The sequence below is a fragment of the Abramis brama genome, assembly GCF_963993115.1.
Source record: "Abramis brama genome assembly, chromosome: 20".
Lineage (NCBI taxonomy): Eukaryota > Metazoa > Chordata > Actinopteri > Cypriniformes > Leuciscidae > Abramis > Abramis brama.
In genome coordinates this window covers 27,272,440-27,344,528 of record NC_139982.1, presented here as the reverse complement: position 1 = coordinate 27,344,528, position 72,089 = coordinate 27,272,440, and the positions used below count along the sequence as shown (strand labels likewise).

Genomic DNA, 72,089 nt, shown 5'->3' with positions numbered 1-72,089 from the left:
ATTATATATCACTTATAAATGATTAAACACTTATAATTGATTGTTCCTATCCAGTTCCTTGCGAGTGCCATCAAGATTAACCTCTGGTGCCGTGCACTTGTCGCGAGAGCCCGCCCACACACTGTTCTGATTGGCTGTGGTTTTTGATTGATTTTGTCACAACTTGTAGCCCCTTCACGTCTGGTGTGGACAGATAAATACTCGGTGTAATACTCTAATGAGAGTTAATTGACATGTACTGGCCGCCTAGTTGCAAAGTTACTGATAGTCAAAAGAATGTTCAAAAAGGAGCATTAAAATAAAGTGTTACACAACTGTTTAGTGAATTAACCCTTCCATGTCTACTTCTTCACTGCCTGACCAGTTACTGTGTGTAACCCCTCTAGGATGATTGCAATATGGACCAGACTCACTCATTCCGCCTTGTCACAGAGAACAAACTCTGTGGGACCGCCAACACCATCTGCAAGTCAATCAGTCTCTCATTTGGGGTGAGTTTATTTCATAGCTCAAACTGAGCATGAATGTATTATTAGAAAATGTGTAAAAATGTGCAATAAACAACAAAATCACAAACATGTATAATTTATATAATGAGGATAGATATTTGTAAAAATTATAAATGCAAAATCTGTAAATATTTTTTTGTCCTTTGTGATAATATCATAATAGAAAGATATCCAATTACCTATATCAGTTTCATGGAGAATGTTTTGCTACTCACTATTTAAATCCTGCAGCAAAACGAGATACTTTTATCAGAGGATGGAGTCAAAGTTGTTGAAAGCAATGGCACTGATTACCAATATAAGATCCATTATGTGGGGATATATATTGTCACAGAGGTCAAAGGTCTTTTGAACTTAATCTGGGACAATAAAACAAGTCTGATGCTCCAGCTCCATCCCAAATTAAAGGTATGCATTCCTTAAAGGTACAGCCATTCAGACACAAACACACACAACCACTTACAACTCCTCACCTAAAAACCCACATTATCTCTATGACAGGGCAAGGTGTGTGGACTGTGTGGAAACTTTGATAGCAATGCGAACAATGACTTTGGTAAGCACAATGGAGAAGAGGTGACGGCTCCAAAGGAATTTGGGAATAGCTGGAAGGTGAAAACCGACTGCCCAGATGTGACAAATGCAGTGGACCTTTGTGAACAAAATCCACATCGGAAAGCCTGGGCTGTAAAACAATGCAACATCATTAATAGCAAAGCCTTTGATGAATGTCGTGCATCTGTAAGTATCAGTGTAAACAATTTTTAGGACAAAGGGGATTTGTTAAAGGTTTATTATTTTTTCAATGTTGAAATAAAATGATTTGACCAATGACAGACAGCAGGAGTGTTTGGGAAACTTTTTTAAAATCAATCATTATTTTTACAATTCTATTTTGTGGTGCTAGTGAAAATAGTTTTCTTAATAGTGTATATTAATTTAATTTAATTTAATTTAATTTAATTTAATTTAATTTAATTTAATTTAATTTAATTTAATTTAATTTAATTTAATTTAATTTAATTTAATAAACCCTTGAGGAAGAGGAAGCAAAAACTTTGTCTGTCTGTGTCTTTCTGTTCCTAGGTGGCCTCTGGCCCATACTATGAAGCCTGTGAAAAGGACACCTGTGCATGTGACACTGGAGGTGACTGTGATTGTCTCTGTACTGCAGTGGCAGCTTATGCTGCTGAATGCCGTAAAAAAGGAGTTTGTGTAACATGGCGGAGCCCAGACTTTTGCCGTAAGTCACAAATTTTCTAAAAATAAATGACCTTTTTGGTTACTTTTATCTATAAACTTTAATTGCTCAGTGTCATAGAACTTAGTTTCTGTTGGTATATTACAGATCTGCATAATCTTCTATGATCTTTAAAAACATTGTCATAGTGCTCACTGAAATGTTTGTTTTTGCAGCTTTATTCTGTGACTATTACAACTCCGATGATGAATGTGAGTGGCACTATGAATCCTGTGGACCAACTTGCATAAAAACCTGCAGAAACCCATCAGGAATTTGCTCTGATCAAATTCCTACTCCTGAAGGTTATATTTTTACATGTATTTTTGCTCTACTAGTTGAACTACAAATCAAACTAGATTTGATAAATCTAAGAACATATTTTATAAATGTACAACAGCAGAGGATTTTATTTACTTGCACAATTAGAAAGAAACTAAGGCTGCAACAAGTGATGAGCACAAATACATGAGAATGTATTTTTTAAAAAAAAATACAAAATACCTCAGTTTTAAATAGATCAAAATAAAATACAAAACACTATGGGGAAAATATATTAAAATACAATATTTTGCATCTCGACAATACACAAAATGCATGTAAAATTGGTCATACGATGAAACCTCAGTATTGGGCTGAACCTGTTCTGAATGCAAAGAACTTTTTGCAACTACTTTGAAACTTTTGTTTTCATTTCACCTTGCTCTTCCCTTCCCCTGCCTAGGAAATTACAAACAATTTTTTTTTCAATGATAGTTAGTCAACTCGCTAATGATAGTTGGACTAGCTCGTGGCTGGCTGCTTGCTAGTTTTGATTTCCTCATTGTTGACAAGAATTGCACTGTGAAGGAGTATCCTTGCTATTTTAAAGGAAGCTCCACTCTCGCGTGACTTTCTTTGCGGGGGATGGGAGCCAGATATCTGCGCAACACGGTTTGGGTCCTGCGGCTGCTGAGACAAAAAATTGGGTTGTAGGGATTGCAGATGAAGCTTCCAGAGTAATTTGAAACAGGTATATCCCTTTCTCTGGCTTTCTCTAGCTCTAGCCAAGAGCACTCCATGTCTCTTTGGACTGGATGACATAGGGGACCTGCTTAAAGCAGGCAATGTGCTGCCCTGGAGGAATGGTGGTAGAAGTCTTTCGGTTCCTTTTTATTAAGGTGACGCCCAGGGAAACAGCAACTGACAGGGAAAGTGGCCTTTATCGCCATTGCCGTCCCACTTACTCATTCGTTGCCCCATCCAGCATTTTAGTTCGGAGGCAATTTGGTCTGGGAGGAAAGGATTAAGAGCGCGATATGGGGTAGAGTTGCTACTGGTGTTAGTTGCTGCTCACTCGTACGTATGTCACCATTCAAGCTAAGAGGCTGGAAGTTTTTCCTGGCTGGATCTTCTGAAGTACTTTTGCTATTCTCCTCCAAGGAGGACTGAGGGTTAGAGCAGGTAGTTGATAAGAGCAGATGGATTAAGCACTAAAAAGGGCGTCCCTCGCTCTCTTCTGTAGCCTCTCCAAGTTCTTTGAAACTGGACGGTGAAGTACATGCTCCACTCGGTTGGGTCGCTTTTAAAGAGCTTTACAATTTGCAAGGCCTGGGGACGGCTGATGCAGTGCAGTAGTAGTCTGCTCTCTTCCAGAGTGGAAGTTGTTGGCGGATGCAGCTGAAGCTGTGGCCTTCCTAGTTAGCTCTACTCCTAGGGCTCTAGCAAGGGATTTGAGCTGGGGTGCTATCCTACATCTCCAGGCGCTAATCTCTTGGCACTTGTGTATGGTAACCCTAGGCTCAGATCCTTCGGGTTGGGCTATGCTTGGTTCGCTGCAGTTTATTTTCAAGCTGGGGAGCAGACATTTACTATGTATGGTGAAGTGGGTTAGCCTGGATTCCAGCCGAACTTAGCCCTGCCCACAACGTTTGAGGTTGGGAAGTTCCGTCTGGACTTGATCCATTGTGGAGCAACTATGCTCGAACCAGAGCTGTTCGGACCAATCAAATTGTCAGGGTGGGCTTTAAACGATGATGGACAGATGATCAACAGTAACGTAATCATCCACGTCACCAAAGAGCGCTTGGGTTGAATTCATTTACAACAAAGATGGCTGCCACTGGATAATTGAGATGTGAAGATTCCGCCATTGCGTCTGTTATAGAAGATATCGACAGCGCATTAATTTTAAAAGAGGAACAGAGAACTGCGATCAAGGCATTTGTCGAGCAGAAAGATGAATGAACAACATACGTCACTTACTCCGTGGCTCTGATTGGTTGTATTGCTATCCAATTGAGTGCAGAGGCATTTTCTTTCCTGGTTCGGTTGAAACACGCCCCATAATCACAGCCCAATGGAGCAGTATCAGACTCATATTCTGACTAGAATCTGAGTATGACGACTTCAGGCTAGTAATGGGTATAAACATCCCCATATCGTCACTACTGTGATACAGTATAGTTATCTCGAAAGGGAACAACATGCTGCGCCATGTTGCCATACTTCATGGATGCCTTCGCATCTTCCTTCAGACAGTTATTGATTTTATGATAGTGCTGCCCTTTTATGGTCTTGATAATGCACTATGCTGCGTCATCTGACCTCTATCAGCCAATAGCATCAATAACATTTATTGTTCATGTCTATATGATACACCATGGTTTCCCAAACTCCTTGGGGTTTGTGAGTGAACTGTAGGAGGTTAAATCATAAAATGTAAGATTAAATAATATAAACAAGGGCTGCACATTAATCAAAATAAAGTTGAAATCACGATATGACTTAGTGTGATTATCGTTCTGTAACGGTGGTGTATTGACGAGGCAGAGAGAGAATCCAAGTGCATGCACAACTTTAATAACAAAAGACAAAAAACACAGATAATCCAGACCAGGGAACAGACAATAGTCCATATGGGGAAATAGCAACAATCCAAGGAACATAGAGAGATAACAAGAACGTCCAAGCACCCCCGGCCGAACAGCATGAATACAATCAAACATTGACTAACCAAACATGGCTGAATCAGAAGGGCTTAAATACACAAAGAAATCAGTGATGATTTAATACAGGTAATCAAAAAACAAATCAAAAACAGAAACCAAACACAGAAAGGAAAACAAAGAGACAATGAGAATACACTTTAAAATAACAAGACACATTATTAAACAGTTGACATAAAAACTGTGGTATGTGTAACTTAAATGCATGTACAACTGTTGATATATAAATAATTTTGATTAATTAATTGATTATTAAAAATATATATTTTCATTTTTGGCTTTTTACCGTGCATCCTGAGTTTTCATTTCAGGGCATCACATTTTAGTGTGCCACCCTATGAGTTTACTGTCCCCCTCTCGCCACCCTATTAAAAATGTAATGGAGGTGCCACTGAAACTAAATGGAACTAGCCATTTAAAACCTACAGTGGACCACTGTAGTTCGCAATGTCTATCTGCACGCTGTTGTTGTTTCGTTCAAACATTATGGACCATGGCAAGCAAACTTTGGATAAAAAAGGAGAACTAAAACGAGAATCAATATCAGCGCGGTGTTTTCGAGATGCCGAGAGCTCCCATAGACAGTATATAAACGAAAGCTCCACGTCCGAGACTTCGACCGCTCCTACATGTACTTTATTAAACAGGTGAGCACATTTACATAAAACTAATCAATGTTATATAGTTCAACAATGATAAAATGTTAGAATATGATCTGTATGTTATTCTCATGTTGATCTAGCTTACTGCTAGTCTCATACAGACAAACTAACACATACATTTCAACACATTCAAATGCAGTTTAGTGTGATAGTGTAATGTTAGACCAAGTGAAACAGCGCTGCGTTACCTCACAAGTTTAATTTGTCTAATAAACTGACCTGTGAGTAGTAATTCTGCACTCACGTGTAGTTCGGTAGAATGAAATGTCCATTCCTTTTATATCCGCGGGACTCGCGTCGCTTGTGGAGCTGATAGCTGTCTCTTAGCAATCCCGAACTGCTTCATATCACAGTCATGATAAAAACATTGATGTATTCAGTCACCCATAAACATTATTAGATCGGTCGGCTTGACGTTGACGACAAGATCCATAATTCTTAGCAAATGTTGCGTCATCAAACTACGCCTTTGTTATTGTAAAGAGGTTAGCGACCCCTAGTGGAGAAAAAATTCCATACTGTACGTTTAACATGCACATGCGCCGGATCCAGATCCAGATGCACAAAAATGTACATGCACAAATGGTCACATCACATCATCAATATGCGAAAAAACTGTTTCCATCACATTAACACGCATTTGAACAAACACAAAACTCAAGATAGTTTTGTGCAAAAATAGTTGGATGGAAAACCCAAAAGAGATTGCACATGTGTTCCTTTATCTTTTCCCATCCAAATAAATTGCCGGATCCCCATGCCCCCTTGTTCCAGCACATCGGAATTTATTAATTAAGCACTGGACAAGCTCTTCCAGATCTCACACTCTGGCCCTGTTTACACCTGGTATTAAGATGCGTTTTGGTCGATCGAATCACAAGTAGATGAGGGAGACACACACATTTACACCTGGTGTTTTAATCTGTCCCTTTTATCCACTTTTGATTCTTTTTGCCCTGATTTCTTCGAGGGGAGGGTCTACGGGCGGGTAAATGTATGGGTTTTTCAGATCTTTCAATCTAATGGACGAAATAAGCTCACGCAATTTACATATGAATGCGACTGGAGAAAACGTAAAAATATATGGAGAGCAGTAGCTTCCGATTCTGCTCCGACAGCCGCATGACCACGCTGAACACTGCGAGTATGTATTAGAAATCTGGAATGGTGAGAAAACATTGTGCTTGGTATGTTTTTCATCTTCAAACCAAACGACAGTTTAAATCCCATCTGCCTAGCTTGCTTCCCATAATGTTTCTGCATTAGGTCAGTAGGTGAAGAGTAGGCGGTCTTTGGCTGTTCAAACACATTTGACCACATGAGCGTCTACTCCACAAATCCAGTTGAATACGTTTTCCACTACCTCTAGAAGTGATCGAAAGTGGACAAGCTCAAATTGTTTTAGACCCCATTTACAACCGTCGTCTCTATCAAAACGCATCATGCGTGTAAACAGGGCCTCTGACTCTGAGGAGGTTATGTCAGTGAAAACTTGGACCAGTTCTAAGAGAGCTTCACAGATCCCTCAGCCGAGCTCCAGCACAAACACCATTTAGGTGGTAAAATGTTTCAAAATGCTTGACACAGCCACCTTGCATGTCATTGCGTCGCCTGTCAATGACGTCATACCTGCGTTACCCTCGATTTCTGGTTTTAATTCATAGAAACCATGGAAAAACAAAAGATGCTTTGATATTATGTGTTTTATTAGACAGGTGAGCAACTGTTTGAATACATTTATCGACAGAAAAATAATCCTTGTAATACAGCTCAACACAGTCTTATTGTTTAAATCTCGTTTATTTGATTTACAGCAAGTAGCATGTTTGTACCATGCTTCAGAGACAACACTATATTGTGTCTAATATAGCATAATCAGATGAAGCTTTATTTATAGTAAAAATAATACAGCATTTTCTCCATCATTCAATATATTTTAAAATTAATTGCATGCCATTTAGCAACATAAGTCATCCAGCTATTATTAATATAATATTGATCTAGCTTATATTTCATAGCAGTCATGAAGCTAATGCACAAAGTAACGTTATGACATAAATTTCAACACACTCTAATATATTTATTATGACTGTTTTAACCAAGTAAAACAGTGCTGCGTAACCCCACAATAAAAGCTCTGCTGCTCTCCACGCACCTCAAGACCGGAGTGTCGCAATTAGGTCTCTCTTAACAATCACTCCAGCGTCCTCATTCTGCTCCCATGGCTCTCACCCTGCTTTATACCACAGTAACGTTAATAAAACTTTAATATGTTAGCTAATCCAAGAACATGATTTCAAGAGTCCCGTCGGATTGTCTATTGTTTTCCGGCTGTAGAGGTGAAGGTGACAACTCTCATGATTCTACGTTCATCCACGCGTCTTCAAACTTTGCCTTTGTTTTGAATAAGTAACCTCTAGGTGCAAAACTTACATACTGTGCCTTTAATAATTAATGTTTACTAATTTCATTAACATTTATTATCATTTTTATAGATTATCTGTTAAAATTAGATTAGATAGATTATAGATAGTTGTTGCAACTCTCTAAGAAACATTTTGTTAATCCCCATATGTCCTGTCAATAACCAAGTGTCTTTTTTGTCTATTCCTGCTTTCCTTTTATTATTCAACTAGGATGTTTTCCTAAGTGCCCTTCAGATAAGCCATATCTGAATGAGATGACCATGAAGTGTGTTGCATGTTGTCCAGAGATATGTATAGAAACAAATACAACCACTTCCACTACCACAACAACATCAACAACAGAGACACCTACAACCACTTCCACTACCACAACAACATCAACAGAGACACCTACAACCACTTCTACTACTACAACTATTGTAACAACAACATCTACAGAGACAGAAACATCACCTTCTACAACAACATCAACAGAGACAACTACAACCACTTCCACTCCTACAACAACTACTGTAACAACATCTACAGAGACAGAAACATCACCTTCTACAACTCCTACAACATCAACAGAAACCCCTACAACTGCTTTCACCACTACAACAACTACTGTAACAGCAACACCTACAGTGTCAGTAACAACACCGCTCAATTGTAATTCCTCAGGTGTAACAGCAGTTTCTGTTGTCAGTTGTAACTGGTCAGACTGGTTTGACAGCAACAAACCCAGCAGAGAACCACAAGGATTGGAAACCGAATCCATTGATGCTTTGTGGACTTCACATAAAATATCCTGTCAGACACCAGAAGACATTCAATGCAGGGCAGTAGCTTATCCAGACAAGTCCTTGAGAGATTTGATGCAAACCGTGCATTGCAATGCATCCTATGGCCTGATGTGTTCAAATGAGGAAAATGCAGATCACATGATACCACTTTGTTATAATTATGAAATACGTGTAAACTGCTGCATTGAAGAAAAAATGGTTTGTTCTACAACCATTTCCACTACTACTCCTACTACAACAGCTACTCTAACAACAACATCTACAGAGACAACTACAACCACTTCCACTCCTACAACAACTACTGTAACAACATCTACAGAGACAGAAACATCACCTTCTACAACTCCTACAACATCAACAGAAACCCCTACAACTGCTTTCACCACTACAACAACTACTGTAACAGCAACACCTACAGTGTCAGTAACAACACCGCTCAATTGTAATTCCTCAGGTGTAACAGCAGTTTCTGTTGTCAGTTGTAACTGGTCAGACTGGTTTGACAGCAACAAACCCAGCAGAGAACCACAAGGATTGGAAACCGAATCCATTGATGCTTTGTGGACTTCACATAAAATATCCTGTCAGACACCAGAAGACATTCAATGCAGGGCAGTAGCTTATCCAGACAAGTCCTTGAGAGATTTGATGCAAACCGTGCATTGCAATGCATCCTATGGCCTGATGTGTTCAAATGAGGAAAATGCAGATCACATGATACCACTTTGTTATAATTATGAAATACGTGTAAACTGCTGCATTGAAGAAAAAATGGTTTGTTCTACAACCATTTCCACTACTACTCCTACTACAACAGCTACTCTAACAACAACATCTACAGAGACTACTACAACCACTTCCACTCCAACAACTACTGTAACAACATCTACAGAGACAGAAACATCACCTTCTACAACTCCTACAACATCAACAGAGACCCCTACAACTGCTTTCACCACTACAACAACTACTGTAACAGCAACACCTACAGTGTCAGTAACAACACCGCTCAATTGTAATTCCTCAGGTGTAACAGCAGTTTCTGTTGTCAGTTGTAACTGGTCAGACTGGTTTGACAGCAACAAACCCAGCAGAGAACCACAAGGATTGGAAACCGAATCCATTGATGCTTTGTGGACTTCACATAAAATATCCTGTCAGACACCAGAAGACATTGAATGCAGGGCAGTAGCTTATCCAGACAAGTCCTTGAGAGATTTGATGCAAACCGTGCATTGCAATGCATCCTATGGCCTGATGTGTTCAAATGAGGAAAATGCAGATCACATGATACCACTTTGTTATAATTATGAAATACGTGTAAATTGTTGCATTGAAGAAAAAATTGTTTGTTCTACAACCATTTCCACTACTACTCCTACTACAACAGCTACTCTAACAACAACATCTACAGAGACACCTACAACCACTTCCACTCCAACAACTACTATAACAACATCTACAGAGACAGAAACAACACCTTCTACAACAACATCGACAGAGACAACTACAACCACTTCCACTCCAACAACTACTGTAACAACATCTACAGAGACAGAAACAACACCTTCTACAACTCCTACAACATCAACAGAGACCCCTACAACTGCTTTCACCACTACAACAACTACTGTAACAGCAACACCTACAGTGTCAGTAACAACACCGCTCAATTGTAATTCCTCAGGTGTAACAGCAGTTTCTGTTGTCAGTTGTAACTGGTCAGACTGGTTTGACAGCAACAAACCCAGCAGAGAACCACAAGGATTGGAAACTGAATCCATTGATGCTTTGTGGACTTCACATAAAATATCCTGTCAGACACCAGAAGACATTCAATGCAGGGCAGTAGCTTATCCAGACAAGTCCTTGAGAGATTTGATGCAAACTGTGCATTGCAATGCATCCTATGGCCTGATGTGTTCAAATGAAGAAAATGCAGATCACATGATACCACTTTGTTATAATTATGAAATACGTGTAAACTGTTGCATTGAAGAAAAAATGGTTTGTTCTACAACCATTTCCACTACTACTCCTACTACAACAGCTACTATAACAACAACATCTACAGAGACACCTACAACCACTTCCGCTCCAACAACTACTGTAACAACATCTACAGAAACAGAAACATCACCTTCTACAACTCCTACAACATCAACAGAGACCCCTACAACTGCTTTCACCACTACAACAACTACGGTAACAGCAACACCTACAGTGTCAGTAACAACACCGCTCAGTTGTAACTCCTCAGGTGTAACAGCAGTTTCTGTTGTCAGTTGTAACTGGTCAGACTGGTTTGACAGCAACAAACCCAGCAGAGAACCACAAGGATTGGAAACCGAATCCATTGATGCTTTGTGGACTTCACATAAAATATCCTGTCAGACACCAGAAGACATTCAATGCAGGGCAGTAGCTTATCCAGACAAGTCCTTGAGAGATTTGATGCAAACCGTGCATTGCAATGTATCCTATGGCCTGATGTGTTCAAATGAAGAAAATGCAGATCACATGATACCACTTTGTTATAATTATGAAATACGTGTAAACTGTTGCATTGAAGAAAAAATGATTTGTTCTACAACCATTTCCACTACTACTCCTACTACAACAGTTACTCTAACAACAACATCTACAGAGACTACTACAACCACTTCCACTCCAACAACTACTGTAACAACATCTACAGAGACAGAAACATCACCTTCTACAACGCCTACAACATCAACAGAGACACCTACAACTGCTTTCACCACTACAACAACTACTGTAACAGCAACACCTACAGTGTCAGTAACAACACCGCTCAATTGTAACTCCTCAGGTGTAACAGCAGTTTCTGTTGTCAGTTGTAACTGGTCAGACTGGTTTGACAGCAACAAACCCAGCAGAGAACCACAAGGATTGGAAACCGAATCCATTGATGCTTTGTGGACTTCACATAAAATATCCTGTCAGACACCAGAAGACATTCAATGCAGGGCAGTAGCTTATCCAGACAAGTCCTTGAGAGATTTGATGCAAACCGTGCATTGCAATGCATCCTATGGCCTGATGTGTTCAAATGAGGAAAATGCAGATCACATGATACCACTTTGTTATAATTATGAAATACGTGTAAATTGTTGCATTGAAGAAAAACTGGTTTGTTCTACAACCATTTCCACTACTACTCCTACTACAACAGCTACTACAACAACAACATCTACAGAGACACCTACAACCACTTCCACTCCAACAACTACTGTAACATCTACAGAGACAGAAACAACACCTTCTACAACAACATCTACAGAGACACCTACAACCACTTCCACTCCAACAACTACTGTAACATCTACAGAGACAGAAACAACACCTTCTACAACAACATCTACAGAGACACCTACAACCACTTCCACTCCAACAACTACTGTAACATCTACAGAGACAGAAACAACACCTTCTACAACAACATCTACAGAGACACCTACAACCACTTCCACTCCAACAACTACTGTAACATCTACAGAGACAGAAACAACACCTTCTACAACAACATCGACAGAGACACCTACAACCACTTCCACTCCAACAACTACTGTAACATCTACAGAGACAGAAACATCACCTTCCACAACAACATCGACAGAGACACCTACAACCACTTCCACTCCAACAACTACTGTAACATCTACAGAGACAGAAACAACACCTTCCACAACAACATCTACAGAGACACCTACAACCACTTCCACTCCAACAACTACTGTAACATCTACAGAGACAGAAACAACACCTTCTACAACAACATCTACAGAGACACCTACAACCACTTCCACTCCAACAACTACTGTAACATCTACAGAGACAGAAACAACACCTTCTACAACAACATCGACAGAGACACCTACAACCACTTCCACTCCAACAACTACTGTAACATCAACAGAGACAGAAACAACACCTTCCACAACAACATCTACAGAGACACCTACAACCACTTCCACTCCAACAACTACTGTAACATCTACAGAGACAGAAACAACACCTTCCACAACAACATCTACAGAGACACCTACAACCACTTCCACTCCAACAACTACTGTAACATCTACAGAGACAGAAACAACACCTTCCACAACAACATCTACAGAGACACCTACAACCACTTCCACTCCAACAACTACTGTAACATCTACAGAGACAGAAACAACACCTTCCACAACAACATCTACAGAGACACCTACAACCACTTCCACTCCAACAACTACTGTAACATCTACAGAGACAGAAACAACACCTTCTACAACAACATCTACAGAGACACCTACAACCACTTCCACTCCAACAACTACTGTAACATCTACAGAGACAGAAACAACACCTTCTACAACAACATCTACAGAGACACCTACAACCACTTCCACTCCAACAACTACTGTAACATCTACAGAGACAGAAACATCACCGTCTACAACAACATCGACAGAGACACCTACAACCACTTCCACTCCAACAACTACTGTAACATCTACAGAGACAGAAACAACACCTTCTACAACAACATCTACAGAGACACCTACAACCACTTCCACTCCAACAACTACTGTAACATCTACAGAGACAGAAACAACACCTTCCACAACAACATCTACAGAGACACCTACAACCACTTCCACTCCAACAACTACTGTAACATCAACAGAGACAGAAACAACACCTTCCACAACAACATCTACAGAGACACCTACAACCACTTCCACTCCAACAACTACTGTAACATCTACAGAGACAGAAACAACACCTTCCACAACAACATCTACAGAGACACCTACAACCACTTCCACTCCAACAACTACTGTAACATCTACAGAGACAGAAACAACACCTTCTACAACAACATCTACAGAGACACCTACAACCACTTCCACTCCAACAACTACTGTAACATCTACAGAGACAGAAACATCACCGTCTACAACAACATCGACAGAGACACCTACAACCACTTCCACTCCAACAACTACTGTAACATCTACAGAGACAGAAACAACACCTTCTACAACAACATCTACAGAGACACCTACAACCACTTCCACTCCAACAACTACTGTAACATCTACAGAGACAGAAACAACACCTTCTACAACAACATCTACAGAGACACCTACAACCACTTCCACTCCAACAACTACTGTAACATCTACAGAGACAGAAACAACACCTTCTACAACAACATCGACAGAGACACCTACAACCACTTCCACTCCAACAACTACTGTAACATCTACAGAGACAGAAACATCACCGTCTACAACAACATCGACAGAGACACCTACAACCACTTCCACTCCAACAACTACTGTAACATCTACAGAGACAGAAACAACACCTTCTACAACAACATCGACAGAGACACCTACAACCACTTCCACTCCAACAACTACTGTAACATCTACAGGGACAGAAACATCACCGTCTACAACAACATCGACAGAGACACCTACAACCACTTCCACTCCAACAACTACTGTAACATCTACAGAGACAGAAACATCACCGTCTACAACAACATCGACAGAGACACCTACAACCACTTCCACTCCAACAACTACTGTAACATCTACAGAGACAGAAACAACACCTTCTACAACAACATCTACAGAGACACCTACAACCACTTCCACTCCAACAACTACTGTAACATCTACAGAGACAGAAACAACACATTCTACAACAACATCTACAGAGACACCTACAACCACTTCCACTCCAACAACTACTGTAACATCTACACAGACAGAAACAACACATTCTACAACAACATCTACAGAGACACCTACAACCACTTCCACTCCAACAACTGTTTCAACAAAACCTACGGTATCAGAGACATTAACCCCTGTCACTACAGTAACATCAACATCATCTACTATAATTTCTTCGACCAGATTCACTGTACACACAGAGCCACCATCCAACTCCACAACACCTGGACGTCAGATAGTAAACACAACATCTACAATTTCCACTACAACCAGAAGTATCCCATGCGATCAGAAGGTAAACTAATTATGTTGGGCTAAGCACCAAAAGTGTGTTGGCCTAGCATTTGTTGGTTTTCTTAAAGTATCAGTGGTGCTTTCTACTGCCAATACTTAGGATTTGAACAAATCCCTAACCATATTTTCAATGTTTTGGTCAAACCTTTTGGGCTTTAAACATGAATGAGACCTGAAAATATGCCCTTTTTTGAGGACAGATGTGCTATTACTTACTAAGCAATTAAATTACAACTTTGTGGTGGATGAAACGGGAGAAAAAATGTCATAGACTTAAATGAAAGGATACACCCTGGTCATATTTGAGAGCCAGAATGAGTAGGCTATTTTGATTTTGGCCAGTAACCTACTAGGAAGATAACCCTATAGCAACAACATAGCAGTGTTCTAATAAGAACTAAACAAACTAATTAAAATGTAAGGTTTATTTTACCTACCACTTTATTTTGGTAGTCCACTTTAGACATTCTACTAACTATAAATAAATTTGCAACTACATGTCAACTAAATCTCATTGGAGTATTAGTAGACTGTTAGTAAACTGTTAGGTTATGGTTATTTTCACCATTTTTAATCAACTTTTCCCCATTCACTAGTTAATTTCAAATGGTTTTGTGATGTTACATTACAAAAAATGTTTAAACTACAAATATTCCATGTAATAAATGTATATGAGGTTATGAAAGCTGTATACAATAATAATAATAATTATTATTATTATTTGCATAATACTGTGTAAAATAGTTTTAGATGGAGTATAGTATGTTACACCTCAGGACATGCCAGCTTTCCAAAAGAATTTGTCAACCAACTTATCAATCGTCTATATATAAAATTTGATATAAAAAGTTACTTTAGTAGTCTTTTTTTAACTCAATCCCTTTACAGTGTGACTCAACAGATGCAATCAAACCTTACTGTGTCAATGGACTTCCACCTGAGAAAGTGTATTATAACAATGGCTGCTGCTCCAAGTATGAGTGCCCATGTGAGTTTAAACTATGCTCAGTGAAATTATATTATTAATATTATTCCCAATGGTAATATAAAAAATACACATATTAATGTTGTTCAGTTGCATTATATTTAACCTTGTTTTAAATGTTTTTCTGAAACAACAGGTAGATGCAACAGCTGGGGTGACCCTCATTACAAAACCTTTGATGGACAATATTATACTTTCCAAGGAAACTGCACTTACGTTTTGTTCCAAGAAATCATCCCAAGATACAATATCAGTGTCCATATTAAAAACTATTATTGTGATGTTAAAAATAATCTCGCCTGCCCAGAGTATGTCATTGTGAATTACAAATCCAATAAAATCAAGCTGACAAGCAACACTAAAGAAGTCCAGGTGAGTGCCACGACTATTTCAACACGAATTTGTTCTAACAAAATTGACAAAATATATCCCTAAAATACTTTCACTTTCATCAAATCACTGACAAGATCTTTTTCTAAAGATCAGATTTGCCATTAGACATCAAGTGGCACCACAACACTGTACCAAAATTGTTTACTGTATTCAAAAATCTGACAGGGAATCACCTGATTCCTAAAATTCCTAAATCTCTTGAGACTTTATGTTTTTTCTCTAATACACATTCCCCTGGTTTCACAGGAAAGGCTTAAGCTAGTCCCAGACTAAAATGCATAAAAGACAAAAAAATCATAAATATGTCAGTGCCATTGTATTGTCTCAAGATGCACACCAATAATGTTTTTTATTTCAAAGGCATGTTTATAATAATAATAAAAAAATAAAAAAACGGCTTCAATGTCCTAATTGAACTAAGGCCTAATCCTGGCTTAATCTAAACCCTGTCTGTGAAACCAGGCCATTGGCTACAATTAATGGCACAATTTTATTCAATACATTTTGCAACCTCCTTTTGTCAAGATAACAACTCTGAGTTATATCCTATAATGCCTGATAAGTTTGGAAAACATCTGTCAAGAGATCAGAGATCATTCCTCCATACTAAATCTCTCCAGATCCTCCAGTTTCCAAAATCCATGTGGATACACACTTCTTTTCAGTTGTCTATAGGGTTCAGATCAGGGTACTGGGATAGCCATGGCAGAACCTTAATTTTGTGCCCCATTTATTTATTTATTTTATTTTGATGTTCTGATGGAAGGCCCATTATACAATTTCTAGCAGAGGCATTCAGGTTTTTATTTTTTTTATTTTTTTTGGTTGGTATTTGATAGAATCCATGATGCCATGTATCTGAACAAGATGTCCAGGACCTCCAGCAGAAAAATAGGCCAGCATTATATTTAATTGATCACATAGGGTACTTTTTTTATCCCAGTGTGCACCAATTTCTTTAGTTTAATATGACCATTGAACCCAGTCCAATTTGAAGTACCGGTAGTGTCTGGCAACTGAATATGAATATGAAAACTGAATAGTTTGTTTTTGTATGAGAGCAGGGTTTTTTTAAACCCTCCTAAACAACTTGTGGTGATGTAGGAGCTGTTTTTTTTTTTTTTTTTTTTTTTTTTTTTAAAGGCTTTCTGTATATACTGTACATACGTCCTCTTCCTGGCAGATTCGTAACATCTTTAGTTGATTTGAACTTCTTAATTACTGCCCTGATAGTGGAAATGGGAATTTTCAATTCTTTAGCCATTTTCTTACTGCCACTTTATACTTCATGAGTTCACACATACATGAAATCAGATATAGTAATTTATGCGTATTTAGCGTGCAGAATTTGGCCCGAACTCAGAGAAGAATGTGGGTATGTCACATAACATCCATGTTAGCATCTCCCTTATTTGGAAAGCATTTTCTCTTTCCTTTTAAAAGGTGGTAAGATTACTCATTTTGCTTTCTTAATTATGCATAATATGGTTAGTTGCATTTTATTGTTATTTTCTTTTTAAGCAAATCATTTAGCATTGTTTTTCTCTGCTGTGCGAACCAGTGCTCTCATGTTGTTAATGGCAAATTGCAAAATAACAATATTCTAGAACATGATTTTCATCGTAACTCCAAAATGCCTTGTTTCCCACAGGTCTTTGTTAATGATACAGAGATGAAGCCAACAATCCAGCTGGGAGATATAATCATTACCACTACTGGCATTACAGTGCTTGTGAATGTATCTGATATTAAAGTTGAGATTTTAGTCAGTGATGTAGGTGTTATTGTCAAACTCCCATTCTCGTACTTCCATGGTAATACTGAGGGACAATGTGGTGAGTACAGATCTCAGATCCCTTGGTGTAAAATGACAATGATAAATAAATTTGATTTTATCTGTCCGCTACAAAGATCGGCATCTCAAGACTTTTCCTGAATGTTTATTTGTTCATTTAAATTATCTGGTGACTGTGGCTGCAATCTGATCTAGTATAATTCAAGTTTTCTATCTACCTAAATAGTGTGACTTGTTCAACAGCATGTCTAATGTGTCTGTATTTTTTTTTTTTTTTTTTTTTTACTTTATACTGTTAATATTATTAAGGGGTCTGTGACAATAACACTGCAAATGACTGCAGACTCCCTAACGGAACAATTGACAAATCTTGTGAGAGCATGGCACAGTTCTGGATGGTACCCCCAGGATGCAATCCTCCTAATGTAACTACACCAAATAAAACTTGTGCACCGGAAATGTACAACACCTGTGAACTCATCAAGAGCAAGTAAGACAAAGCTTTAATCTTTCAAAATGTAATCATAACTGCATAATTGCTCTGTTCCACAACTTAGCAAGCTGCCTACGCAGACATCATACGCATGCTTCTGACTCAAAAACTGTTCCAGATATAATAATAATAATAATAATAATAATAAACTTTATTTTCTATAGTGCCTTTAAAAGTAGCATTTCAAAGCGCTTCACAAAAATAAGATCAAATAAAACAATTTTACAAACAATGCATTAATGAAAGTGAAATACAAACAAAGATAAAATACTAAAAAAACACTATTAAAAGTTCAACAATTAAATAGAAAATATGACAATTACAAAAAACTACCCTAAAAAATAAGCTTTAAGGGAAGATTTAAAAACGCTAAGGGATTCTGCTACCCTAAATCTCAGCAGCCAGAGAATTCCAAAGTTCTGGAACGATTGAAGAAAAAGCCCTATCACCCATAGATTTTAAATGAAAAAATTATGTCTTGACAGTGTTCTGAACATGAGGAACAAATGTTAAATGAGCATCAAATATCACCCCCAATGTTTCTTTTTCTTTTGTTTGAAATTCCAGTGTAGAGCCATCTACACTTAAGCGCACATAAAAACCACAATTGTCAAAAATTGTCAAAGTGCGATTCATCTTGCTCTATTTGTTTACCACTAGCGCATGCTGATGACGTTTTATTCTTCTATACAAACTTGCGCCGTAGACTACGATTCAATAGGTGTCATCATCGTACAGTCTATGCATGTTGTACCCAAGGTTATTAGATTCATGTCGTACAGTGTGGTCTGTAATGATCTTAATTGCGAAATCGCACACTCTGTAGCAGGCATTGAACAAAGAACCACAACAAAGAAAGTCACATGGTGACTTTCCCTGAAGGACCTAGCCCTAATCAAATTTAGCTCTAGCCCTAATCAAACACACTTCAACAAGTTAATCAAGGTGATTTTGATCAAGGTTGGAGCTAAACTGCAGGAAAGTGGTCCATATTTTCATTTTTAGGTGAACTGTCCTAAAAGTATTTTATTTTGTATCTCTGATTTATTTATTTTTTTGCTGTATTGAAAGTCACAATTTTGCATGTTCTTTACAGATTATTTGAAAAATGCCATGGGGTTGTTCCATATCAAAGCTATTATGAAGCATGCAAATATGATGTGTGTGCCCTTAAAAATAAGTCTGTTGCATGTATCAGCCTGGAGACTTATGCACAGCAATGTGGCCAGCAGTCTGTTTGTGTGGACTGGAAAAACTCAGCTGACCTCAAAGGGCTATGCGGTAAAACAGCCAAATTAACCCACCATTGCAGTACTTTATAGCAGAGTATTTTTAAGGCATCTTTTAATTTTAATACTCCACTTTAATACTCCTCAACTGTGGAAATTCATTATGTTGATATAGTAAGCATACCTAACACATTTGCACTTATAAGAGGACTCTGAATTTATTAATTGTTGGTTTCCATAACAGAATACAAGTGCCCAAGTAACAAAGTCTACAAGGGATGTGGGCCTAAAATTGAAAAAACCTGCAGTACAAGGTAATGGTCTAATCTCTAGTCATGACATAACATCATCTTTGTGTAGAGTAAATGTAATACTAAATGCTCCAAATATTACAGTATGTAACAGTCTTCTATTGTATTTAAATACCAGATACAATGATTTGTTTGTGGAGAAAGATTGCCAAGGCAAAAATTGTCAAAATACATTCATGGAAGGTTGTTTCTGTCCTGACAACACATATCTTATTAGTTCAACGACAGATAAATGTACACCTAACTGCGGTAAGAAATGTTACTTCATTTACTCTCTGTGTTAATGGATGAATGCTCTTTATGCCATACTTTTGTTAATTTTGTATCAATCCCTCCTTGTAGATTGTATGGGCCCTGATGGATTACCTAGACTGGTATGTCTCTGTTGTGGGTTACATTTTCCTTCAAAAGCAACATTAAAAATACCATATAGGATTGTGTTTTTTGTAACTTATTTGTTCTAGGGTCCTACCTCAAGGTAGGATCGAAAATGCTTTTATGTTAAAAGCAGATGGTGTTAACTACATTGTCACAAGCTAACCATTAATCAATTTAGTCAGCCTATTAATAATCAAAACTAGCTAGCATTAACTAAGTGTCACTAATGATCATCTTCTTTTGTAGCCTGGGGATTCATGGATCTTTAACTGCACCACATACAACTGCTCCATTGACGGCTTTGGTGTTGTGAAAGAGCTTGTTAATTGTCCCACCATGAAACCCTGTGACAAAGAATACAAAACAACAATTGAAAACTGCTGTCCAACCTGTGGTTAGTCAAAATAAATGTTTTTAAGTCATTCTGAATATATAAAACATGTTAGCGAGTACTTTTGTGACAGTACATCATAATAATAAAGATTAAGAATTTGAACCAGACAAGCACTTACAAGGTATTCAGACAGTTTGACAACAAAAATGACTAATCTAGTTTGAGACCACCTTAAAATTTGTTCCACTTTTGAGCTAAAAAAATCGAACTAAAACAAACATCCATCAAAATGCATCCAAACATTCAAAAAATTTTTTAAATGACTCGCTGTTTCATCTCAAACCATTCAGTGTGTGATCTCGAGCTGTGTCTTCAGAAGAAATGTGATGTTGGATTTGAGTTGGCAGCAAATACGACTAATAATAGTTGCTGTCCAGCCTGTGGTAAGTCTCAGATTTTTAATTCATCTACATTTAAACCAGTAGTCTGAGTAATTGTTCATATATTATTGCTGTTATAGTATACATACTTTACAAGGAAATTCAATGGACATATTTTGTGTCATATATGTCAGGATTTACTGAACTGAATTAGTAAACAGTTTCTAATATTATTTATTTTTCTGACCAGTGCGCAAAGAAGTCTGTGTGTACAATAACACTGAATACAAGGTGAGGTGCTTCATTTGTTTACTCTAATTGCATACGATATATAGGAAAAGCCTGGAATTGTAAAATGACACAAAGGCAAACACCACTGTTAAATTGAACGCCATGTTCTACCAGCATTAAAGATACAGCAGAGTATTTCATTTTACACATGTTTACTTTTTTATCCCTGTGTGCACCAAACCCATCTTAAGTCATCTTAAGTTATCAAAAGGATTAAAAATACTGATTTATTTTTTACAGCCATATTTGATCATATTTACCAAGGGGGCAAACACTTTTTCACACCACTGTAATTTAATTATTACAAATACACAAAATATGAGGGGGTTTGGATGCGCATGATGCTTCAGTCCATAATTATTATTTTTTAACTGTAAAAAACAAATGTTGGGTTCACATTCCTTACTTTGCTCTTCTCTCTAGCCTGGAGTTAACATCCCTATGAAGCCTTGTGAGGAATGTTACTGTGAAATGGATAAAGACCCAAAGACTCAACTACACAATGTGACATGTTTTACTAAAGTCTGTGCACCTTGTGCTAAGGTAATAATTAAAATTTACACTACAATAAATGTACCATTATTTTTTTTCAATTAAAGTTTGGATGGTTACAGTATCAGTCGTGTGTACTACTACTATAAGAATGTGACCGATTTATACTGTAAACTCCCAGATAGAAAGTCACTGTACATTCTCTCACATTTGGCTATACTGTCTGCGCAGCGCAGCAAGGAGAGACCATTGGTCTTAACATCTAATTTAAAGTATGTCCTGTACCTCTCGACTGACCTTTTCCTCACTATTGTCTCTGCTCACCTTCACACACCATTGGTTTGCAATGGTTTTGGGTGTCTTCTTTATTTCACACACCCATTTCTTGGTCCTCTAGAACCCAGAATAGAAATCACTGGTTATCACCTCTTGCTCTTTCCTCAACCCTATACCCTATATGGTAGAGTATAGGGTAATACTATAGTAATCTGAGTTGTAAATGCAGAAAAGGTGATTATTAAAACGACAAACTTGTTTTTGCACCTCAAGGGCTCTGAATATGTGAAACAAAAAGGAGAGTGCTGTGGAACATGTGTACCAAAGAACTGTACTTACATGGACATGGCAGACAGTACTACATATACTCTCCAGGTACATCTGAAATTTTTGTGAACTTTTCTTTATTCTTTCAGTTCCCCAAACAAAGAATCTGCTCTGTTCTTCAATCCTCACGAAGTCTGTCTGTCTGTCTTTTGTTAGGTTGGACAAGTCCGCAGTTTCAAATGTGAAACTGTTACCTGTCGTGAAATTAATGGCTCGCTTGTGACTGAGAAGAGCATAAGAGAATGTCTTTACTTGAGTTCACAAGACTGTCTGCCTGTAAGTAGAAGCTCTAGCTTCAACTCCACTCATGGCACACTTGCTCTGGGTGTATTTTGCATGGCTGTCACTTTCTGAAGTAGCCTATCACCATGATTTTACAGGGGTGATATTGCCTTCTTGTTTACCAGCCAAACTTTTACATCCAACCAAATAATCCATAAGTAATCAGATTGATGTGCTTTCTTTAATAATATGTATTGTATGAAGCTAGTGTGGTAATGCTTAACATTTGTAACTACCCAATACATGCATTACACGTCTTAAAAACATTATTTTCAAGAATACAAAATATTCTTAACTAAAACATGTTTTTACACACAAAGGGGCAATCATATGTGAAAAAAGTTGGAGAGTGCTGTGGAGAATGTATACAAATGGAATGTATATATGACGCACCAGACAATACCAGACAGACTATCAAGGTACATTTGAAAACATACTCAAACTTTTCTTTATTCTTTCAGTTCCCCAAACAAAGAATCTGCTCTGTTCTTCAATCCTCACAAAGTCTGTCTGTCTTTTGTTAGGTTGGACAAGTCCACAGTTTCAAATGTGAAAATGTAACCTGTCGTGAAATGAATGGCTCGCTTGTGACTGAGAAGAGCATAAGAGAATGTCCTTACTTGAGTTCACAAGACTGTGGGCCTGTAAGTAGAAGCTCTAGCTTCAACTCCACTCATGGCACACTTGCTCTGGGTGTATTTTGCATGGCTGTCAATTTCTGAAGTAGCCTATCACCATGGTTTTACAGGGGTGAAATTGCCTTCTTGTTTACCAGCTAAACTTTTACATCCAACCAAATAATCCATAAGTAATCAGATTGATGTGCTTTCTTTAATAATATGTATTGTATGAAGCTAGTGTGGTAATGCTTAACATTTGTAACTACCCAATACATGCATTACACGTCTTAAAAACATTCTTTTCAAGAATACAAAATATTCTTAACTTAAAACGAATGTTTTGTGAATCCGACCTTGGTTCTTTTTAATGAGTCTTTGAAAAAGAGTGAAATATTCAAACTAAAACATGTTTTTACACACAAAGGGGGAGTTATATGAGAAAAACGTTGGAGAGTGCTGTGGAGAATGTATACAAAAGAAATGTATATATGATGCGCCAGACAATACCAGACATATTCTCAAGGTACATTCTCAAACATTCTCAAACTTTTCTTTATTCTTTCAGTTCACTAGACAAAACATCTGCTGTATTCTTCTATCCTAATATAGCCTATTTGTCTTTTTGTTTAGGTTCAAGAGGGGTACAAGTTCAAATGTACGACTGCTTCCTGCCGTGAAGTGAATGGCTCGTTAGTAATTATGGAGAGCATTAAAAAATGCCCAGACTTTAATCCAGGGTACTGTGTGCCAGTAAGTACAATCTCTATATTCAACTCCATACATGACACACTTGTTCAGTTTGTATTTTATATGCCAGTTGCTTTCTGCTAGTGCTTAAGTATGGACATATTACTTTTCCCCCACATTTCTCCAGACTAAGGTCAATGCTCAAAACAATTAACAGGGCCAAAGAAACACACTCATAATTTAGCAAAACAAAAGTTGCACTTGGGTTTTAGTATATCAAAGAGGGGAAAAATTCCTGTCATCATTTAATCAACATCATGTTATTCCAACCAATGAAAGAGGATAAGGGGCCATGGGTTGTCAGGTTCATAAAAACATTCAAAGTAGCCCATACAACTCTTACTCCAAGTCTTCTTTACAATATGTGAGGAACTGACCAAAGTTGTTGAACAGCCATGTCTGAAAAAGACCAGCTTGGAAATTCTGCGATAAATATCACCTTTTGTGTTTCATACAAGAAAGAAAGTAATAAAGGTTGAGTAACTAATGACAAAATGGTGTGAATTATTCCTTTAATACTCTAGATGGCAGTGTTAACTGTTCAGCCTGGGATTAGAAGCTTTTTGTAGTAAAATATGTACTTTTTAGTATGAACGTGCAATATGTTTTGGAAAATTGGATAAATGTTTTGAGAGATTTGACCATATTTTAAGAAATGTGTAAATAATGTACTCTTTTCTATTATTTGTGTCTTTACAGGGAACACGTAGACTTGACATAGATGAATGTTGCGAAATCTGTAAGATATTCTTTATACAAACCTTCCTGACACAGTATTTTGTCCACCCAATTGTGTTTCTGTAGCTCATTTATGTTAAGTAAATAAAAAATATATTATAATAGGCACTACTTAAAATGCAATGCATGTACTGTTGATGAGATTTAGTCTCAAGCTTACCTGCTTCCATTATCTTTCAGGTGAACCCAGCAACTGTGTTCTTGGGAAGAACCGCACCCATCTGCATGTCAATGGTTGCACTTCCATCGAGGAAGTAGAAGTCACTTCCTGCACTGGCCACTGTGACACAGAATCATTGTGAGAGCATTACAAACCTTTGATCACACAACATGGTCAATAAATTCTTAACTTTTAGGAAATGTGGATCGTCAACCATAATACAATGTGAAAGTTTTTATTTTATTTTATTTTATTGTATTATTATAAAAAAATGTCAGTTGTTACACATTCAGCTTGATTTTAGTTTTCACTCAGTAGGGACTAGTTAGTTATTGAAACTGCAGTTATTGATAGATAAACTTATATTTCCCATTAACTAAAGCTAAATAAAACCACCATTTTAAAGAGGGGATACAGACATTTGATGCATTTAACATGCTAGTTGTTAAGTTACTGTTATGTTAGATAACAGTTTATCTAAAATATCTAATAGTTCCCACAACAAAAAGAAGCAATGCTTTAAAAATAGTAATGGGACACCACATTGAACTATGCTTATGAGATGTGAGGGGAACTTACTTCATACATCCACTAAAAATTGCCTTGACACCAGCTGCTGAAATGTCTCCAAACAAAAAATGGCTCAGAAAAGAGAACTTAGCTCTGTGGAAATCTGTAAGCAGTAGCCATTTGGTTTGATATTTTGTCAGGTATCCAATGAAATTCATAAATGTTTTAGTGTGCCTTTGTGTGGATACTGTATAATAGGATAAACTCACATCCAGCTGTGCTACATTCATATGACTGGTGTTTTCTTGGAAACCTGCACAGGTATTCAATGGAAGAGAACATCATGAAGCACAGCTGTTCTTGCTGTCGAGAGGAGAAAACCAGCAGTCGAGAGGTGAAGCTGAAGTGTGCCGATAGCATTGTGATCCCTCATAACTACACATATGTTGAGAGCTGCACATGCACTCCTACCAAGTGTGTGGACTAGAAGAACTCTGGATAAAAGATCCTGCTTGACTTCTGCTGATTTAAAGATGACTCAATAATCTGTCACTAAAAAGCAACAATTTTAAAATATATAACTGAAAATGACAATAACAATGATTTTAGCTGATTGTTGAAGTGCATTAATGGCTAAAATTATTTTGGCAAATATTGCACCACTTATTTTTTCTTTGTGGTTTGATTTAGGGGTATTAGTTAACTATAAGAATAATCTATTAGTGGGTTCTTGAAGGGGGCATTATTCTTTAGACTTTCTGGTAATGCATGATATAATAATGTATTTTTCTTCCCAATGAAATGAATTCAAATCAAAATAAAGCATAATAAAGAGCATCAATTACAGTCTCCTGAATTTTTTTTCAGTAAAATGCCAGTCTGCATACATCGATTAAACAAAGCATTGAAGTAAAATCTGAAAGTAATCCTTCTGTTTTACTTGATGAAATGTATGAATTTTTTTTTCTTTTTACCAGTATCTTACTCTGAATTTATCATTTTAGGCCATTTAGTATAGTATTCTTAATCTACAGTATATGGGTTCATATTTACAATGAAAATGCTTAAATCCTAAAATTTCCTATAAGACCATCTTTAATTATAGATTTTGAATTCTTCTGTAGGCTAAGCATTCAGCACTCTTTTAATGTTGTATTCTGTTTACTCTCTTTCGGAAAACACAACCATTTTCTATCGCCTATTACTAAAAAAAATTTAAATAATCTAAAATATTTAGCCTCGCTTCTTTGATAATTCAAACATAGCGATCATCACTCGCGTGAACAAGCAAAGATTTGCCTCCAACTGACGATCTTTATTAACTGTTGAGCGGGAAATCAGTGCTAAAATCATGTAGTGTGTGGTTTGTAATTAAACAAATAAAATGTAGTGTGTAATAAGATGAGATAGAGATGGCCATTATCAAAATAAACCCCTTCAAACTGTACAGTATTCATTATTTCATTAAATATTCTATTCTTTTCAGGCCAAAGGTTATTAAAAGTAGCCTACACTTAATAACAACACTCTGATGTTTTGATCTGATATTCATTCCATAAAGACGTGTTTTCTTGACATGCCTGGAGAGTTGTGTAAATTTAACAAGGCTAAATCTCAGGCCAGAGATTTTCCTCACACAATATTTCTCAAGCTTGTAAGGAAAGAACAGTTTGAGAGCTGAATTCATACCATCTTGCAGGTCTCTTCTTGAAGAAGACTCATTTTGTCCCAGAGGTCATTACATCTTCAGGAGGTGAAGAGTTCGGAAATGGGGAATCGCAGTCGCAAAATGTGTGCATTTTCAATTTAATGCAATTTGCAAATACCTTCACGTAAAGTAGGCTACGTTTTTTTTAACAAAGTTGAGGTAATTTGCTTCTTGTATCGACTGCAGCCCTTTTAGTAGATCCTCGTCTGGGACATCATTACAGTCACCACCATTAATGCACTAGCGGTGTTTGAGAATAAACAGGATAAATAGAAACCTTATATTTACGCTGCTATCATCTCAAACAAGGGTGTGAGTTCTGAAGAAATGTGTGGAGAAAATACATAGTAGCCTACACGCACTACACCAGAATTTACTCTAAATGTGTACTTTGCTGGTATGAGTTTTGGGCTGGCAAGATCCGTAATTTTACCCAAACGTTGAAAATGAATTCATTAATTCACCCTCAAGTTGTTCCAAATCGGTTTGATTTATTTATTCTATGATAATGAATCGCGATTTTCTTGAATATGGTCCTTAAAATGGAATTTTGTTCTGTATCATAAGAATATAGTTCTCTTTCTACAAAATTTGGCTCTTAGTAATATGAGCAAATTAATTAAGTTCAAAACAAGTACATATTTATTCTCTGGGAGCCGGACTAAATGGTTAAACACTGCATTACATGGGTCAGACCCTCAGTCACCTCTTAGATAGCCTACCAAATACAGCCTGTAACATACAGTAAATACCAGAAGAGATACACTGGATTTAAAGGAGAACTCCGGTCAATTTTAACATTGAGCTCATTTTTTTTGTAAATTTGGAGTGCTGCCACCCTGTTGACTTCAATGGGGCAAGTTTTAAACCTGCTTTTAGCCTCTTAACATCCTTGATGTGTCATTACAAGTGCACAGCCAATGTGAGTGATTCCTTCAGAGTGAACATGGTGAATCTGACTGCAGTAGATGTGAAAGATATGAATCATTGATCATTGGTAACTAAACCTATGCGCGTGAACACGACAATCGATTACTATGGACTTCGACCGAAAACAGAATGTAAATACAGGTATGCGCTAGCTGAAATAACATCACTTTTATTCATATCTTTCACATCTACTGCAGTCAGATTCACCCGTGTTCACTCTGAAGGAATCACTCACATGACCTGTGCACTTGTAATGACACATCAAGGATGTTAAGAGGCTAAAAGCAGGTTTAAAACTTGCCCCATTGAAGTCAACAGGGTGCAAATTTTAAAAAGAGGATAACACGGTGTAGGCAACACCGATTTTTGTCGTTGTTCTCTGTACTGACAGCACTCCAAATTTACAAAAAATGAGCTCAATGTTAAAAATGACCGGAGTTCTCCTTTAAGAAAACTTCTGAGTATTTAAACATTTTCTTAATAACTAACTGAATTTCAATGACACATTATTTCAAAACAGATTTGCATTTCCTGAAAAAAGTACCTTAAGTACCTACCCACCAAAATGACTCATGTCATAATCATTTGTTAACAGACAAGTATTCATTATTTCAATGAGATCATTGTTTCTGCTTTAAAGTAGGCTATTACATTATTTAAATTAATACATTTTTAGCTAACTGTGATTTGTATATATTTCTGAAATACATAACCTTTGACAGCTACCTCTGATAACAGATTACTAATTGGACTCAATGTATTTTCTGTAAAGCGGCTTTGAAACAATGTGTATTGTGAAAAGCGCGATACAAATAAATGTGAAATTAAATTGAAAAAAGTGACATTTTAGAGAAAAAAATTGGAAAACCAATGGAAAACTGATGATGTACAAGTTAACTTTTAAAACATAAGGCAACCCAATAGCCAATCAGTTTAAGTGAACTCTAAAAACTGAAAACGTCTTTTTTTGAGTAAAAAGTTCCTGTAAAGGCAACTAAAGATTGTTCAGCATTTAACAATTCAAGTTTTGTTATTCAAAAATAACAAATATTCTTTCACATGATATACATATGATATGGGTATTATTTTCCTCTTGAGGCAAAAATATTAAATTCAACAGTTGCAATGAGGCAGACATAAGCCTCGAACACACAAATCTCAAACATGGTGATGATAAACAAAATGTTAATTCAGTAAAAATATAAACTCTTAACCATATGACAGCTAACTAACAGTGCCAAAAGCACCAGCGTAAATTAAGCCAGTAAAATGTGAATCAATGATTTTTTTCAAGCTGAAATGCACTGAACAAAATTTTCAATGTAATTTTTTTTTTTTTTTTTTACAGTGCACCATTTCATATGTACACAGATGCATGCTAATATTATTTATCTATTAGTTTTGGTCCTCAAATTTGATTTGCTGATAAACAGTCCAACAACTTTGGGACTTTTCACTGTTTGTATCACTTATCACTAACAGTGGTCAAAAAGCGCAATGGTTTGTCTTGCTTTGACTCTGAACTATTGTAAAAAGATTGCGAAAACTATTGCAAAAATAGACTAAATACTGCCTTAAATAATAATACTTTAATAATAAATAATGTATGTAAAATATATTACAGTAAATGCAAATCGATTTTTCCTGCTAACCCAGAACCAGCAATATTTAGTAGATAAACATATATTTGTTAAATAGTTTACTGTGCAACTTCTCTAGAAAATAGTTGTACCCCCACTGTCAACACTCACTTCCTTGTTTAGTTTGAGCTGATGGAGATACATGCAGTTTTGTCAGTGACAAAAAGTGTTTCTCACCACCAAGATTTGCATAGACCTTGTTTAGTCTCAAACATAGTTAGGATATTTAGAACATTTACATTTAGAATCCTGTGCTAATACAGATGTCGGGTTCCACCTTCAAAACTCGAATTACACTCTTCTAAAGAACACTAAAATTCACTATAAAAGGACAAGTGCTGACAGACAGCTCACATTAGCTCTTGAGGATGGATCTTGTCTCCACAGGGACTGTGAGGATGTCCCAGATGTGGATGCTGAGATGGGTCGTCTTATTGGTCGGGCTGCAGTCCATACAAGCAGGTAACAGACTACAACTGAAAAAACAAGAAAAAAACAAAACAATATGTATCATTGTACAAACCTCTGCCTTTCTATGCTTAAAGACATCCCTGAAGATTATGGGAACAATATGTATGATCCTATGGACTTTACCTGGCTGCCAGTATCAACAAATGGTAAATATTGAATTGTCTTCACATGTATGTATTATATGAGACATACTGATTGCAAAGATTTGAAATGTCACAAATTTGTTAATAGATGTCACAATCCATAACAAGTATACCTTAAAACTTTGAAAAGTAAATACAACTATATTCAAGAATTATGTAGGTTTAAATTTATCATCAATCACAAAAAAGTTTACACTGTAACAATAAAGTGTAACCATGTGTAACAATTGCCCCCATAATGAGGCATTTGCAACAGCAAGCTGATTTGCATTATAGATTTGTCGTTCCAGTCATTCCAAAAATCATGGCGACGAAACTTTTTTTGCGATATATGGTTGCTAAATTGATGTGTTTCTGTTGGGCGTATTTTCAATTTGCACAATTTGAAGGGTAATGGAAATGCAGCTAGTGTGACATTGTATCAGTCTTAGAATGAGAAGGAAGATGTTTTAATACATTTTAATAAAATATGACAAGTTTTCATTTTTTTGTCTTTTATATTTAGTGTTCACCGCTATGACGACTGTGATGCAAACAGAAGGTATTAAAAACATCATTTAAAGCATGTACAGTTTTTACACTTTAGGAAACTAAATTGTGAATTTTTGCTCACTGAAAGTATTTACCAAAGAGTTTTACATTTATACAATTATTATAATAAACTTTCTCTCTTGATTCAGCTGAACCGAATCCTGATCATCAGTCCACGATCTGCAGTACATGGGGAAATTTCCACTTCAAGACATTTGATGGTAATTTCTTTCAAGTGCCAGACACGTGCAACTACGTTCTGGCGGTGATGTGTGACAGCACAACTTCTGACTTTAACATCCAAATGCAAAGAGAGACTGTAAATGACACTATCACTTTTAGCACAGTCACAATAAAGCTGGAAGGGACGGTCATCAAAATCACTGATGGCGACATCACTATGGACGATCAAGCGTGAGTTGATATTTACTTGTTTTTAGATGAGTAACTACTGCAATGTGCAGCTTTCATAAACTCATATTCATTAAGAGACAACTCTGAATATGCTGATTAAAAATGGTGAAGAACAGTGTCCAGACAGCACATAAATCTTCTATAATTACTTATATACAGATATGTTTAACTGAAGCTTCTTACACTTTTTCTTGTAGCGTGTCTGTTCCAATCAATCAGAATGGACTTAAAATCGAAGGAAGTCCAACAAGTATTAAGATCTCCAAATATGGATTGACTGTCTTTTGGGAAGAGGACAACTCTATATTGGTATGATTTAACATTATTATCTTGCTGAGTAAATACCTTTACTGTAATACAATATGTGTGATGAATATGTGAGATAATGAGCCAAATATGTGTTCAAATGAAAACTGTAAAACTGATTTGATGAAATCTGTTGATAGCAGTAAAGAAAAACAAAGCAAAGCGTGCAGGTTCTTCTTCAGAATGAGTCAAGATGAATCAACCCTATAATGAAATCCCACACACACACTTTAAAGCTATTTGTTTGCACACAATAAGCAAGACTATAGGAAAGTTAAACATCCAACAGGATATCAGTTCTACAAAACATAACGCACAGTGAACCAACAGGTTTTGCCAGGTCCATACTCACTATTAAGGTCCCCAAGGTAAATAATGAAGGTTGTGAAATAACTTCCTAATATTAACTCTACACTGTAAAAAAAAATTACATCCCCAAGTCAAAAATAACATGTAAATTTTTCAATTAGTCTGACGTATTATTTCTCATTGAGCCAATGTTAACAGACTATTGCAACAAGAATTTCACTTGGGCCAATTGAAAAATTTAGATGTTATCGGTCACTTGAAATTTTTGATTTGGGAGGGTTAGAATTTTTTTACAGTGTAGTTTGGTGCTGCAATGTAGTAGGTGGCGACAAGTGACTGTCTTTTTGAGTGAGCAATTGAACCATTAATTGAACTAATTAGTCCAAAAACATTGATTAATTGGAAACAAGTTGCTGAAACCGATCTTTGATGCTCATATTGCTTGATGCTTATTATCTTATGTAATAATATGATGTTCCCTAGATTGAACTTGCAGAGAAGTACCGAGGTCAGACCTGTGGACTCTGTGGAAACTACAACGGCAACAAGAGTGATGATATTTCTGAAAACGGTAAACATGTTGTTTTGACTAAATTACCTAGAAAAACGTTTGCTTTACAGATTATTTTGATTGCCAGACAAACCTGATCGCTGTACATAGGCTACATAGTAATAGTATGACATTAACCAGCTAAATCCCTCTCAGGTCCGGCCACATGGAAGGTGTCCACACCAACTGAATCCTGCGAGGGTGTTATACTTCCACCCAGGGATCAGTGCGACCAGGTGTGAGACAAATCAGGAGTTTTATAATCATTTTACCAGATTTTTGGCTGATATATATATATATATATATATATATATATATATATATATATATATATCAGCCAAAAATCTGGTATCTGGTATATTGGTAAATCTGGTATCTGGTATATTCATATATATATATATATATATATATGAATATATATATATATATTAGTTTTACCTCATTGGCCAGTTGAAACATTGCTTTCAATTATCTCTTTTTAACAGGCAAGTGTTTGCCTTGAGTATCTCAGCAGTCCAGGGTTTAGCGACTGTTACCGTGTGATGGACATGGTTTCATTTGAAGAAGCCTGTGTGAATGACCTGTGTCAATGTTACGGCAATTACGACTGTCTCTGCAACACACTCACGGAGATTTCACGACAGTGCACACATGCTGGAGGAAAACCAGGAACATGGAGGACAGAGCAGCTCTGCCGTGAGTATCATTTCTGGAAGATTATTAGAAAATTAAAAAAATCAGTGGGAATAAAATGCCATTACCACCACTCCATTTGCAGCTCCGGATTTAACTGGATATTAGAATTTTCAGAATGTATGGGTATGATTAAAAATAAATAAATAATAGTTATATGCTGTGATATAAAACCCAATTTACATACACTACTAGTTTGAATACATTTGACTAAATGTATGTGTCCAGCATACAGTCCTGATACTGTTTGGTGTATTTGATATATCAACTGTCTTATTCTGTGGAGCAGCAAAGTCATGTCCTCTAAACATGCAATATCTGGAGTGTGGAAGTCCGTGCAAGAACACCTGCAAAGATCCAAACGCAGGTCTAATGTGTAAAGAACACTGTGTGGACGGCTGTTTCTGCCCTGAAGGTAATTTCACACAATATCAAGAGATGTGCTTGCAACAGTTTTTTTTTCTTTCCCAAAATAAATGGTATCATGCCTTCTTTTTGTAAAGGCACCGTGGAAGACGACATTGGCCAGAGTGGCTGTGTTCCTGTGAACCAGTGCCCATGTGATCACGATGACACAGTATATCAGTCAGGAGAGTCTTACCAACAAGCTTGTAAAAAATGGTAACATTTGAATTGAAATATTTTAGTCACATTTAAATTCCTTCATACATTTCCTCATGCTAACACTGAAGCATTCTGTGTCAGTGTGTGTGCCGCGGGACACTGGAACTGTACATACTGGGAATGTCCCGGAATCTGCTCTGTTGTGGGAGGGTCTCACGTCACCACTTATGATGGAAAGAGCTTCACCTTCAGCGGGAACTGTGACTACATCCTCACTAAGGTCTGTCAGGATATCAGATGATCCACAGATATTTTCTGTCAGGGCGAGATCAATGAAAGTCTTCACTTGTACTTTTATTCACAAGGTTTATATAACAACCAGAAAAGTACGGACATGAAAGTTTATAGATAACCATTATATATAATTTGGAGGTTTTTACAGTCCTTTTTTTATTCCAGCACTCTAATGACAGTGATATTGCTGTCGTGGGAAATCTGGCAAAGTGTGATCCGACCCGAACAGACACATGTCTAAATTCAGTGACCCTTGTCATCTCGGGGACCACTGTAAGTACAAGGTTTATTTTTCCTTTTTTTAATTATTTCATATTCTAAATAACCAAAATATTTTTTTCTGGGAGAACAATAGTGTGAATAATAGTGTGGCTATGTTCAGAATGGCACACTTGCTTTCAGCACAGAACATAATGCATACTTCACTACTTTTATACTAAAAAAATCCTTCAAGATGCAATTACAAGACATAATTTTGTTTTCTTCTTGTTGGTTTGAATATAAAACAGATTAGTTTTTCCTCCAGTGGAGTTGTGACACTGAATGCAAACAGCCCATTTAAGCTTCCTGTTACCGAAGGTGGGTTGTCCAAAATGGGGAATTACTCTATCATAAGCATGTTCAACATAAAATTAAACATAATTACATGTAGGCCTATTTCTCTGAAAAACCCAAGGCTCTATTTTTCAAATGCAGATATCCTTTATGTATGTTAGCATTAACAAAAGTCATTGTTGACTAGTTTTGTATCCTAACCACCTATTTTGTTGTCCCAGGTCTTGTGAGCATCTTCAAGCCCTCTTCCTCCTTCATTATTGCTGATATGAAGAGTCTTCGTCTAGAGATCCAGTTGGCTCCAGTCATGCAGTTGTATATTGTAGCCAGCACTGAAGAGAAAGGGAAAATGAGTGGTAAGTTGTCAAAAATATGTGATTAGAATCCATTTTTGTTACAAGAAGGTAGAAAAGGAGCGAAAATAGTCATTTTATAAAACTAAAATATTATAAATTGGCCAATGGTTAAAACATATATTAAAACATATACAAGAACAAGAACCAAGGTGCAAGAACATTTTAAAAATGTATCAGTATAGTGAAAGAATTAGAGGCATTGTATAAATCGTTCACTACTTTTAATTCTACACATTGCTTATTTCAGGTTTATGTGGAAACTATAATGATGTCCAAACAGACGACTTTAAAACAGAATCAGGCATCATAGAGGGCACACCAATAACTTTTGTCAACTTTTGGAAGAAAAACCCATATAGCTGTCCAGATCTTGAAAACACTTTTGACAACCCATGTAGTCTGAGTGTGGACACAGGTATACACAGTTTTACAAACATTAAGAAATAATAATATATGCAATAATTTATGATGCAAATATTACGGAACTATGTCAAGCCTTTATTCTTTCCACTCAGGGAAATTTGCTAAAGACTGGTGTTCCCGTCTCACAAACCCAAATGGCACCTTCTCCCAATGTCATTCAGAAATATGTCCCAAGATTTACTACAAAGTGCGTGTTTTTGCAGTTTTCTCTTTTGAAATTAACTGCATATATGAATGACATATAATTGCATCTGGGTTTCATCCTTTGCAGTGGTGCGTCTATGACACATGCAAGTGTTCAGATATTAGGAAGTGTATGTGTGCAGCCGTGTCCACTTATGTCCATGCATGTGCTGCCAAAGGAGTCATTCTCCAGGGCTGGATGGATTCAGAATCCTGTGGTGAGAACATTACGTTTGTACAGTTCTATATAATTCATGTATTTAAATCACATTCTGTTGATTTGCAATGAATAATAATAAAAATGTGTTTATCTGTGCTAAGTATCCGAGTGTTCAGAATACATGAAGTACTCTTACGGAGTGACCAGCTGTGGAAGCACCTGCCGTTCTCTCAGTGGACAAGATAACACCTGCCAAGGGTCCTTCACACCTGTAGACGGCTGTGTCTGTTCTGAGGGAACATACCTTAATGAAGAAGACAAATGTGTACATGCTGACCAGTGTCCTTGTTACAAAGGTGACAAGGTCATAGAGCAATCAGGAGTATCCTACATAGATGGTGAAGCATGGTATATGAGTTCCTCATTTCATACCCAATGAATTGTTGACAGATTATGAATGATAACTCTTGATGACCATTAGTAATTACTGATTTGTACAATTTTGTCATATTACAGCACCTGTAACCTTGGCAAATTGCATTGTTCCAGTCCAGAAGGTAAGTTGCAACTTAATTCTGCAATTCCACTAGTCAAGTTATCACTGGTATGATGAAGTTTCCCATCTATGTGCCTGTTGTGTTTGTAGACTGTGTGGCTCCGATGGTCTTCTTCAAATGCTCAAATTATGAACCTGGAAAAAAAGGAACAGAATGTCAAAGGACATGTCAAAACCAAGACCTAAACAATTGCGTGAGTTTTGATTGGGACAGCATAACTGACATTTCTAAAAAGTTTACATATTTTTGGTTGCCACAAACGGATTTGTAAAAGCAGAGCTATGAAAAAAGGAGGGTTAACACTGCTGGACCTTCCTGATTTGTTTTGCCTATAGGTGAGCACAGGGTGTGTATCAGGGTGTATGTGTCCAGATGACCTTCTAGCTGATGGCAAAGGTGGGTGTGTGGAGAGGAAAAACTGCACCTGTGTCCATAACGGACTCACCTATTTACCTGGAGAGCAAGTTCAAGAGGACTGTAACACCTGGTGAGTTGGCACTGATAGAAGTAGAGGAGAATATTACAGCTATACCATCACCACGTGTGTGCTAATTTTTGTTTGCCCAAAACAATAATTTATTTTCAAATCATTACAAGATTACTCCTTTAAATTCTTGCTGAAAATGAACGAAAAGAAAGAAAATAGGTGATAACCACAATTCATTCAATGGTTAATCTGTCAATTACTGTCTATTTTTCAGCACATGCATAAACGGGATGTGGAATTGTACAGATAAAGAGTGTTACGGCAGCTGCACTATTTATGGCGATGGTCATTTCATGACTTTTGATGGCAGGACATTTTCTTTCCACGGAGACTGTGAACACATCTTAGCCCATGTATGTTTTTCATCAACTTGCCTAATTTAAGAGGGAAAAAAAAGTCCAATTCTGACCTGACACACAATTCATTTGTGCAACCCCTCTAGGATTACTGCAATAAAGACCAGAGTCCATATTCTTTACGCCTGGTCACAGAGAACATTCCCTGTGGCAGCAGCAGCACCATTTGCTCCAAGTCCATCAATCTCTTTTTTGGGGTGAGGTTATTTCATAGCTCAAAATCAGCTGAGTATAAAATGCATAATATAATAATACAATTTAAGCAGACATTGTACTACATTTTACAGTTTCATTTTTGTTCTTGATGTCATCGTAAAATCATGAAAGAGAATAATATATCCAGTTATTTATGCTGTTTATGGGTAACTTTATTCCACTGACTTCTTAAATCCTGCAGAGATACAAGATGATTTTATCCGAGGAGAATGGGATTAAAGTTGTTGAAAGCAATGGCACTGAATACCAATATCAAATCCATACTGCTGGGATATACAATGTCATAGAGGTCAAAGATCTTTTGAACTTAATCTGGGACAATAAAACAAGTCTGATGCTCCAACTCCATCCTAAATTTAAGGTAAGCATTACCCCTACATTCACAAACACACATTCATCTTTTACACTTTCCTGTTCATTCTCTTACCTTAACATACAATCTTTATGACAGGGCAAGGTGTGTGGACTGTGTGGAAACTTTGATGGTAATGCGAACAATGACTTTGTAAAGCATGATGGAGAAGAGGTCACTGATGCAGTGGCATTTGGGAATAGTTGGAAGGTGAATCCCAGCTGCCCAGAAATGAGTAACTTGATGAACCCATGTGAAAAAAATCCACATCGGAGTGCCTGGGCTATCAAACAATGCAGCATCATCACAAGCCCTGTCTTTACAGACTGCCATTCACGTGTATGTACAATTATAAATTTTGTGTATTCAGAAAGTTGTTGATCTTCTTGACTTTGTTTAAATGGTCAGCCTTTGTTGGTTCCACGCCTGAAAAAAAAAATCTTACCATTTTACAATTTAGCATAGCACACAAAACTGGTTACCCTAAATGTTCTACTGACTTTCCTGTCTCTAGGTGGACTCTGGCCCATACTATGATGCCTGTGTAAGGGACACCTGTGCATGTGACAGCGGAGGTGACTGTGATTGTTTCTGTACTGCAGTGGCAGCTTATGCTGCTGAATGCCGTAAAAAAGGAGCTTGTGTAGCATGGAGGAGCCCAAGCATTTGTCGTAAGTCCCAATACTGTTAGAAATTGTGTTTATTGCATTCAGAACTCCCATTAATACTATTACTTCTATAAATATTGTCATAATGCTGACTGAATTGGTTGTTCTTGCAGCTTTATTCTGTGAGTACTACAACAACCCTCAAGGTGAATGTGAGTGGCACTACAAAACCTGTGGATCGACTTGCATGAAAACTTGCAGAAACCCATTAGGAACCTGCTCTAATCAAATTCCTCTCCTAGAGGGTATGAATTAATATGATCATTAATTAATATGAATTAATAAATTAGAGTAACTGCAAAATTATGAGTGAAATAATATATTTGTCATTAGTATGAATATTTTTTTCCTAGAGTAAAGAAACATTGAGTCAATAGAAATGTGTGTATCTTGTTTATTCCATTTGGCCTTTTATTATACTCCTAGGGTGTTTTCCTCAATGCCCTTCAGACAGACCATTTTTGCGGGAGGACACCAGGAAATGTGTTACAGAGGCAGAATGTGTTTCTCTGTGTACCTATGATGGGAAGATATATACTACTGGAGAAGTGGTGTACGATACCACAGATGGGAATGGAACATGTTTCACTGCTATATGTGGATCTAATGGCATGATAATAAGAACTATTACAAATTGCATGAAAATAACTACACCATTCACTTTTACAACTCCACCACAAACTACTAAAACAACAATTACAATACCGACCACCAAGACTTTCACTTCAACACCTACTACAGTAACACTAACAACACCAAAAATGCCATCAACAGCTACTTCAACTTTTGCTATATTGACATCTATGTCAACAGAAACTTCTACTTCATCAGTTACTGCTGCAACACCATTGACAGAAGCTCCACCTCCCAAAGGAACAGAAACGCCATCAACAGCTACAACAACTGCTGTTCCACCGACACCAACAGCACCTGGAATTACTACTGCTGTTACTACTGAAACACCATCTACAGAAACACCACCTCCCACAGGAACAGAAACGCCATCAACAGCTACTACAACTGCTGTTCCACCGACACCAACAGCACCACAAATTTCTACTACTGCTGTTACTACTGAAACACCATCTACAGAAACACCACCTCCCTCAGGAACAGAAACGCCATCAAAAGTTACAACGACTGCTGTTCCACTGACACCATCAACACCACCAATTTCTACTACTGCTGTTACTGCTCAAACACCATCTACAGAAACACCACCTCCCACAGGAACAGAAACGCCATCAACAGCTACTACAACTGCTGTTCCACCGACACCGTCAACACCAAAAATTTCTACTACTGCTGTTACTGCTCTAACACCATCTACAGAAACACCACCTCCCACAGGAACAGAAATGCCATCAACAGCTACAACAACTGCTGTTCCACTGACACCAACAGCACCTGGAATTACTACTGCTGTTACTACTGAAACACCATCTACAGAAACACCACCTCCCTCAGGAACAGAAACGCCATCAACAGTTACAACAACTGCTGTTCCACCGACACCATCAACACCACAAATTTCTACTACAGCTGTTACTGCTCAAACACCAGCTACAGAAACACTACCTCCCACAGGAACAGAAACACCATCAACAGTTACAACAACTGCTGTTCCACCGACACCATCAACACCACAAATTTCTACTACTGCTGTTACTGCTCAAACACCATCTACAGAAACACCACCTCCCTCAGGAACAGAAATGCCATCAACAGTTACAACAACTGCTGTTCCACCGACACCATCAACACCACAAATTTCTACTACTGCTGTTACTGTTCAAACACCAGCTACAGAAACACTACCTCCCACAGGAACAGAAACACCATCAACAGTTACAACAACTGCTGTTCCACCGACACCATCAACACCACAAATTTCTACTACTGCTGTTACTGCTCAAACACCATCTACAGAAACACCACCTCCCACAGGAACAGAAACGCCATCAACAGCTACTACAACTGCTCTTCCACCAACACCTACATCACCTGCAATTACTACTGCTGTTACTACTGAAACATCATCTACAGAAACACCACCTCCCTCAGGAACAGAAACGCCATCAACAGTTACAACAACTGCTGTTCCACCGACACCATCAACACCACAAATTTCTACTACTGCTGTTACTGCTCAAACACCATCTACAGAAACACTACCTCCAACAGGAACAGAAACGCCATCAACAGCTACTACAACTGCTCTTCCACCAACACCTACATCACCTGCAATTACTACTGCTGTTACTACTGAAACATCATCTACAGAAACACCACCTCCCTCAGGAACAGAAACACCATCAACAGTTACAACAACTCCTGTTCCACCGACACCATCAACACCACAAATTTCTACTACTGCTGTTACTGCTCAAACACCATCTACAGAAACACCACCTCCCTCAGGAACAGAAACACCATCAACAGATACAACAACTGCTGTTCCACCGACACCATCAACACCACAAATTTCTACTACTGCTGTTACTGCTCAAACACCAGCTACAGAAACACTACCTCCCACAGGAACAGAAACGCCATCAACAGTTACAACAACTGCTGTTCCACCGACACCATCATCACCACAAATGTATACTACTGCTGTTACTGCTCAAACACCATCTACAGAAACACCACCTCCCACAGGAACAGAAACGCCATCAACAGTTACAACAACTGCTGTTCCACCGACACCACAAATTTCTACTACTGCTGTTACTGCTCAAACACCATCTACAGAAACACCACCTCCCACAGGAACAGAAACGCCATCAACAGTTACAACAACTGCTGTTCCACCAACACCTACATCACCTGCAATTACTACTGCTGTTACTACTGAAACATCATCTACAGAAACACCACCTCCCTCAGGAACAGAAACGCCATCAACAGTTACAACAACTGCTGTTCCACCAACACCATCAACACCACAAATTTCTACTACTGCTGTTACTGCTCAAACACCATCTACAGAAACACCACCTCCCTCAGGAACAGAAACGCCATCAACAGTTACAACAACTGCTGTTCCACCGACACCGTCAACACCACACATTTCTACTACTGCTGTTACTGCTCAAACACCATCTACAGAAACACCACCTCCCTCAGGAACAGAAACGCCATCAACAGTTACAACAACTGCTGTTCTACCGACACCATCAACACCACAAATTTCTACTACTGCTGTTACTGCTCAAACACCATCTACAGAGACACTACCTCCCACAGGAACAGAAACGCCATCAACAGTTACAACAACTGCTGTTCCACCGACACCGTCAACACCACAAATTTCTACTACTGCTGTTACTGCTCAAACACCATCTACAGAAACACCACCTCCCTCAGGAACAGAAACGCCATCAACAGTTACAACAACTGCTGTCCCACCGACACCATCAACACCACAAATTTTTACAACTGCTGTTACTGCTCAAACACCATCTACAGAAACACCACCTCCCTCAGGAACTGAAACGCCATCAACAGTTACAACAACTGCTGTTCCACCGACACCATCAACACCACAAATTTCTACTACTGCTGTTACTGCTCAAACACCATCTACAGAAACACCACCTCCCACAGGAACAGAAACACCATCAACAGTTACAACAATTGCTGTTCCACCGACACCATCAACACCACAAATTTCTACTACTGCTGTTACTGCTCAAACACCATCTACAGAAACACCACCTCCCTCAGGAACAGAAACGCCATCAACAGTTACAACAACTGCTGTTCCACCGACACCATCAACGCCACAAATTTCTACTACTGCTGTTACTGCTCAAACACCATCTACAGAAACATCACCTCCCACAGGAACAGAAACGCCATCAACAGCTACTACAACTGCTGTTCCACCGACACCAACAGCACCTGGAATTACTACTGCTGTTACTACTGAAACACCATCTACAGAAACACCACCTCCCACAGGAACAGAAACGCCATCAACAGCTACTACAACTGCTGTTCCACCGACACCAACAGCACCTGGAATTACTACTGCTGTTACTACTGAAACACCATCTACAGAAACACCACCTCCCACAGGAACAGAAACGCCATCAACAGCTACTACAACTGCTGTTCCACCGACACCATCAACACCACAAATTTCTACTACTGCTGTTACTGCTCAAACACCATCTACAGAAACACCACCTCCCTCAGGAACAGAAACACCATCAACAGTTACAACAACTGCTGTTCCACCGACACCATCAACACCACAAATTTCTACTACTGCTGTTACTGCTCAAACACCATCTACAGAAACACCACCTCCCACAGGAACAGAAACGCCATCAACAGTTACAACAACTGCTGTTCCACCGACACCATCAACACCACAAATTTCTACTACTGCTGTTACTGCTCAAACACCATCTACAGAAACACCACTTCCCACAGGAACAGAAACGCCATCAACAGTTACAACAACTGCTGTTCCACCAACACCTACATCACCTGCAATTACTACTGCTGTTACTACTGAAACATCATCTACAGAAACACCACCTCCCTCAGGAACAGAAACGCCATCAACAGTTACAACAACTGCTGTTCCACCAACACCATCAACACCACAAATTTCTACTACTGCTGTTACTGCTCAAACACCATCTACAGAAACACCACCTCCCTCAGGAACAGAAACGCCATCAACAGTTACAACAACTGCTGTTCCACCGACACCGTCAACACCACACATTTCTACTACTGCTGTTACTGCTCAAACACCATCTACAGAAACACCACCTCCCTCAGGAACAGAAACGCCATCAACAGTTACAACAACTGCTGTTCCACCGACACCATCAACACCACAAATTTCTACTACTGCTGTTACTGCTCAAACACCATCTACAGAGACACTACCTCCCACAGGAACAGAAACGCCGTCAACAGTTACAACAACTGCTGTTCCACCGACACCGTCAACACCACAAATTTCTACTACTGCTGTTACTGCTCAAACACCATCTACAGAAACACCACCTCCCTCAGGAACAGAAACGCCATCAACAGTTACAACAACTGCTGTCCCACCGACACCATCAACACCACAAATTTTTACAACTGCTGTTACTGCTCAAACACCATCTACAGAAACACCACCTCCCTCAGGAACTGAAACGCCATCAACAGTTACAACAACTGCTGTTCCACCGACACCATCAACACCACAAATTTCTACTACTGCTGTTACTGCTCAAACACCATCTACAGAAACACCACCTCCCACAGGAACAGAAACGCCATCAACAGTTACAACAACTGCGGTTCCACCGACACCATCAACACCACAAATTTCTACTACTGCTGTTACTGCTCAAACACCATCTACAGAAACACCACCTCCCTCAGGAACAGAAACGCCATCAACAGTTACAACAACTGCTATTCCACTGACACCATCAACGCCACAAATTTCTACTACTGCTGTTACTGCTCAAACACCATCTACAGAAACACCACCTCCCACAGGAACAGAAACGCCATCAACAGCTACTACAACTGCTGTTCCACCGACACCAACAGCACCTGGAATTACTACTGCTGTTACTACTGAAACACCATCTACAGAAACACCACCTCCCACAGGAACAGAAACGCCATCAACAGCTACTACAACTGCTGTTCCACCGACACCATCAACACCACAAATTTCTACTACTGCTGTTACTGCTCAAACACCATCTACAGAGACACTACCTCCCACAGGAACAGAAACGCCGTCAACAGTTACAACAACTGCTGTTCCACCGACACCGTCAACACCACAAATTTCTACTACTGCTGTTACTGCTCAAACACCATCTACAGAAACACCACCTCCCTCAGGAACAGAAACGCCATCAACAGTTACAACAACTGCTGTTCCACCGACACCATCAACGCCACAAATTTCTACTACTGCTGTTACTGCTCAAACACCATCTACAGAAACATCACCTCCCACAGGAACAGAAACGCCATCAACAGCTACTACAACTGCTGTTCCACCGACACCAACAGCACCTGGAATTACTACTGCTGTTACTACTGAAACACCATCTACAGAAACACCACCTCCCACAGGAACAGAAACGCCATCAACAGCTACTACAACTGCTGTTCCACCGACACCAACAGCACCTGGAATTACTACTGCTGTTACTACTGAAACACCATCTACAGAAACACCACCTCCCACAGGAACAGAAACGCCATCAACAGCTACTACAACTGCTGTTCCACCGACACCATCAACACCACAAATTTCTACTACTGCTGTTACTGCTCAAACACCATCTACAGAAACACCACCTCCCTCAGGAACAGAAACACCATCAACAGTTACAACAACTGCTGTTCCACCGACACCATCAACACCACAAATTTCTACTACTGCTGTTACTGCTCAAACACCATCTACAGAGACACTACCTCCCACAGGAACAGAAACGCCGTCAACAGTTACAACAACTGCTGTTCCACCGACACCGTCAACACCACAAATTTCTACTACTGCTGTTACTGCTCAAACACCATCTACAGAAACACCACCTCCCTCAGGAACTGAAACGCCATCAACAGTTACAACAACTGCTGTTCCACCGACACCATCAACACCACAAATTTCTACTACTGCTGTTACTGCTCAAACACCATCTACAGAAACACCACCTCCCACAGGAACAGAAACGCCATCAACAGTTACAACAACTGCGGTTCCACCGACACCATCAACACCACAAATTTCTACTACTGCTGTTACTGCTCAAACACCAGCTACGGAAACACTATCTCCCACAGGAACAGAAACGCCATCAACGGTTACAACAACTGCTGTTCCACCGACACCGTCAACACCACACATTTCTACTACTGCTGTTACTGCTCAAACACCATCTACAGAAACACCACCTCCCTCAGGAACAGAAACGCCATCAACAGTTACAACAACTGCTGTTCCACCGACACCATCAACACCACAAATTTCTACTACTGCTGTTACTGCTCAAACACCATCTACAGAGACACTACCTCCCACAGGAACAGAAACGCCGTCAACAGTTACAACAACTGCTGTTCCACCGACACCGTCAACACCACAAATTTCTACTACTGCTGTTACTGCTCAAACACCATCTACAGAAACACCACCTCCCTCAGGAACAGAAACGCCATCAACAGTTACAACAACTGCTGTCCCACCGACACCATCAACACCACAAATTTTTACAACTGCTGTTACTGCTCAAACACCATCTACAGAAACACCACCTCCCTCAGGAACTGAAACGCCATCAACAGTTACAACAACTGCTGTTCCACCGACACCATCAACACCACAAATTTCTACTACTGCTGTTACTGCTCAAACACCATCTACAGAAACACCACCTCCCACAGGAACAGAAACACCATCAACAGTTACAACAATTGCTGTTCCACCGACACCATCAACACCACAAATTTCTACTACTGCTGTTACTGCTCAAACACCATCTACAGAAACACCACCTCCCTCAGGAACAGAAACACCATCAACAGTTACAACAACTGCTGTTCCACCGACACCATCAACGCCACAAATTTCTACTACTGCTGTTACTGCTCAAACACCATCTACAGAAACACCACCTCCCACAGGAACAGAAACGCCATCAACAGCTACTACAACTGCTGTTCCACCGACACCAACAGCACCTGGAATTACTACTGCTGTTACTACTGAAACACCATCTACAGAAACACCACCTCCCACAGGAACAGAAACGCCATCAACAGCTACTACAACTGCTGTTCCACCGACACCAACAGCACCTGGAATTACTACTGCTGTTACTACTGAAACACCATCTACAGAAACACCACCTCCCACAGGAACAGAAACGCCATCAACAGCTACTACAACTGCTGTTCCACCGACACCATCAACACCACAAATTTCTACTACTGCTGTTACTGCTCAAACACCATCTACAGAAACACCACCTCCCTCAGGAACAGAAACACCATCAACAGTTACAACAACTGCTGTTCCACCGACACCATCAACACCACAAATTTCTACTACTGCTGTTACTGCTCAAACACCAGCTACAGAAACACTATCTCCCACAGGAACAGAAACGCCATCAACGGTTACAACAACTGCTGTTCCACCGACACCATCAACACCACAAATTTCTACTACTGCTGTTACTGCTCAAACACCATCTACAGAAACACCACCTCCCACAGGAACAGAAACGCCATCAACAGCTACAACAACTGCTGTTCCACCGACACCAACAGCACCTGGAATTACTACTGCTGTTACTACTGAAACACCATCTACAGAAACACCACCTCCCACAGGAACAGAAACGCCATCAACACCTACTACAACTGCTGTTCCACCGACACCAACAGCACCTGAAATTACTACTGCTGTTACTACTGAAACACCATCTACAGAAACACCACCTCCCACAAGAACAGAAACGCCATCAACAGCTACTACAACTGCTGTTCCACCGACACCAACAGCACCTGAAATTACTACTGCTGTTACTACTGAAACACCATCTACAGAAACACCACCTCCCACAGGAACAGAAACGCCATCAACAGTTACAACAACTGCTATTCCACCGACACCGTCAACACCACAAATTTCTACTACTGCTGTTACTGCTCAAACACCATCTACAGAAACACCACCTCCCTCGGGAACAGAAACACCATCAACAGTTACAACAACTGCTGTTCCACAGACACCATCAACACCACAAATTTCTACTACTGCTGTTACTGCTCAAACACCATCTACAGAAACACCACCTCCCTCAGGAACAGAAACACCATCAACAGTTACAACAACTGCTGTTCCACCGACACCATCAACACCACAAATTTCTACTACTGCTGTTACTGCTCAAACACCATCTACAGAAACACCACCTCCCACAGGAACAGAAACACCATCAACAGCTACAACAACTGCTGTTCCACCGACACCAACAGCACCTGGAATTACTACTGCTGTTAATACTGAAACACCATCTACAGAAACACCACCTCCCACAGGAACAGAAACGCCATCAACAGCTACTACAACTGCTGTTCCACCGACACCATCAACACCACAAATTTCTACTACTGCTGTTACTGCTCAAACACCATCTACAGAAACACCACCTCCCTCAGGAACAGAAACGCCATCAACAGTTACAACAACTGCGGTTCCACCGACACCATCAACACCACAAATTTCTACTACTGCTGTTACTGCTCAAACACCATCTACAGAAACACCACCTCCCACAGGAACAGAAACGCCATCAACAGTTACAACAACTGCTGTTCCACCGACACCATCAACACCACAAATTTCTGCTACTGCTGTTACTGCTCAAACACCATCTACAGAAACACCACCTCCCTCAGGAACAGAAACGCCATCAACAGTTACAACAACTGCTATTCCACTGACACCGTCAACACCACAAATTTCTACTACTGCTGTTACTGCTCAAACACCATCTACAGAAACACCACCTCCCTCAGGAACAGAAACGCCATCAACAGTTACAACAACTGCTGTTCCACTGACACCATCAACACCACAAATTTCTACTACTGCTGTTACTGCTCAAACACCATCTACAGAAACACCACCTCCCACAGGAACAGAAACGCCATCAACAGCTACAACAACTGCTGTTCCACCGACACCAACAGCACCTGGAATTACTACTGCTGTTACTACTGAAACACCATCTGCAGAAACACCACCTCCCACAGGAACAGAAACGCCATCAACAGCTACTACAACTGCTGTTCCACCGACACCAACAGCACCTGAAATTACTACTGCTGTTACTACTGAAACACCATCTACAGAAACACCACCTCCCACAGGAACAGAAACGCCATCAACAGTTACAACAACTGCTGTTCCACCGACACCATCAACACCACAAATTTCTACTACTGCTGTTACTACTGAAACACCATCTACAGAAACACCACCTCCCACAGGAACAGAAACGCCATCAACAGCTACTACAACTGCTGTTCCACCGACACCAACAGCACCTGGAATTACTACTGCTGTTACTACTGAAACACCATCTACAGAAACACCACCTCCCACAAGAACAGAAACGCCATCAACAGTTACAACAACTGCTGTTCCACCGACACCATCAACACCACAAATTTCTTCTACTGCTGTTACTGCTCAAACACCATCTACAGAAACACCACCTCCCTCAGGAACAGAAACGCCATCAACAGTTACAACAACTGCTGTTCCACCGACACCATCAACACCACAAATTGCTACTACTGCTGTTACTGCTCAAACACCATCTACAGAAACACCACCTCCCACAGGAACAGAAACGCCATCAACAGCTACAACAACTGCTGTTCCACCGACACCATCAACACCACAAATTGCTACTACTGCTGTTACTGCTCAAACACCATCTACAGAAACACCACCTCCCACAGGAACAGAAACGCCATCAACAGCTACTACAACTGCTGTTCCACCGACACCAACAGCACCTGGAATTACTACTGCTGTTACTACTGAAACACCATCTACAGAAACACCACCTCCCACAGGAACAGAAACGCCATCAACAGTTACAACAACTCCTGTTCCACCGACACCATCAACACCACAAATTTCTACTACTGCTGTTACTACTGAAACACCATCTACAGAAACACCAACTCCCACAGGAACAGAAACACCATCAACAGCTACAACAACTTCTGGTACACCGATACCTACAGTATCACTATTTTCTACTACTGCTGTTACTGCTGAAATACCATGGACAGGAACACCACCAACTACAACATATGTTACATTATCTCCTTTGACAACAGCACCTCCTGTGACACAAGCACCATCAACAATGTTCACGGTGCATACAGAATCAACAATTAAAATGACGCATGCCACAGCACCTCAAATTGTCATCACAACGAGCTGTCATTGCACATATGCAAATCAAACATTCTCACCCGGTAAGTAATACATGAATGACAATTTCTAATTTTTTCATACAGTTTTGTGATTGTGAATCCATGAACAATTGTAAGCGTCTCAATGATGTACATTCTGTTATTCTAATTATAGAGTCTGTGATCTACAACAAAACTGATAAAGCGGGCTGGTGCTACTTTGCTTACTGCAACTCCAGTTGTGTTAGTGAAATAACACAAAAACCATGTCCTCAGACTACTACAGTTCCAGTTTCAACTGTTCCAAATGACTGTACTGATGTCAAGAGAAAGGTAAAAAAAATTGTTCATGTACAATTTACATTTTTCAAAAAAATGATTTTCAGTTGAATTACAATGGCACTGAAATAGATAAGCCCATTGTATTGATCTTTGTTCATCAATATTGTTTGAATCTTTAACAGAACGGAGAGTCATGGAATGAAGGATGTACGACTAAAAACTGCATAAATGGGAATGTCACCACAAGCCCTGTACAGTGTGATCCAACTGATGCTGTTATACCTACATGTGTCAATGGACTGAAACCTGAGAAGGTTTATTATAACAATGGCTGCTGCACTAAGTATGAGTGTCCATGTGAGTTTAAACCATGCTCTAGGAAACTGATGTTTATTATTTTGGTTTAACTTTCTGAAATCAATACAGGTCAATGCAGTTGCTGGGGTGACCCTCATTGGTCACATCATTTATTATGTGTTCCAAGGAAACTGCGACCATGTGTTCAAGAAATAATTCCAAAATATAATATCAGTGTCCATGTGTGCCGCTGCACAAACCTATGGCTTTTCAGCCCGCTAAAACAGGCGGGGCCGACTGCCTAAATAAGCATAAGAGTGCTATTTCATCAGAATCTTTCGACTGAGAAGTGTTAGCGTCTACTCGCATGCTAGGCAGAGCACGCAATGCACATTTCTGCTATCTCAGGGAACCGAGGTTACGTTATTAACCAGAGCTTTCCCTTTCTAAATGGTCTCTCACATTGTGCGAATCATGCTTTTTTGGAACAATATAACATAACGCTGTACAGAACAGAAGTTGTTACTAGGACCCACTATGAGGGCCCTAGGAAACAAATGCAATAGGTTTGTGCAGCTGCACAAGCGTTAACAAATCAGGCTTCAGTATTTCGGAGAAAACAGAGTTCCCCCAAAGCGTGATTCACGCAATGTGAGAGACCGTTTCGAAAGGGAAAAAACTAGCTAACTTTTGTGCTTGGTCCATAATCTTTTGTTTATTGTTCACCCTCTTCTAATCTTAGGCTTTTGTCAAGGCTGGGGCAACTCACATTACATCACATTTGATGGACTCCACTACACTTACCAAGGAAACTGCACTTATATATTAATGGAGGAAATTAGGCCCCAATTCAACTTAAAAATCTACATTGACAATGTCCACTGTGACATTGGTGAGCGTGCATCCTGTCCCAGATCCATTATTGTGTCTTACAACAAACAAGTCATTACACTTAGGAATAACGGGTTAACAGAAGGTGTGAGTCTGGAGGTGAGACCTACATTAGGATTGCAAAAAGATTTTAAGTAAGTGTTCTGTACTGTATTGTAAATGTGTTGGGTTTCTCTGTGGTTGTCTGTTTTTCTATTAGGCTCTGAAGGACAATGTTGTGTTAACAATGCCATATGTTCATGAAGATGTGATGGTTATAAGCTCAGGCCTAAACTTGTTCCTGGAGATTCCAGAGCTAAAAGTCAATTTAACATTCGGAAACACTGACTTTAGCATCAACCTGCCATACCAGCATTTTGGAGAAAACACACAAGGTCACTGTGGTAAGTTAGCACATTAAAAAAATGAGTTGAAATAGTCTGAAAGGTTAATAGTTTAAAAGATTAATGAGGTCATATGAGGGTTCATTTATATAGCAATAAAATACATTTAAATAAATAAAAGGTTTTTGAATATTTATTTAACTGCAACAACTCAAGAAAATGTATTATGTTTGACAAAATAAAAAAGAACAGCTGTTGTTGTAAGGAGGGGTTTGATTGTGTTCATTATTAAACTTAATTATTCCAAATAATTCTCACTAAGGAACATGCAACAACAACCAGGCTGATGACTGCATGATCCCTGGAGGGATCTTGGTCAACGACTGTGCAGAGATGGCGGATTACTGGCCAGGCAGTGGTGTGAATGGCAAAAATTGCACTAAACCTTCAGTCTGGAATATGTCAACACCTGAGCCAAAAACATCCACGCCAAAAACACCATGCCAGAACCTGAACCATAGTGACTGCAATCTTCTCACGAGCGAGTAAGTTTGTTCTATGTGGTGTAAGAATGTTTAACAAGCTTTGCTTCCAAAGTGTTATTTGCCCTTTCAATCATCTGTTCTTCATTTTGTACTTCCTCAGGTTGTTCGAAGCATGCCATTCCCTTATGTCCCCTGAAAACTTCTTTGCAGCCTGTCATGATAGTTGTGACCCCGCAGCAGTGTGTGCCAGTCTGCAGAGCTACGCACGGTCTTGCTCTCAATTAGGTGTCTGCATACACTGGAGGAACTACACTAGCCTTTGCAGTAAGATTGTTACATCTTGTTATCTATCTATCTATCTATCTATCTATCTATCTATCTATCTATCTATCTATATATATATATATATATATATATATATGTATAATTTTATAAAAATAAAATGTGTTTTGATTTGAAGACAAATTTTCCTGTTTGAAGTGGAATATTCGGTATTTTATTTTACAGTGTCCTTGTTACATATGTTACATGTACTTACCATAGCAATAACAGTAAATTATGCATAATTACATGCAATTAACCCTCAACCAAATCCTAATCCTACCCTAATCCTATAGTAAGTACATGCAGTTAATTATTATCACTGAGTACTTAAATATATAATTACACTGTAACAATGACTCCTTAAAATAAAGTGTAACCGAATATTCTTTCGGAGCTGTAGAGTTTTGAACTCAGAGATTGTTTTAACTTTTCTTTTTCAGACATTAAATGTTCTGAAGATAAAATCTTTTTGCCTTGTGGTCCATCTGAACCACCAACATGTAGAGATGGGTATGTCCTTTTTTCTTTTAATAATTTAGACCGTTTTGAAAAGACAAAATTCTGTGCATATTAAGTCAAAGATAAGTACATACTGATAGTAGGTTGCATTATTGTGCAGCTTAGGAGTTAAGTAAGCCTTTTTAAAAGGCAAATTTGTGCCATGATGTCTATTATATATTTAATACATCCAGCTTTCACATTAATATATGGTCTAGTAGTGTTGTCACCATACCAACATTTTAGTGGTCGGTACTTAAACCAGTAGAATTTCACAGTTATCTTTATTAATTTCAGTACCATACCAAAAAGCTATTGTTGTTATTTTATATTAAGTTTTTTATGTAACTATTTGAAAATAAAAATATTAAATTAATGAAATTAGTTGATTATCATTGCTATTAATATGCATTTGCGTAATGCATATACCATGAATATACAAATTACTGACTGTCCCCCGACACACTTAACGACTGTACAGCCAAATATGAATGTAATTTGATACTTACGACTGATCATGTCCAAACGTGCAGAGTCAGAGACAGATGAGTTCAGTCTGTGTTCACACTTCACAGTCAGTGTTTAAAACCACTAGGATGCAATGTTATCTGTGATCAGAATGTGTGTAATAAACGGTAAAAAGGTTAAATAATATTTGTATTTCAGACCTATGCAGAGCACCATTTCAGTGCTCACAGAAGGATGCTTCTGCCCTGAGAACACAACACTCTTCAACAAAGAGTCAGGAATATGTGTGCCAAAATGTGGTGAGTAGCCATTACAGTGTGTTTTTGTGTGTGTGTGTGTGTGTGTGTGTGTGTTTGTCTGTCTTCTCTATTAGAGTTGAAGTCTTAAAGGGATAGTTCGCCCAAAAATGAAAATTCTGTCATCATTTACTCATTGACTTCATTTACCCCATCATTTACCCCATTGACTTCCATAGTAGGAAAAAAAAATACTATGGAAGTCAATGGGGTCCATCAACTGTTTGGTTACCGACATTTTTCAAAATATCTTCTTTTGTGTTCAGCAGAAAAAAGAAATTCATACAGGTTTGAAACAACTTGAGGGTGAGTAAATGATGACAGAATTTTCATTTTTGGGCGAACTATCCCTTTAATACTGTACCTCTCTAGATAGATAAACTGACAAGACAGATTGGTCAACATCTCAGATCATGGTTTTACAAGTGCCCTCAGTCTATTTCCAGAAAGATAGTATTTACCTAAACCACTATTTTGTACAATATTTTTTACATTCTTTAAGTCACTGAACATGTCTGGCATGGAACACTAATTATGAGCAATGAGAATAAGGCAAAACATGATTGTTGGGTATCTGAAATGAATGCTGTTATAAATGCATTTCTCTTTTTCATTTAAGTAAAATTGGCAGTTTGTTTCTTAGGCCAAGAGATCTTGGTTTGGATCTGGGCCTCAAAGGCTCTAAGACTAGCCTTCTGGATTGGGGGTCTTGTATTGTTCTGGGACTTTGGGGTTTTGACTCCAGCTGTAGTGCCTATTAAAGGCCATGGGGAAGCAATATAATGATACACAGAAAATTTACACCTGCATCAAACACATCAACATGCATGCCAGAGCCATTTTGAGAATATTTCTGATTTTGTTTTTCTTGTAGGATGCATAGACCCCTCGGGGACTCCACGTGAGGTACGGCAAGGTTTAAAACTGTTAATTTAATAGCCACTTGTTGAAAAAGCATCTTATTTTAAGCATATAAGAAGCAAGTTATACAATTTTTTGTTTGTTTTTATTGCAGTTTGATGAGCATTTTAAGTATAAATGTGAGGACTGCATCTGTGATAAGGCCAGACAATCAGTGATCTGTAAACCCAAGAAGTGTCCTGATGTGAACCCTGAGAACTGCACTGAGCCCGGCTTTGTGCTGGTCAATGTCACCAATCCCTCAGATCCATGCTGCAGCAAACAAGTTTGCAGTAAGATGAGTTTGTTTCTTTTTTTTTTTAAAGTGTCAAGTTTTTTGAAGTGTCAAGTCTCCTCACACTCTGTTCCATTTAGAGTTAGATTGTGCTGTCAGCATGTGCCCAAATGGATCATGTACGCAAGGGTTCTGTATTTATAATGCATCAGACAGCACCAGACATGTTCTCAAGGTACATTTGAAAAAAATTCCCTATCTTTTCAGTTCATCTGACAAAGAGTCTCCTCTTTTCCTCAGTCTTCATGTATTCTGTCTGTCTTTCTATAGGATGGAGAGGAGTACAATTATAAATGTGAAACTGTTACCTGCCGTCAAATTAATGGCTCGTTTGTGACTGTGAAAACCAACACAGAATGTCCTTACTTGAGTTCACAAGACTGTAGACCTGTAAGTAGAAGCTCTAGCTTCAACTCCACACATCATACACTTGTTCAGTTTGTATTTTGAATAGTCGACCCATTATCAGATACTACCCTTGTTCTAATCTGATTGTACACATTTCTTCAGTCATTGAGTCATTGAGGAAGTTTTTATAGCACCAAAGCAGCATTATGTTATCAGATAGTCACATTGCTTCATTGTTGATTCGTTGCATTGTGGCTTGTTGACCAGTTCATACAGTTTCTGCTTTATTATTAAAATTATAAACTTGTTTTTTAATCCAAGGGGTTTGAATATGTGAAAAAAGAAGGAGAGTGCTGTGGATCATGTACACAAGATGCCTGTGTTTATGATGCACCAGACAACACCACTCATACTCTCAAGGTACATTTAAAAACATTCTCAAACTTCATTCTTTCAGTTCATCAGACAAATAATCTGCTCTGTTCTTCAATCCTTATGGATTCTGTCTGTCTTTTGTTAGGATGGAGAAGTCCACAGTTACACATGTGAAACTATAACCTGTCATGAATTGAATGGCTTGTTTGTGACTGAGAAGAGCATAACAAAATGCCCTTCCTTGAGTTCACTTAACTGTGGGCCTGTAAGTAGAAGCTCTAGCTTCAACTCTACGTCTTCTAGGTTTTTTTTTTTTTTTTTTTTTTTTTTTTGGCTGCTGCTTATTTAAAAAAAAAAAGTATCTATTGAGGAAGTTTGCACAGCCCTAATGCAGCATTATGTGCTCACACCCAAGTGCTAATTTTACATAGCTTATAGTTTTGGTCATAGTTCTTTATTCATACTTCATAGCTTAAATCTTTTAAAATTAAATCAGTATTTGAACATTTTTTTAATCATTATTTAATAATGTTTACTTTAAATAAAACTGACTAAAATCATTCTGTATATATATATATATATATATATATATATATATACACTGTATAGTACTGTGCAAGTCTTAGACACATTTGACACATTAGACACTTCACAAATGTGTTGTTTTAAGTTGGTTATTTATGTTTTGCTTTAGTGTAACATTAGTGTAACAGAACTAAGAACTTAGTATATATATATATAAGCTCTTATTTCTTACATTTTTTAAGCTCTTATTTTGAAAGAGTTAAGGGGTTCCCTTAATTCTTTCAAAATAAGAGCTTAAAAAAGTAATTGTTTTCTAAAATGCTGCAATAAAGGTGCCACTGGGTTATTAAAACTACTGTAAATGCTTTTTTTTTTTCACTCCAAGGGGTTTGCATATATGAAAAAAGAGAGCGAGTGCTGTGAAACATGTACTCAAGTGGCCTGTATTTATGATGCACCAGACAACACCAGACATGTTCTCAAGGTACAGTCTCAAACTTTTCTTCATTCTTTCAGTTCATCAGACAAAGGACCTGCTCTGAATTAATCCTAATGTGCCTCTCTGTCTTTTTGAAGGATGGAGAGGAGTACAAGTACAAATGTGAAACTGTTACCTGCCGTCAAATTAATGGCTCGTTTGTGACTGTGAAAACCAACACAGAATGTCCTTACTTGAGTTCACAAGACTGTGGGCCTGTAAGTAGAAGCTCTAGAATCAATCTTTGTGGATCAGTTGCATTGTCGCACGTTGACCAGTGACATTCATACAGCTTCCACTTGATTAATAAAATGATAAACTTGCCTTTCACTTCAAGGGGTTTGAATATGTGAAAAAAGAAGGAGAGTGCTGTGGATCATGTACACAAGATGCCTGTATTTATGATGCACCAGACAACACCACTCGTAGTCTCAAGGTACATTTAAAAACATTTTCTTCATCATTACAGTTTATTAAAAAAACAATCTGCTCATGGATTCATGGATTTTGTCTGTCTTTTGTTAGGATGGAGAAGTCCACAGTTACACATGTGAAACTGTTACCTGCCATCAAATGAATGGCTCGTTCATCACAGAGAAGACCAGATCAGAATGTCATTACTTGAGTTCACAAGACTGTGAGCCTGTAAGTAGAAGCTCTAGCTTCAACTCCACACACATTTTTTTGCCTTTATTAAAGGAGAACTCTGGTCAATTTTAACATTGAGCTCATTTTTTTGTAAATTTGGAGTGCTGTCAGTACAGAGAACAACGACAGAAATCGGTGTTGCCTACACCGTGTTATCCTCTTTTTAAAATTTGCACCCTGTTGACTTCAATGGGGCAAGTTTTAAACCTGCTTTTAGCCTCTTAACATCCTTGATGTGTCATTACAAGTGCCCAGCCATGTTAGGTGATTCCTTCAGAGTGAACACGGGTGAATCTGACTGCAGTAGATGTGAAAGATATGAATAAAAAGGCTAAAAGCTAAAAGCAGGTTTAAAACTTGCGCCATTGAAGTCAACAGGGTGCAAATTTTAAAAAGAGGATAACACGGTGTAGGCAACACCGATTTCTGTCGTTGTTCTCTGTACTGACAGCACTCCAAATTTACAAAAAAATGAGCTCAGTGTTAAAATTGACCGGAGTTCTCCTTTAAGATAGGACAGTTCAGGGAGCGAAGTGTGAGAGAAAGGATCACAAGCTGGGACTTAAATATATATACATACATGCACACACACAAGGATCTCATTATTAAACTACTGTAAAATCTTGTTTTTCTCTCCAAGGGGTTTAAATATGTGAAAAAAGAAGGAGAGTGCTGTGGATCATGTACACAAGAGGCCTGTATTTATGATGCACCAAACAACACCAGACAGACTCTCAAGGTATTGAAAACATTCTTAAACTTTCAGTTCATCAGACAACAAATCTGTTTTGGTCTTCAATCCTCATGGAGTCTGTCGGTCTTTTGTCAGGATGGAGAAGTCCACAGTTACACATGTGAAACTGTTACCTGTCATGAATTGAATGGCTTATTTGTGACCGAGAAGATCAAAACGGAATGTCCTTACTCGAGTTCCCAAGACTGTGGGCCTGTAAGTAGAAGCTCTAGCTTCAAATCTGTGTTAAACACTTCTGGGTGCATTTTTGGGGCAAATTTTTGATAATTATTTACGTTTGCCTATTTTGTGCTTACATTCTGTGTTACTTTTTACATCGTTTTTCCCCGCTAAAAGATACTATATAAACTTGTTTTGCTCTCCAAGGGGTTTGAATATGTGAAAAAAGATGGAGAGTGCTGTGGAACATGTACACAAGATGCCTGTATTTATGATGCACCAGACAACACCAGACATGTGCTCAAGGTACATTCAATTACCAAACTTTTCTTTGTTTGTTCAGTTCATCAAACAATGAATCTGCTCTGTTCTTCAGTCTTCATGTACCTGTCTCTCTTTTTGTTTAGGATGGAAAAGAGTACAATTTCAAATGTATGAATGCTACCTGTCTGAAAAGGAATGGCACGTTTATGACGATAGAGAGTGTTAAACAGTGCCCACCCTTTAATCCAGATGACTGTGTTCCTGTAAGTATTCGAGGAGCACACATTACACCCTTGTTCTGCTTGTATTTTATATCCCTGTTGCTTTCTTCTACTGCTTGAGTATAGACATGCGTATTTGACGTAGTTCAGTTTTTGTCAATGATCTCAAAACATTATCACAGCCATAGAAACGCATTCAAATAGTCATCATTTACTCACGATCATATTATTCCAAGCAATGAAAGAGGATGGGGGCTCATAAAATGACCAAAAAAAAGCACTATAAAAAGATCATAAAAGTTCTGGTCTTCTTTGTGTTTCAGTTCACTAAAAATCTTGCTTGACAGTCATGGTCAACATTCACTTTCATTGTGTGAAAAAGAGCAGCTTGGATATTCTGCTGCAGTTTACAGTAAATAACTGATAAATAACTCATAATAACTAAGTTATACAGGTGGCAAAATGGTATGGGACGAAATATTCCTTTAAAGGTCGTGAAAGTTTTTTGAACCTTTGGTTAGAGAATTTCATGTAATGTTTCAAACTCACAATTCAGACTTTAAGCTAATTGCGAGGTATCAACTCTCGAAAGGTAATTGAGACTTTATATCTTGGAATTCATTTTTTTCCCCCTCAGAATTGTGAAAAAGAAAGTCAGAATTGACTGACACTCGGATGAAGTCTGACTGATCAATGAAACATGCAAATTAGATTATTCAGCAAACTCTGCTTCATCTTCTGCTTTTCTCTGGGTTGTCAAACTCTCATGCTCTTTATTGATATCTTCTGGCAGAGATTTGACGTCCGGGGCGTCATTCTCATCCTAGGGCGTCATATACTGACGCTTATGACATTTCGTTTACATCGAACTCACATGGCACCCAATATGACACGCACAGAGCTTCGTTCGGTTATGGGTAGGTTTAAGTCTGGGGTAGGGTTAGGGTTAGACCGCTAGGAGGCGCCTTCTGGCCCATATCTATCTGCATCTCATATTGACGCTAAAGGGTGCCATGTGCGTTGGATGTAGACGAAATGTGAAAAGCGTCAGTATATGTCGCCTTGGGACGAGAACGGGCGTTGAGATCCATCATATCTAACATCAAGCTTCCATAGTTTTGAGGGAATTTTACAAAAAAATTTAAGCAACGTTTCCTTTCTATTATTTGTGTTCTTACAGGGAACAGAGCAATCTGACAAAGATGGATGCTGCAAGATCTGTAAGATATTGTTTGTTTCCTTGAACAAAAACTGTATTTGTATTTATGCAGATCATTTACTAGATGTTACGTAAATTAAAAATAGCGTACGAGGCGCTGCAAAAAAATGCATGTCTGCCTCTTTTATCTCTCAGGTGAACTCAGAAACTGTGTTGTTGAGAAGAACTTCACCCGTCTGCACGTCAATGGTTGCATTTCCATCGAGGATGTAGAAGTCACTTCCTGCTCTGGCCACTGTGACGACGGATCAATGTGAGAGCATTACACACCTATTAATCACACACATTTTTTTTTCTAACAAATTCTCAGAAGATCCATAAAAGTCTTAGAGTTACAGAGTAAAACTAATGACAACTCGTTTATTTGCCATTCATTTTATATGAGGTTCGCAGCCGGGTTACCAAAATTCAGGACATGTCTGAATACAGTCTAAAACTTTTTTTGATTTATGTTGTTTAATTGAATTAAGGAGAAAAAATGTCAATATTGATTTCGTATTGATGTCAGTATTTATTTAAAATCAGCTTGTTAAATAATAATATCAATTCAACAGATTGTTAAAATTATGTTGTGTGATATTGACTGAACACTGTTGAGAGAAGGTCAATACCTCGGATGTGAGAGAGGACAAAACCAAGGGAGAATACAGTAAACTGGCTACTTTTCATGCTATGTTCATGTTATTTTGGATAATAATTTATCTATTGGCTTAATCTGCTATATACTAGTATATAATACCATACTACTGTATTATATATTGCATTTTAATATAATAGTTCCAAAAACAACAAACAAATCCACAAAAAGATATCACATTGAAACCAGTTTCTGAAATGGCTCAGAAAAGTGAATTTAACTAATTTGTTGGCCATTTGGTTTGAAATTTTGTCAGGTATCCAATGAAATGCTTACATTTTTCAGTTTGCTTAAGCATCCAAACCTTTGTGTGGATACCGTATAATAGGATAAACTCACATCCAGCTGTGCTACACTCAAATGACTGGTGTTTTCTTGGAAACCTGCACAGGTATTCAATGGAAGAGAACATCATGAAGCACAGCTGTTCTTGCTGCCATGAGGAGCAAACCAGCAGTCGAGAGGTGATGCTGAAGTGTGCCGATAGCATTGTGATCCCTCATAACTACACATATGTTGAGAGCTGCACATGCACTCCTCCCAAATGTGAAGAAGACACTGGAAAAAAGCTTACAGAGTCATACAACATCGAAACAGAACCGTAGTAAACCTGTGGTAAAAACCTGCACATTTCATTAACTGATATAACGCACAGAGTTTAGGTAATGTCAGTTTACTAGTTTTCACTGTAAATTATAAGATGATTGTTAGCTTTTACATCCAAAATCTGTACATTTAACAGTTTTTTTACTGTTAAATGACATAAAATGTCCTGTTAGATCCATTACAGGTTTTCACCATATAAAGTAAGGGAAGTTGCCATTATCCAATAAACAGGTTTTTATCATAGCACTTTTACAGTCTTTTGCTGTTAAAATTACAAACATATGCAGTGTAGTAGAGAAACTGCGGTTAAAAAGATCCTGCTTTTCACTCTTGCTGATCTGTCATACTAAGAAAGCAACAATTTTAAAATATATAGGCTAACTGAATATGACAATAACGATGATTTAAACTGATTGTTGTAGTGCATTAATGACTAAAATTATTTTGGCAAATATTGCACCACTTATTTTTTTCTTAGTGATTTGATCTAGAGGTAAAGTTATTTCTTGAAGGGGGCATTTAAAAAAATGTTTTTGGTAATGCATGATATAATGATGTTTTTCCTACCAATGAAATGAATTAAAATCACAATAAAGCATAATAAAGAGCATCATACAGTCTCTTTTTTTTTTCTAGAAAAGAGCCAGTCTGCATACATTGATTGTACAAAGCATTGGAGTACCAATTTTGATCTGAAAGTAAATTTGCTGTACATATTTTATCGGTCTCTTAATTTATAATTTTATGCTAGCATTGTAGCCCATACTTAAATGTAATCTTAAGTACATGGTTTCATATTTACAGTGAAAAAAAAGCTCCTAAAACTGAAATTTGTTAGATTGTTTATTTAGATTTGAATCGCACTGTATAAAGCCTTCAGTGCCTGGGCGGGGGAAAATGCATTACCTACATCTTACCACAAGAGGTCCCTGTCGTCAAGTTATGAACGGGACAGATTTACCTCAGTTATTTTTTTGACAATTATCCACACGTTCTTAATTTAGCATATTATAGAAAACCAAATTTTGATTATTTTGTTAAAAATTTGTTAATAAAAATCATAGTTAACCGACGTACCACAATACCGGGGCTACTATGTCTCATCCATAGACTGTAAAAGGTCTCATCACGTAGGCTACAGTAGCGATCGTCGTGTGAACGAGCACCGATTTGACTCCGATTTCGGGCTTTTGTCCAAGTAGCAGTCCAACAAAATAAGGTAGGCTACATACATAATTTAAAAAATGAACCCCTTTAAACTGTACCCTATATAATTCCTTAATTAATGAAATATTGCATTCTTTTCAGGTAACATTTATTAAAAGTAAATAGCTTATACTAACATCAACACAAACTTTGATGTTTTGGTTCGCAATTGATTACATAAAGACATAAGATCACAGATTTACGTAATTTAACAAGACTTTAATTTCAAAATCCCTGGTGGACAGAGATTTTCATCCACATCACACACATAGCCTGTGAATGATGAATCCATACCATCAGTATCTCTGCATGCTTCTTATATTGCTTGAAGAAGACTCACTCTGTCCCAGAGGTAATTTACTTTCCGTCTTCAGAAGGTGGAGAGTTTAGAAATGGAGAATTATGAAATTTCAACATGATGCCATGTGACAACATGCCATGTTTATTTCTTAAATATAGCCTACTGTAGTGTTCATGTTGTGAACAAAGTTGAGCTAATCTGCTTGTATCCACATCTGGGACATCATCACTGTCACCGCTGAGACAACATCTATCCTCAAGAGCTGATGTGAGCTGTCTGTGAGCACTTGCTCTTTTATAGTGTCTTTAAGGAAGTGTAATCTGATTAGGCTTATGCACAGTTATATCGTCTTTCAGTCCTATCAACATTTAATGTTCTGGAGGTGTTTGAGAATAAACAGGATTAGAAAGCTTGATGGGGAAAAAACTTTCAGTCACGCACATTTATCGCTGCTGTCATCTCAAACTAACAAGGGTGTGAGTCCTGAAAGAACCATGAAGACAAAATACACAGTACAGTATGACGCACTAAGCCTGTGTACTCTGCTGGTATGAGTTTTGGGCTGGCAAGATTATAGTCAAGATTAGATTTTATTATTTAATACCACATTATTATAAACTGATATATTTGTAGACAAAGGTCTAATATAGGCCTAATGAACCATGTAAGGGAACAGGTTTTTCTGAAAAATGTACATTTCATTTAATGTATTTGTATTTATGCAGATCATTTATAGATGTTACGTAAATTAAACTCTGTCAACTCCGTCAGACACATTAAAAAGCATGTTATTTTAATTTGATCCATCAAACAACAGTGTACAGTCTTCAATTATGAAATAACAGTGTTTAGTAAAAGTGAAAAAATACATTCTCTAAAAAAATGTCCTGGGTTAGGGTTATTATGAACAATCCAGTTCTTAAATCCCTTAATTCTCTACCATCCTTTGAATATTAAACTATATAACCAATATTCTCAGTAAATCACACATAATATCATGTAGTATCAAACTGACGGAGTTGACAACTACAGTTACAACAACCGATTGACAAGACAACAAATTAAGACAACTCATTTTTAAACTAATATTTAATTTAATACAACAATCCTAATATTTAATTTAAAACAACGTACGTCTCATTCTGGGTCTTCAGTAGCAAACAGAATATAAGAAGCGTATGTTAGGTTGAGTGTAATGATAAGCATTATTATGTGCCGCCCTGTAGCAGCAACAGAAATGTTCTTTAAACTGCATCAATTTACGTACATTTTATTTGTGTCGAGCTGCATGACTTAAAGCAACACTATGTAACTTTTCGACCTTCATAATATATTTCCAAAACCCTTGTGATGGTACATGGACTTACAATAGGTTGAATGACACGTCTGCCATAGCCTGACGGGGTCTGTATCGCTTTTACTGGCACTATGTAACTTCGGGGTTCGGGTAGTTACCCGAGCACAAAAAGAACTACAAAATTCGACTGCTTTACGGCATACGTCACTTCCCCCACCACTTCGTCAAATTTGGACGCGAGAGGCCAACCAGCGTTTGTTTTTCCGGCTTTCATGCGTATGTTTTTGGGGGTGTTTACACCTGGCCACTTCATGCGTTTTCTCAATTCGGATAGCTATCCGATCGTGAAAAGACCAGGTGTAAATGTCCTCCGAAACGCATTCAAGACGGATTTGAAACCGATCGCTCAAAACCACTTCAGGAGGAGGTCTGAGACGCATTCCAGATGAAACTGGACAAGTGTAAAAATGCATCTGGTTGTTGAAACCACATATGTAAATTGTACTCCTCCCAAAAATGCTAAAAAAATAAATAAATACACGCGTTATAGGCTATATGTAATGTGATAGCCAGATATGACGACGCTACTGGAATCACCGCAGATGAGCAGCTGAGTAAGTTATGTATTCATCAAGCCAACGTGCAAACTATCGCAAATCAAAGTGAAAGTAAGTCGCAGACGCTTAACACACAATCATCATCATTAAAAGTAAATAAATGAAATGATCTTACCAGGGCTGTTGCTGCTCTCTCTTATTGCGGTCTCTGATTTTGAAAATTTAGCTGATGATCAATAAAATGCCGCTCGTATCTGTTGCTTTCAGTGACGTGCACTCCAATAAACATGCATATATATCACGGGAATTGAAGATCGGATTTAAATCCGTTTCGCAAAAACACATTTATGTGACCAGGTGTAAATGGAATCGTTTTGATATAACAGATAGCTATCCGATCTGAGAAAACGCATGAACTGGCCAGGTGTAAACAGCCCCATGGCCAAAGCAGCAACGGACAAAAAAAAAAAGTCAGAAGTAGGCTAACTAGCCTAATGACTGCAGGCTGATAGTCATGTTTGTTTATTTATTTTTCTGGTGAAAGTGTCTTGCCTCAGGCTATAATGCAAATTGATTTTTCAACTTTGCAGATTCATCTATGGTAGCTTGATATTATAATGTTGACGATATATGGCTATTACCGACCCCACAAACATTGAATTGAATTAGAATTCTGTAAAACAGTAGCCAATAGGCTACTATAATGACGCTGGCTTGTAAACGTGAGCTACGCGATCTTTTGGCGCTTGAAAAAAATAAAACCCATGAAATTATATTAATATGACATGCTGAAATATATGCCACTGTACCTGGGTTGAAGACATTTCACACGCAACGCAGGCTGTCTGCCCAAGACGTGAGAACTCCTTCTGCAGAGTTTGGGTAACGGCTTGTCAACAAATGCACGTGTTAACCATGTAACCATGACAGATTTTACGACAGTAGTAGAAGACAATACTGTTTCCCAACTGTAGGGGGAGCCCGAGAGCAAAAGTTACTTAGTGTTGCTTTAAGCAGTGGGAAACTGGCATGTTGGCTTTCTATGAAGTCCATTATATCATGGTTTGCTGTTGCAGTGATCAGGTTGTAAAAAAAAAAAAAAAATGTGTACAAATTAATTATTCATAATAAGTATATAACTGCAATATCATCATTTTTGAATTTATGGTGACAGTAATTCCCCATGTGCAAAACAAAGGTTACAATGTATGGTAACATAAATTATATTATTTAAAAAAAAAATTAACTTTATTTTACAGTGTATTTGTTGCATATGTTACATGTACTTAGTAATAACAGTAAATTATGCACAATTACATGCAACTAACCCAACCAAACCCTAATCCTACCCTAACACTATAGTAAGTACATGTAGTTAATTAATATTACACTGTACTTAAATATATAATTAAACTGTAACAATGACGCCTTAAAAGTGTCACCCAATTTAAAAAAAAGTGAGGACACAACTTCGATAGGCATTTTTTTTTAATGGAAAATATAATTCAAGATTACATTTTTTTTTTGTAAAACATATACAGTGAGGAAAATAAGTATTTGAACACCCTGCTATTTTGCAAGTTCTCCCACTTGGAAATCATGGAGGGGTCTGAAGAGAGACATCTCATGTCCACTGTGAGAGACATAATATAAAAAGAAAATCCAGAAATCACAATATATGATTTTTTAACTATTTATTTGTATGATACAGCTGCAAATAAGTATTTGAACACCTGTCTATCAGCTAGAATTCTGACCCTCAAAGACCTGTTAGTCTGCCTTTAAAATGTCCACCTCCACTCCATTTATTATCCTAAATTAGATGCACCTGTTTGAGGTCGTTAGCTGCATAAAGACACCTGTCCACCCCATACAATCAGTAAGAATCCAACTACTAACATGGCCAAGACCAAAGAGCTGTCCAAAGACACTAGAGACAAAATTGTACACCTCCACAAGGCTGGAAAGGGCTACGGGGAAATTGCCAAGCAGCTTGGTGAAAAAAGGTCCACTGTTGGAGCAATCATTAGAAAATGGAAGAAGCTAAACATGACTGTCAATCTCCCTCGGACTGGGGCTCCATGCAAGATCTCACCTCGTGGGGTCTCAATGATCCTAAGAAAGGTGAGAAATCAGCCCAGAACTACACGGGAGGAGCTGGTCAATGACCTGAAAAGAGCTGGGACCACCGTTTCCAAGGTTACTGTTGGTAATACACTAAGATGTCATGGTTTGAAATCATGCATGGCACGGAAGGTTCCCCTGCTTAAACCAGCACATGTCAAGGCCCGTCTTAAGTTTGCCAATGACCATTTGGATGATCCAGAGGAGTCATGGGAGAAAGTCATGTGGTCAGATGAGACCAAAATAGAACTTTTTGGTCATAATTCCACTAAACGTGTTTGGAGGAAGAAGAATGATGAGTACCATCCCAAGAACACCATCCCTACTGTGAAGCATGGGGGTGGTAGCATCATGCTTTGGGGGTGTTTTTCTGCACATGGGACAGGGCGACTGCACTGTATTAAGGAGAGGATGACCGGGGCCATGTATTGCGAGATTTTGGGGAACAACCTCCTTCCCTCAGTTAGAGCATTGAAGATGGGTCGAGGCTGGGTCTTCCAACATGACAATGACCCGAAGCACACAGCCAGGAACCAAGGAGTGGCTCTGTAAGAAGCATATCAAGGTTCTGGCGTGGCCTAGCCAGTCTCCAGACCTAAACCCAATAGAGAATCTTTGGAGGGAGCTCAAACTCCGTGTTTCTCAGCGACAGCCCAGAAACCTGACTGATCTAGAGAAGATCTGTGTGGAGGAGTGGGCCAAAATCCCTCCTGCAGTGTGTGCAAACCTGGTGAAAAACTACAGGAAACGTTTGACCTCTGTAATTGCAAACAAAGGCTACTGTACCAAATATTAACATTGATTTTCTCAGGTGTTCAAATACTTATTTGCAGCTGTATCATACAAATAAATAGTTAAAAAATCATACATTGTGATTTCTGGATTTTTTTTTTTAGATTATGTCTCTCACAGTCAGGGCCGGCCCGCGGCATAGGCGGAATAGGCAAATGCTAGGGGCGCCACTCATCCATAGGGGCGCCAGAATGAACGAGTGAATTTTTTTTTTACTTTTTTTTTTAATTATTATTATTTTTTTTTATAATACTATTTTAAAACCATTAATTCGAAATACTACCAAATAAAACCAAAAAAGTCCGACACATCAATCTTCCCCCGCCCAGCGAGTGCTTGAAGTGCGTCAGAAACAGAGCGCGCGCGCGATCAGTTTGTTGGTAATTTGTTGAGTAGCGTGCGCGACGCCGCATCCAATGTAGACAGCATTGCTTTTGTTTGAGGGCTCTTAACCTATGCTCTTAACACACTCAGGCTCGTAGAAACGGGCCTGGCAGCTCGCGCCAGTTCTAGACACGGTGAAAGTTTCCTGATTGTGACGGATGGCCGAATTTACTGTAGGGTATACAATACAGGCCAAAAGTTTGGAAACATTACTATTTTTAATATTTTTGAAAGAAGTTTCTTCTGCTCATCAAGCCTGCATTCATTTATTTGATCAGAAATACAGAAAAAAATGTAATATTGTGATATATTATTACAATTAAAAATAATTGGTTTTCAATTTATTATAGCCTACTTCAGGTTCAGGTTCAGGTTCCTTTATTTATACCCGTAGGTAGATTTGGTTTGCAGTGTCAGAGTATCATCCATACTTTTAAACACAAACATAAAACATTAGACAGAAAATAAATAAATAAAATAATAAAATAAAATTAACTGGCATAGCTTCTGTGTCATGATTATGTATTTTATTTTTTGTTCCTCTGAGTAATGGCTGCTGGAACAAAGCTATTTTTATATCGATTAGTTCTGCAGTTTGGCATTCTATACCTACGTCTTGATGGAAGAAGCTCGAATTCACTATGCAGGGGATGGGCATTGTCATTTAAAATTGAATCGGTTATCCGCTGTAACTGTCTGGTGTACAGGGACACTGGGCTTAACTGAGATACTCCAGTTAGCTTACCAGACCATTTGACAATTTGATGTAGTGAATTTCTGTTCTTTAGAGATAGATTTCCAAACCATGACACCAGAGAAAAGGATAAGACTGATTCAATAAAGGCTCGATAAAATAAGACCATCAGAGTTTTATCAATGTTAAAGTAAGCGAGTTTCCTCAGGCAGAATAGACGCTGGTGCCCCTTTTTGCACACAGCTTCACAGTTTGCCTCAAAATTCAGTTTTGAGTCGATAATTGTCCCAAGATATTTGTAGGATTGGGCAACTTCAACTGTTTTCCCTCTGATAGATGTGACTTCATGCATATGAGTATGTTTTCTGAAATCAATGATCATTTCTTTTGTCTTTGTTATATTTAATTGGAGGTAGGACTCCTCACACCACGTGACAAATTCATCAATGATCGGGCCATGACTGGTCTCATTGTCCTGGAGTCTACTAACAATTACAGAATCATCTGCATATTTTATGATGGTTCTATTTTCATATCTACTCTGACACATGTTTGTGTAGAGGATAAACAGTAAAGGCGAAAGTACACATCCTTGGGGGGAGCCAGTTGAAGAGGAGACTGAGTCTGACAATGTTCCATTTACCTTCACTCGTTGTGTCCTATCTGTTAAAAAGTCAAGAATCCAACCTACAAGATTTTTACTCAGGTCGAATTGTTCTGCTAGCCGACTGATTAAAATATGTGGTTGAATGGTATTAAAAGCGGACGAGAAATCAACAAACAAGAGTCTAGCGTGTGACCCACTTCCTTCCAAGTGTTTAATAATAAAATTCAGCAAGGTGACTGTTGCATCTTCTACTCCTCTGTGTTGCCTATAAGCAAACTGCATGGGGTCCAGTGCATGCTCAGTTTTAAATAGTATTTCTGATCTTACTAATTTTTCTAAAATTTTCATTAAAATCGACGTGAGAGCAATCGGTCTAAAATCATTGCAGGCTTTTGGGCAATTTGATTTGGGAACCGGGACTACCACTGCATCCTTCCAAACCTTGGGTACATACTGTGTCTGTAAAGATTTATTGAAAATAAAATGGAACATAGGACTCAATTCTTTTGCACAAGATTTAAGTAAGCGACCACAAATTTTGTCAGGTCCGTGACTCTTACTTACTTTTACTGAGCGGAATGCTTTTTCCACTTTTTTTTGGTCTATTTCAGAGTACTGATTATCTTCAAATGTATTTCTCAGATCCTGAATTTCATTTCTAAAATCAGATGTATCAAAACGGTTGAAAAACTGGTTAAGAGAATTAGCCAGCTCAGTATCAGAGTTAAAACCATTAATGGTTATATGGCTGCTGCTCTTTGGTTTCTGAAGGCCTGTAATCGTTTTCATACTAGACCAGGCTGAGCCAAGATTATTTGTGGCCATTTTGTTCTCTAATTCAGATTTATAGATATGTTTTGCTTTTAATATTTCTATTTTCAGCTCTTTACTAGCTGTATGCATATCTGAGACTACTCCCTGTTTAAACGCGAGTTTCTTTTTTTGTATGCTGGATTTAACAGCTTTGGTCACCCATGGCTTATTATTTGGATAGATTTTAACTTGCTTACAGGGAATGATCATATCCCTACAGAAGGCTACATATGAGCATGTTACATCAACAAGACAATCCAGATCATCACCACAAGACTGTTTAAAAATGTCCCAATTTGTACAGTCATAACATTCCTGCAAGCATAGCACAGATTCATCATTCCAGTCCATAATGGCCTTTGTCTGTGTTTTCTCTCTTTTTAAAATAGTTTTATACGTAGGAAGTAAGTGAACACAGTTATGGTCAGCAGAGCCTAGTGGTGATAGTGGTAAGCATTTATAGGCGTCCTTTACCGACCCATAACATAGATCTATTGTCTTATCCCGCCTGGTTGGACAGGAGACATACTGTTGGAAGTTCACGAGTGACTGTTTAAGAGAGACATGATTAAAATCCCCCAATATAAAGTTAGGTGCATCCGGTGAAATCGATTGTAATTTTTGCACTACATCGAAAATGGTGCTAGAGGCAGACATGGCATTTGCCTTCGGGTGAATGTACACTGTTGTTATAAAAAGTAAAGGAAACTCGCGGGGCAGATAAAAGGGGCGCAATGAAACCGACAGAAGTTCGACATCTGGTGTACAAATGCGTTCTCTGACAGTCACTGATCTACAATAGCGTTTGTTCAGATATAAACATACCCCGCCTCCTTGAGTTTTTTTCGTCACTTCAGCCTTCCGATCCAGACGGAGTGGCGCTCCAAATCCATCGATGATCAGGTCGTTATCCTGGTCGTGCTCAGTGAGCCATGTTTCAGTAAAAGCCATGATGCAGCAGTCTCTGAAATCCTTCTGAAAACGAACGTTTCCCTGGAGTTCGTCCGTTTTGTTCCTCAGGGATTGAACATTGCCCATAATAATTGAGGGCAGAGGTATCCGGATGAGCCGCTGTTTCCTCACTCGTAGTTTAACACCACTTCGTTTACCCCTCTTCCTCTTCTTCTCTCTCGTTGTACCACGAATTTTATGAGTAACTCTCAGAGGGAAATTTGGTGACTGTAGCATGTTGTCTGTTGCGCGAGCTACACTCGGAAAGTTTAGTTGCAGCAGTGCATCTCTGGTGTACTGTATCCTTGCACCATTGATGTTGCATACAAACAGTAGATAGGACAAGATCCACAGGGCGATTAGGTAGATGCAATCCATTTTTGTATTAGAAGCAGTCCATAAAAAAAAAAAAAAAAAAAAAACAAGATGGCTCTCAACAAAACACAAAAATAAAACCAAAAACACCTAAAAACAACAAACACGAGGATGCCAAACTCTCACTGCTGGTCGCCGCGTGCGCATGCGCATACTTAAATTATCATTTATTTCTGTGAAGCAAAGCTGAATTTTCAGGACCATTACTTCAGTCTTCAGTGTCACATGTGACATCCAGTAAATAAAATTATCCTTTAGAAATCATTCTAGTATTCTGATTTATTATGAGTGTTGGAAACAGTTCTGCTAATATATATGATGAATAAAAGGTTAAAAAGAACTGCATTTATTCAAAATAAAAAAAATATTTTCTAATAATATAAATCTTCTTTACTATCACTTTTTTTTTTTATCAATTTAACACATCCTTGCTGAATAAAAGTATTGATTTATTTCAAAAAAAGAAAGAAAAAAATTACTGACCCCAAATTACTGACCAGTGTATATTGTTGTTACAAAAGATTTCTATTTTTAAAACATTTTCTTCTTCTTTTTATTTTTTTTTATTTTACTTTTTATTCATCAAAGTATCCTAAAAAAAAGTATCACATGTTATGAAAAAATATTAAGCAGCAGAACTGTTTCCAACTTTGATAATGAATCATCATATTAGAATGATTTCTAAAGGATCCTAAAGCAGAGTAATGATCCTGAAAATTCAGCTTTGCATCACAGAAATAAATGATAATTTAAAGTATAATAAATTGAAAACCAATTATTTTAAATTGTAATAATATATCACAATATTGCATTTTTTTCTGTATTTTTGATCAAATAAATGCAGGCTTGATGAGCAGAAGAAACTTCTTTCAAAAACATTAAAAATAGTAATGTTTCCAAACTTTTGGCCTGTACTGTATATGGCATTTTTAAAATTTATTTGCCAAAATTAGTAATGATATTTATTTACAGGTTTATTAAAAATAGCAAAGTTCACATTAAATCTGTATTGTAAAATGCACTATAAAAGATAATGGGGACTTGACTTGAATGCTAGATGTAATGCTCTTGGTATTTGTGTTTAGGCTGTAATGTGTGTGTGTGTGTGTATATATATATATATATATATATATATATATATATATATATATATATAATATATATATATACTGTATATATAGGCTAAATAATCATGAACACAATGACGGGGTGAAATGGGCTGTGATTCATGGGGCACCAGGTAAAATCTTGCCTAGGGCAGCAAATTGGTCAGGGCCGGCCCTGCTCACAGTGGACATGCACCTACGATGACAATTTCAGACCCCTCCATGATTTCTAAGTGGGAGAACTTGCAAAATAGCAGGGTGTTCAAATACTTATTTTCCTCACTGTATGTAAAATAAGTCTCTGTTGTCCCCCAGAGTGTGTGTGTAAAGT

General features: G+C 38.2%; 3 protein-coding genes and 1 long non-coding RNA gene across 4 annotated transcripts in view; all 4 read left to right on the top strand.

Annotated features, from left to right (window-relative positions):
* The window catches only part of muc5d (mucin 5d), a gene marked incomplete at both ends in the record, with an annotated part of 14,249 nt that extends 11,341 nt beyond the window's left edge, over positions 1–2,908 (top strand). The window contains 6 exons of the mRNA XM_084095228.1: positions 387–491; positions 741–917; positions 1,011–1,250; positions 1,596–1,707; positions 1,926–2,054; positions 2,790–2,908. Of these exons, the coding sequence (XP_083951354.1) occupies positions 387–491; positions 741–917; positions 1,011–1,250; positions 1,596–1,707; positions 1,926–2,054; positions 2,790–2,908 (882 nt within the window). The remainder of the gene's footprint in view (positions 1–386; positions 492–740; positions 918–1,010; positions 1,251–1,595; positions 1,708–1,925; positions 2,055–2,789) is intronic.
* Positions 2,909–22,957: 20,049 nt separating this feature from the next.
* LOC311070456 (intestinal mucin-like protein) lies at positions 22,958–26,184 on the top strand. The gene is made up of 7 exons (XM_084094315.1): positions 22,958–23,047; positions 23,153–23,272; positions 23,673–23,771; positions 23,879–23,998; positions 24,695–24,734; positions 24,914–25,031; positions 25,725–26,184. The coding sequence occupies exons 1-7, from the start codon at positions 23,000–23,002 to the stop codon at positions 25,888–25,890; spliced, it is 711 nt and encodes a 236-aa protein (XP_083950441.1). The 5' UTR covers positions 22,958–22,999; the 3' UTR covers positions 25,891–26,184.
* A 3,865-nt stretch (positions 26,185–30,049) lies between these two features.
* LOC311071015 (mucin-2-like) lies at positions 30,050–44,867 on the top strand (the record flags this gene model as incomplete). The annotated part of the gene is made up of 29 exons (XM_084095227.1): positions 30,050–30,143; positions 30,976–31,240; positions 31,438–31,549; positions 32,339–32,426; positions 32,562–32,641; positions 32,891–33,101; positions 33,388–33,513; positions 33,602–33,719; positions 33,804–33,942; positions 34,122–34,229; positions 34,466–34,535; positions 34,733–34,867; positions 35,115–35,282; positions 35,383–35,477; positions 35,562–35,691; positions 35,795–36,041; positions 36,150–36,190; positions 36,280–36,383; positions 36,526–36,677; positions 36,892–37,030; positions 37,120–37,230; positions 37,431–37,610; positions 37,701–37,940; positions 38,116–38,272; positions 38,383–38,514; positions 38,696–39,269; positions 39,719–40,116; positions 40,454–40,820; positions 44,603–44,867. 29 exons carry the CDS (start codon positions 30,050–30,052, stop codon positions 44,865–44,867), a joined length of 5,046 nt encoding a protein of 1,681 aa, XP_083951353.1.
* A 13,144-nt stretch (positions 44,868–58,011) lies between these two features.
* Positions 58,012–61,161, top strand: LOC311070457. The gene is made up of 3 exons (XR_014603668.1): positions 58,012–59,309; positions 59,444–59,561; positions 60,337–61,161. It is a non-coding gene; the product is annotated as an uncharacterized lncRNA (long non-coding RNA).
* Positions 61,162–72,089: the final 10,928 nt, after the last annotated feature.

Coding starts and splice junctions, on each gene's coding strand:
- LOC311070456 (XM_084094315.1), top strand. CDS start 23,000: ATGGAATGTATATATGACGCACCAGACAATACCAGACAGACTATCAAG. Junction 23,048..23,152: donor ATACCAGACAGACTATCAAG/GTACATTTGAAA, acceptor GTCTTTTGTTAG/GTTGGACAAGTCCACAGTTT. Junction 25,032..25,724: donor CACTGTGACACAGAATCATT/GTGAGAGCATTA, acceptor AAACCTGCACAG/GTATTCAATGGAAGAGAACA.